Raw genomic sequence first — 72,089 nt, forward strand, 5'->3', positions numbered from 1 at the left:
AAGGTTTTTCTCCTTCTTTCAAAACACTAGAACTTGTGGGCATCCGATGAAGTTGAATGTTGGAAGATTCAGGACAGGGAAAAAGAAAGTGTTTCTTCACATAGCTCATACTATGGAACTTGTTCCCACAGGAGGCATTGATGGTCACCAACCTAGCTAGCTTTCAAAGAAGATTGGACCAATTAATGGAGGACAGAGCTACAAGGGCTATCTGTGATGGCCTGGGACTCAGGCTCAGACTCGGAACCAGAGGAGACTCAGTCTGCACCGGATCCTTTGCCTCAGGTATCACCTGAACCAAGTCTGGGGCTTGATCCTGAAGAGCACCAGTCTTCACAAGTTCCCCTACAACAAGCATCAGCTAGGCCGAGTCAGGGGCCTGAGACTGCCCTGGCTCCAGATGCGGGGATTACCTCGTTGCCTTCAGCTGGGCCATCGCTTACAGCTGCTCCACTACCAGTTTGGTCAGGGGAGGCTGAGGTGGCCCCTGGGTCTAGTAACCCACCGACGTCTCCTGAGCTGCAGAGACTAAGGTCTGAGAGGAGAGACCTGAGTACTCGCAGGAAGAGTGCTCACCTTTGGGTGAAACAGGGAGGTGAGTTGCCGGGGGATCAGGACCGGCCGCTACCCCAACAAAGATAAAAGGCTGTCGGACCCCGCCACAGGTTGCGGGAGCAACATTGTTGTTGTTTAGTCGTCGTTTAGTCGTGTCCGACTCTTCGTGACCCCATGGACCAGAGCACACCAGGCACTCCTGCCTTCCACTGCCTCCCGCAGTTTGGTCAAACTCATGTTCGTAGCTTCGAGAACACTGTCCAACCATCTCATCCTCTGTCGTCCCCTTCTCCTTGTGCCCTCCATCTTTCCCAACATCAGGGTCTTTTCCAGGGAGTCTTCTCTTCTCATGAGGTGCCAGATCCAGCCTGAGATCCTGTACCTGTCCTTGCCTGGTTTCCTGCCTCGTGTCCTGCCTTGGCCCTGTCGGACTGACTCCTAGCGGAACCTTCAGATTCTGAACCAGTCCTGGAACACGCTTCATGGGTTACCATGATAGACACTATCCATCATGATGGCCATGCTTTGCCTTTACAGTTGGAGGCAGCAATGCTTCTGAATACCAGATTCTAGAAACCACAGGAAGGGAGAGTGCTCTTGTGCTTGGGTCCTCCTTGCAGGTTTCCCACAGGTTTCTGGTTGACATCTGTGAGAACAAAATGCTGGACTAGATGGGCCCTTGTCCTGATCCAGCAGGCTCTTCTTGCATTCTCTTCTTAACTGCTACATAGTCTCATTCTTTCCAGAAAATGGTTCGTTAACATATTATAAAGAATCATAGAATTGTAAGAGTTAGAAGGGACCCCAAGGGTTATCTAGTCCAACTAAAGCATCCATGACAGATGGCCATCCAACCTCTGCTTCAAAACCTCCAGGGAAGGAGAATCCACAGCCTCCCAAAGGAGAGTTCCGTTGTCAAACAGCCAGTGTGGTGCAGTGGTTAAGAGTAATAGACTAGGGGACTAAGGGGACTAGGGGGACTAAGTCAGTCCCCTAAATGTTTCCTTCCTGCCACCTTCCCAAAGCCTGCCTAGCTTTAGGAAGGAGGCAGCAGAGCTCCAGCATCATGTCAGAAGCTTCTGCCCAGCTTAGAGAAGGAGGCGAGACCCACTGTGGTGTAGTGGTTAAGAGCGGTGGACTCGTAATCTGGGGAACCGGGTTCGATTCCCCACACCCCCACATGCAGCTGCTGGGTGACCTTGGGTTAGTCACACTTCTCTGAAGTCTCTCAGCCCCACTCACCTCACAGAGTGTTTGCTGTGGGGGAGGAAGGGAAAGGAGAATGTTAGCTGCTTTGAGACTCCTTCAGGTAGTGATAAAGTGGGATATAAAATCCAAACTCTTCTTCTTCTTCTTCTTACTGTCAAAAAGTTCTTCCTGATGTTTAGTCGGAATCTCCTCTCTTGTAAATTGAAGCCATTGGTTTGAGTCCTACCCTCCAGAGCAGGAGAAAATAAACTTGTTCCCTCTTCTATGTAACAACCCTTGAGATATTTGAAGATGGACATCATATCTCCTCTCAGTCTCCTCTGCTCCAGGCTAAATAAATGCAGTTCCTTCAACCACTCCTCATAAGGCTTGGCTTCCAGACTTCAAGAATCATCTTGGTTGCCCTCTTCTGCACACGTTCCAGCTTGTCAACATCCTTCTTATATTGTGGTGCCCAGAATTGAACACAGTATTCCAGGTGTGCTCTGACCAATTTTTATTTTATTTTTTGGGAAAATGCTATCATTTAGCCAGGTCCTTGACAGATAGGCTGATTTAAGCCTCACCCAACTCAGTCCTACACGATTCCTTGTTTATTATTGAATGCAACAGGCTTTACCTTTTTGTAAGTATGCTTAGGATTGCAGCTTTAATAAATCAGCAATTTTACAGAGTCATAACTCAAAGCGTACAATAAAGCAACACATGAGCAAGAAACCGGAAAAAAATCAGGGTTAACTACTTAGGGATTATGGGCCATGTACTGGAAATTTGACTTGGAAGAAGAAATGTGTTTGAAAAATGTGAACAAAAAGATAATCTTATCCACCAATTTTCAAGTGATGGGGGCGGGGAGGGCAGGAGAGAGAATCAGTTCACATGATTAACTGTCATAAGCACAGTACATACCATTAGACGTGCCAAAGACCAACTTGAAAGGTTTTTAAATGTTTCAAGCTGTGCAAGCATGCGTTTCGTCAAAAAGGCAGAACTGATTACCATGATCACAGGCGAAAACCTTAGCTAAACTGAGGGCAGACAATTTTTGTAAATCGTTATGCTGTGATTATTAGCTATTGAAATAAATGGTTTTGAATGTTTATTAGCTTTAGAATTATTCTTCCCTTCTCATCTCTCTCCGGCGGGTGACTAGCAAGGATGATCTGTGTAGCTGCGGGGATTTTGCTTCTCTCCAGTCATTGCACAGCTGTGATCCAAGCAGCAACAGAGGGACCAAAAAAAATGGTTCCTGCTAATCTGCCATGATTTTTAAAGAGTTGATAAAGCCTTTTAAAGTTTTGCATTGATATATTACAATACAGTGGTACCTCGGATTAAGAACTTAATTCATTCTGGAGGTCCGTTCTTAACCTGAAACTGTTCTTAACCTGGGGTACTACTTTAGGTAACGGGGCCTCCCGCTGCGGCCGCACGCTTTCCGTTCTCATCCTGAAGCAAAGTTCGTAACCTGAGGTACTATTTCTGGGTTAGTGGAGTCTGTAACCTGAAGCGTCTGTAACCCAAGGTACCACTGTATATAATTAATGTGTTATGGATCACTATTTTACTACTCGCACCAACATCCCTCTCTTTGCAAAATATGCATGCAAACCGTTCAAAACCAATTATGTCCACCCACCTACACAACAGAAACCTGCTTATGCAGTGCTGCTTCTGAATGATAGAATCAGAGAATTGTAGAGGTGGAAGGGACCCCAAGCATCATCTAGTCTTACCCTGGCAATACAGGAATTGGCTAAAGAATCCCTAACAGATGGCCACCCAACCTCTGTTTAAAAACTTCCCATGAGCAAGAGCACACCCATTTCTGAGGTGGTTTCTGGTTTCTCTCCTCCTTCTCCTTGAATCAAACTCTGCTCCAATGTATCCCTGACCCTCTGGACACTCCTGATGTGCTGGCTCTCACCCATAGTACATAATTTAGACGTGACAATAAATCAAAACGAAGACACCATAATTGCTGCTGTTGCTTTGAAGTATAACGACAAGCGATGGAGAAGATTGCCATTCTGGAGCGGGACTACCGATTTCACCTTCCTCAGGCGATCAAATGGGACTAAAAATTTGGACAACGACATTTTGAACCAATTTTAAAAATATTATTCCAGTTGATATTCTCCAGCCATGCTGCATTCCACTCAGATTACGGCCTACCTAAACAAAGTAGGGGTGAAACAAATATCAGAAGATCATAGAGTTAACTCAAATAGCCCTTTCTCTACGGAAGAGTTATAGAAAGCAATTGAGAAATGAAAACAAGGAAAATCTTGCTATACAGGAGCCCTCTATGAAAAAATGTAAAGAAGACGCAACCTCTTTCTTTCACAATTTATTCAACGCAGTAATGTCAGCAGGACGCAACCCCTCCTTTTGAAAGGAATACAGCGGTACCTCGGGTTACATACGCTTCAGGTTACATACGCTTCAGGTTACAGATTCCGCTAACCCAGAAATAGTGCTTCAGGTTAAGAACTTTGCTTCAGGATGAGAACAGAAATTGTGCTCCGGCGGCACAGCAGCAGTGGGAGGCCCCATTAGCTAAAGTGGTGCTTCAGGTTAAGAACAGTTTCAGGTTAAGGACGGACCTCCGGAACAAATTAAGTACTTAACCCGAGGTATCACTGTACTGGCATTGAGGGGAGGGAATGGATAAAAATGATGAACAAGCACAATCATAATGACCAATTTCACTCAAAAACATTAGATGCAAATTATTGTCAAGAGAAATTGGCCACTGGACCCATGGTCAGTCTAGTCTGCTCAATCCGCCAGAGTCTGTCTTTGCAGGCAGGGTAAGTCCCTAACTCACTGAGGGTTTGAGACCCATTGGCTACCCTCCCATGGTTTAGCCGGCCAGTTGAAGCCATTCCTTGGGTGTGGCCACTGCCATGTACTGACAGCTTCTAGGAGCCACAGGTACAGGTATGGAACCGAAAGTGGACAGACTACCCCAGAAGGATCATGACATGTCCCCCACCAGAGATATTACCCTTCCCCTAACATCCCATGCAGGGACGCAGGTGGCGCTGTGGGTTAAATCCTCAGCGCCTAGGGCTTGCCGATCGAAAGGTCGCGGTTCGAATCCCCGCGGCAGGGTGCGCTCCCGCTGTTCGGTCCCAGCGTCTAGCAGTTCGAAAGCACTCTCGGGTGCAAGTAGATAAATAGGGACCGCTTACTAGCGGGAAGGTAAACGGCATTTCCGTGTGCGGCTCTGGCTCGCCAGAGCAGCGTTGTCACGCTGGCCACGTGACCCGGAAGTGTCTGCGGACAGCGCTGGCCCCCGGCCTCTTTGAGTGAGATGGGCGCACAACTCTAGAGTCTGTCAAGACTGGCCCATACGGGCAGGGGTACCTTTACCTTTAACATCCCATGCACCCTCGAACCAGACATACAGTGTATAAATACCCCCCCCCAAAAAACCCATCTTATAAATTTCTGTGCTGATGATACGGCAATAATGTCAAGAGTTGATCAATCCATTACTAAGCTAATGCCTAATTCTTGAAGAATACAGATCACTTCCCGGTCTCCAAATTAATTCTAATGCATCAGAGGTTCTCTGACTAAACACGGTGCCAACAACACAACAGATAATTCAGAAGGTCTAAAGATCTTTCATAAGGCACTGAAATACAATAGAATGGTCAATTCTCAATTCCCTTAATCACACACCATTACTAAAGGAATTTTTAAAAAAATACTTTCTCCTGAAGAAAATGAAACATGTGATGTCTGGGGAGCCATAAAGATGATGGCACTACCCAAACACACTTTTTATTTCAGATCATCCTAATACAAATCCCAGACATTAGATTTTAAAAGGAGTAAGAAATTGTACAGGGACTTATACAAAGTGGGGGAAGGCCAAGACTAAGGAATAATATATGGAGCAGAGCTTTAAGCGGTTTGGAAAATTGGGCTTCCTGTGTCAGCAGGGCTTGGTGACCTTTGAGGTAACTACTGTACTGTATTTTCCAACTCAAGCCCTTGCTTCACACAATCACATGCGCAGCAAACTTTCAGGGACAAGGACCAGGGATGCTTAGTCCTTGGTTGATATGGCAGATGACGGAAAATGCAGCTGTTTCCTACCTAGGCTCACTCATTATATTGTCTCTTCCTGTACACCTGGCTTTTGTCCGTTTTCATTTTTTTTTTAATTAAAAAAAAATCAGAAGCCTGAAATGTTTATTGCAACAGGACCAAAATTGTGGGCAACGTCTATGTAAGAGAGGCTTGCTCTCTGGTTAAATTGCCAAATGAACGAATAAACACTGTCAGCGTGCTTGTAACTGAAAGCAAATCAATTAAAGCCAAATGTCGAGCAAATCACAGCTGTGCGTCACGTGCCCAATAACAGGCAAAGAAAAAGAACGCTGAAATCAAATTCGCAACCTGTACGTGTGGCTATAGATAATAGTGATCTAGAGAGATATATGTACAAAGGCGGGGTACTGTTTATATATTATTTTAATAAGAGCAAGGCTTTTTCTTCCCCCCACCACCGCCCAATAAAATTGGGAGATTCATCCGGCGTGTAAAACACAACAAAGGCAAAGAGCGGTTAAGGTTCAATGCACATACCAGGTTCCGATTATGTAAACCTTTCACATGCCATTATTGTGCTTGACTAGCGATGGGCTACCCTCCCTTTGACCTTCTGTTTCCTGGCTGTCCTAAGCGGGCAGGAGAGCTTGCCTTACCCTTCACACGCACAGCCCAAGATGCCTTTCTGTTATCTGATTGTTTCTTTCACCATAAATTGTAGCTGCTCCTTTTTTTCCTGACTGCTCCCTTCTCCTCTCTCCCCACCTCTATCATCACGACGTTTTGACTTTGGATGTGGGCGTGAGCACAAAAGGAATAATCGGGGTCATGCCCCTGGCGCTCAAAAGTGCTGCCTCTCCCTCACCGACTGCCAACCCTGGTGCATCCTCCATCTCCTCCTCCTGCTGATAATATTCCTCCCATGACTACAGGCTTCCCAGATGTTTTCTTATCGTGCTACCGAATCGTACTGTTCCGAGTCGCTTTTCTGAGCAGATGTTCTCAGGCGTACTGGGGGGGGGGGGATGTTTTTCCGCAAAAGCCACACAGCTTTTTAGCATTGGTTCTCTTCAACGAGAGATTCCCAATTAAAAGGAACAAATCTTGTTTCAGTGTTTCAATCCAGAAGAAGAACAGGAAGGGAGGAAGCAACTAGGAAGTGCTTACCTACAAGAGGATTTGGAACCCAGTCCACGCAGCCAATCAAAAGGCAGGACCCCCTGCCTGAAAGCCAAGCTGTGCTGCTTGATTGGCTAATAGCAAGGGGGCATTATGAATAGGGAAGGGCAAATCTATCAATTCCAGTTCTCCAGGTTTTTCATTTTTCTAATCTTAGTCTTAAATCTTAAATTTTTGTATGCATTTTTGACTACTATATACATTTTTGCCAGCAATTCCCCCTAATATAATGCATTTTGACATATTATGTTTGCTAATAAAAGCAGTTATATCTTTGTATACATGACTTGGCTGGAGGACTGCATTGCACAACTCGGAGTAGTGCTCATTTTGGTTTCAGTGTTGTTTCAAAAAGTGAGAATTTGGTTAAGTTTATCTTTAAATGTAAACTAAATTGAATTTCTTTCCTGTCCCTAATTGTCAGACCCCCTCAGGAAAACATGCAGGAAATGAACCTGCTGGCAGCATGAAGAGGCAGGGCCCAACACTCTGTGGAGTTTTTACTGTTGTTATTCTATGGGAAACTATGGCTTCTTCAACATCTGAACCTGTGTGACATGGTTTCATGTCACTCTTCTCTTTACCCTCCAATAACAGACCTGCGCAGTCTTGATTTCCTGGGATACATAATAATCCAATCCAGGCACAGCTATAGATGCAGAATCAGGTGACTCAGGTGGCACATATTTGAATCAGGTGACTCAGGTCTGGTGCAGATGTCAGGGATGCAGCTCTCCAGCAGGGTTCACCAGTGCTGACTGCCCTTCTAAAATGAATAATTGAAATAATTAGATGAGAATGTTCAAGTTCTGGGGAACGCTTATCTGAGCACGTATGGCTTATAAGAGCCAGGGGCATGCCAATACTGATGGGGCCGCTCATATTTCAGCAGGGGCAGAGCATTCTGATGCCATTGATCCAACCAGTTTAAAACCAGCTGGTCACCACAAGCAGATAATCCTTGGGGTCTACACTCACTGTTGCAAAACTAACTGGGTTCCATTGGCTGATCTTAATGCCCTTACTGGGCAGAAGCAGAGTTTTTCAGGCAACCATAGATTTGCCTACAGAAAAGTATATCCATAACTCCAACATCAGAGAAAGAACCAGATTGAAACAAGGATGCCTGAAAGATCACCTAACTCTGAAGTAAAGACCAGTGGCGGAGCTTCATGCTCCGGCACCAGGGGCAGAGAGCAGGCGGGGGCAGGGCTGGTGCGCGTCCTGGGGGCGGGGCGCCCAGCACGGGGGGGGGGGGGGCGGCAGCCGTGATGGCACCCTGGGGGTCGCGCTGCCGGGGGTGATGCGCTCCCCCTGCACTCCTCTTCCTCCGCCAGTGGTAAGGACATCCTTCAGACACCACCTTAGGAACTGGGCCTTTAGTGTGGTGGCACCAACCCTTTGAAATCCCTTCCTGGTAAATATTAGATGTCTCTGCTGGATTTTTGGGAGCCTATTGAAGACCTTCCTCTTCCAACAAGCTTATCCTGTCTGCCTCTGTTTTGTAATTTTTAGATGTTTTACTGCTTGTGTAGATAATTCATTACGGTCAGAGACCAGCTTAATACTGCTTGTGTATTAGCCAGCCTGGGCTCCTTTAAGAGGAAAGGCAGGGTCTACACTCACTTAGCAACAACATGGAGTGTGACAGCAGTGGATGGTGGAAGCATAGTTCACAAAATTGCCTGAAAATGCCTGGCCAGCTTCAAGGTTGAGTGCAGAATATCCCGGGAGGGAGTAAGTGGGATAATGTAGTTGACTCAGAATTAATGTGGAGACTACTTCCTGTTAACTGTGGGAAAGGTTCAAAAAGGGGGCGGGACGTACTGAAGACACTTTTCAAGAGCATCTCACAGTTGAAATCCTTCCCAGCTCAGTCTAAACAGGGAAAAGAGCAACATAGACCATTGTGGTTCAGTAAGGAATGAGATGCAAAGGGTTTTGAACAAGCTTAATATATTTTTTTAATGTGTGTCTATCTGTACACACCAGACAACACCAGGCTGGGGAAGGCCAGTGGAGGGGATTCCTTCAGAAATCATTTCTTCCTGCTGGTGGAGCAAAACCATCCACTCAAGAGATTCTGTGTAAAAATAAGCAGACATTAAGTGAAAGGATCAAATGAAAGGAACAAACAGGATTACCAAATGCTGAGCTGCAAAACTATTTCGGGGCAACAATGAGCACTCTGTAAGAGGCCTGCACGTTGAGCAGAAGGCAAAATAGAATAGTGGCCTCCTGTAAACATGAGAAAATAAGAAACAGAGGAAGAGGGAAATAAAGAACCTTCATGTACCTCTTAATCCTTCCCATATGCTACATACACAAAATGACAACGCTTGTACTTTGCTTGAATTAATCTGGAATGAAAACTATGCCTGAGACCAGACACGTTAGTTCAGGCTAGAAGCCCCAGCTCACCCATATATGCATTCATTGACAGTGTCTTAGTCTTTAACCCCATAGCTCCTAAAGTGTGTTGTGAGTTGCCCGGGGGGGGGGGGGGGTAGGGGTGGGCTGTATGCCCAAGTCCCTTTTAATGGCCGTATCCAGCAAGGATTCAATTGCTGGAATACCCAGGCTAACTTCCTGGTAGTTAGGAAAAGCCCAAGTTGAGTTGTTTGTATGTGAGCTAGAAGCTAGACGCAGGCTGCAGGCCTGGAAGGGCACTCTGTAGCACAACAGAAGGCAAAACAAATCAAACAAACCGAACCGGAACATTTCCGGTATAAAAAGATGCCAGATTTCAGCAGGACGTTATGGGACGTTTACCAGTTGGAAACCAAGCAGTAATGTCCGCCTCCAAACTCTTGCAGGCCCAAATGGTATTGAAAGCAGGAAGGCTTATAACTGCACTGACACCATCAGGAGCACAGCCATGAATGCACATTAAAAAGGATGTCTGGAGAGGCCCTAAATTTATGGAAGATGACAAAGCAGCAGCACTCAGTTCCAGAGGTAACAGAGCTGGTATAGCATGTGGTCAAATAAGTGGGGACAAAACAGGGATAGGGGCTGGTTTACACCACAGGCAGTGGAACTTGTTCGTTGCCTTGAGAATCCCTCCCAGGCCCCATTCCTACCATTTTCCTGCTTTTAAAATCGTATCACTAGAATTATTGCAGAAGTGGGAGAAATATTTTAATACAGGGAAATGACTTGTTAATAGACATTCTGGTGTCTAATCCTCAGACTGCCCATTTCACAGGATCTCAAAGTAAAAGTCAATGGACCTTATTCCAAAATAACCACATTAAAACATGGCCTTTGAGACTCGTTTGATTTATGAAAGTTACAAAAGCCCCCCCCCAACTAGATATATTATCAGCATTTGTTTGTTTGTTTATTTAAAATAAGACTTCTTGAGGAGTTTCCCTGGGTCCAATAGGTAAATAAAAGTGTGAGAACTGTTTCAAAGACAAGTGTTTTCCCTATGGCCACTTGTTGGTGAACGGATGCTCCACTAGTTTCTGGAACGAAAGGATGGAATGTGAGAAGTCTCCGACAAGCCATTGAAAATGTATTGTATGATTTCTTTTGAGTTATGGAGCTTTGTTTATATTCCCTTTCCCATATACTATGACTCACAGGAAATCACACTCACACTCACACACACATCCCTCCACAGTGGCTCCGACTCAGTTCTGTGGGCAGCCAGTTGCACATTATAGCTCCTGGCCCTAGTTCTCCTTGAGACTGGCCCTTCACCATCTTACAGGACTGAAAAGGGAAGGGGGAATTGACTCAGCAGAAGTTGCTTTGCTCAAGCCCAATTTCCCCCTTTGGGGTTGCTGCCATGTCTTGTGTGAAAGACCTTCAGGCTGCAACTCGCCATCCATGCAGCTCTGCGCATATTTACATGGAATCCTACAAACACCAGCATTTGAGTTAAGTCTCACTGGATGTGACAGAAGTTGGAATCCAGTCAATAACACACACACACACACATATATATATATAATCTTTTATTAGGCATAGCAAACCACACATTATCAAACAGACACCGTATACAAATTGTGCAAAATACGAGCTCAACATAACAAGGTTTGTCCCGGTCAGATCTTTAACTCCAGAGAAAATCAATTTGCATAAATAATACAATACAGCACTACCGAATCCCCTATCAATTAAGAACCACTAATTCTCTTTATAATGACCCAGTCAATAACATGTGAACGGTGACAGGCTTTTCACCTCTGCTTTAGATGAACAGCACATTTTTAATAAGCCTTTCTAGGCACACCACATTAGTCAAGTGTGAGTGAGTAAGGTGGCAGTAACCCAATATTGGCAGTAATGCTCCTGAATACCAGTTGCTGTTAACCTCAGGAGAGGGTTCTTGTGCTGAAGTCCCCATGGGCATCTGGTTGGCCACTGTGAGAACAGGATGCTGGCCTAGACAGGCCATTGGCCGGGTGCAGAAAGGCTCTGCTATGTTCTTATTGCAGAGGCCTCTAAAAAGCCACCTATCAACTCCTGGCTTTGGGCAAACCACCATCTTTCAGCCTACTGTACCTGACAGGTAACCTTGTGTATGGTGCACTGCATATCCTGAGAGGTATATATAAAAGCGATTTGGTGCACGTAACTCAGTTGCGTTTCACCACTAAAAAGGGCATGTGGAGTATTCCTCGGCAGAAGGAACGTCATTCCTCATGCACAGCTAATGTATCTTCTCTCCCCCTTTCGACAATCCTTTTGTTCCTGTAATGAGCAAGTTGCGGCACACGTCATTTTTTACCTTCCAAAAACGCCACCTTTTCAGGGTTCCTCGCACGGTGAGGACAGATGCTGCCACACAAAGTAAGTGTATTGCAATGGAAATGTGAACAAGATACTGCTTTGCCCATATGAAATGCCGTAAATTTTGGGCCAAAGTAAACTTGTCAGAATTACGCCTCTGTAGTTCACACCAGGGAGTGGTGCTGCACAGCTGGGGAGCTGAGCTAATAAGTGATGAAAAACAAAACAAGAAAGGGGGGAGGAGGCTATTATGGCAGCACATAAACTGGGGGAGGGGAATACATCCCCGCCCCACTTTAGACAAATAAATGGCAAAATGTGGAAGCCATAAACATGAGCTCCCAGAAGTATAAAAATGGGAGCAGGGAGGGGCTGGACAAGTGCTTACCTCACATGTGTTTTCTGAACTAATCCACATATGAAGGCGATTAAAATGCCTTCAACAAATTGCAGTGATTCTCAAAGTGAGCACCGGGCCTCCCTAAGGACGTATGGTTAGTTGCCAAGGAAGGTGTGAGCAAAACGTAGAGAATACAGGCAGAAAGCAGGAGGGAGAAATGTGGACAGGATCAGGCTGCATGACATGCAAAAACACCCGCACAGCAAGATTGCAAGCCCATAAGTCCTAGTGAGTTTGATGCAGTGCTGGTGAAGTCAAAATGCCCTCTGGGCCTCTCCTTGCCCCACCATTGTGGGTCTCTCTTACTAGAGAACAGCCGTGGGGGGGAGAGAGACTATGGGGACAGGGGGTGAGCAGCCCAGCACCGAGTAGATCAACAGTGGGCAAAATGGCTGTCGCAGCTGCCACCATCTTCAGAAAGGTACGTATATTTCAGCTGAACAGTAGATGACATATCTGATGTTAAGAGAAGCCTAGCAAGAGAACCAATTTCTTAGTATGTTAATGGACTCTCCATCACTTCAAACTCAGGTCTTCAAACTGAGCCTAGACAGCTGTATGATAGGTTCCCTGCTGTGAGAAGGGAACGCAGGAAGCTGTCTTACTCTGAATCAGACCATCTAGCTCAGTACTGTCTACACAGACAGGCAGCAGCAGGGTCTCTTGCAGGCCTACCTGCAGACATCAAGGATTGGATCTGGGATCTTCTGCACACAAAGCGGTTGCCCTGTCACTGAGCTATGACCCTTCCCTTCTAGAGGGTTAGACTAATAGCTCATTGGTATTCAGCTACTGGGTCATGGCCTCATCTAAGATGGGTTGCAGCAGCAGCAACAGCACAACAGAAATAGATGGTAAGGAATTAATGAATTCCCAAATGCCAGGCAGGTTCCAGGTTGGAAAAGGTTGAAGACTACTGGACTGGTCCTACAAGGCACCTTCCCATACTGTGCCCCTTATGATTAAATGAAACTAAACCAAATACTTTCTTACTACCTATTATCTTACTGTATATTATCAATCCACATCGCAACTGCCTTTTTGCTAATGGAAGCAAACATCTCCAGAAGTTCCTTTTACTTTTTCCCACAGAAAAGCTGAAGGTGGCATGTTCCTCACTGGGAAGACTTTCACAGAAAAATACAAGCCCCCCCAACCCCCCAATTTAAAGCACTGGGACTTTAAAGGAGCATGACCCACACAAAGGAGGAATTAAAAGAGTTCTGCGGGCAGAAAGGATGGCAGGACTAAATTAAGCAAATAGGGGCTGGTCTACTGCTGGCATTCCCACCCTTTCCAACACACGCCTCCCCTCTGTCACCTTTTCAGACCGCCTCCCCCCCCCCCCCCAAAAAAAACCCTTTTGTTCCTTTGCAAGGCGTTTACAGCACTATTCTGTTTCTCTATTCAGAAAGAAGTTCCACTGAATCCAGTAGGGCTTATGCCCAAGAAAGTGTGCACAGGACCGCCATCTTTATTTGTGTTACCGTTAATGTGTACGCTGTGCACAACCCTGGCAACTGCTTTAAGTATGAGGGCTCAACACTGAATTGTATGTTGATAAGAAAAAGAAACGAAACAAAACAAGGCCCTGGGGAGAGCGCATTCCCCTCTTCCCCGTGCTACCTACAGAGAATCGCATCGCTGACTAGCAGAAACAGCTTACAGATCAGTGAAGCGTTTCCAGGTATTGCTTAGCAATCAGGTTGCAATCCTATGCCGATTCCCTTGGGATACGCCCTGTTGATGTCAATGGGAATTATTAATGTTAAGTATGAGACTGCACTGTTAAAAAAAAGGAAAAAGCAACTCTCCCCTGAGTTCCCCTCGTCTCCTTCTAACGTTGCAATACCACGCGGAGATAGGCGCATTTCAATCCACGGCTTGCAATGGGTCCCCAGATGAACTACAACTCCCATCACCCCTAGCTAGCAAGGCCAGAGCTAAGGGATGATGGGAGTTGTAGTCCAACAACATCTAGGGACCCACTGGTTGAGGACCGCTAACCCAGCGCTGGACGGAGCTGCGCAGCCTACCCACCTTCGCTTTTCTTACAAGCCGCCTCACCCAGAGCGGTAGCTGCGCCTGCGCTTTTACGCAAAGGGCTTCCTCCTCCAATGGAAGCGGGCGGGCTTTGCCTGCGACGCGCCGGCGCTGTGCTCCTTGGCCGCCCCTTTTCTCCGGAGGGTTGGGACAGCCATGGCGGCTCCAGCGGCGCTGCAGAGGAGCGTGGTGGCCCCAGCGGGGAGACACACGGCTTCCGTCGTCTTCCTCCACGGCTCAGGTGGATGAGTCCGACCGCAGAGCGGTCTGCAGGGGGCGCCACCGCGGAAGCCTCCCCAAGCTTCGCCAATAAGGGAGTGGGCTGGTTGCGGTGCCATTTCACAGCAAAGGGGCACAGAAAGGGGCGTAGGGAGAAGAGAGTTGGGTGTTTTATATATACTGGCTTTTGTTCCTTCTTTGTGCAAGGAATCATGGAGTTGTAGAGTTTGAAGCCCCCCTCCCCCGAGAGTCATCTAGTCCAACCCTCTGCAATGCAGGAATATCAAAAAGCATCCATGACAGGTGGCCGTCCAACCTTTGCTTAAAAACCTCCCGCCAGCTCCCAAGGGAGTGTCCACAGCTCTTCCTTGAAAAGAAAGGTTTCAGAAGTTCAGGTGGTCTCAATCCTGGATGAATTGGCAGAGATGCGGATGCCCTCAGGTGGCACATTGCTGGATGAAAGTTGTGCCTATGAATTCAAAGCACATCCGGTGTACATTTAAAGCACGTGACTTCCCCCCCTGGGGATCCTGGAGACGGCCATTTCCCCCTCACAGCTAAAATTCCCAGCACCCTAAGCAAGCTATGCTTCCCAGGGTTCTTTGGAGGAAATTGCATGCTTTTTAAATGAGTATTAAATGATGTGCTTCAAGTGCATGGTGTACCTGTCATTTTACATCTGGGTGGTGGTCTTTTAAATGGGCTTGGGAAATTGGCCATTCTGGTGTTACTTGAATCAGTCACCCAGCATAGCCAATAGCCAGGAATGACAGGCGCTGTAATCCCAGCAGGAGCTGCAGGGCACCAGGTTCCCCATTCTTTGTGTATTGGCTTGTTTGTTTACAGAGAGATTGGACAATATTTTCCTGTGACTTCCTTATTGCAAAACTAAAGCTAAAAGCAATAGTTCCATTGGGGAAGCAGGTTTGTTGCGCAAGAGCTACAAATCGCCTTTAATTGCACAACCGGAATTTGACAGTATATAATTGAATCCCACCCGAAATTAGTCTGGAAGCGCATTTAGGGGGACAGGTCCGATTGACATTCTTCCTGTGGACTTGCATCTCGCTCCACGTTGATATCCACTTCCTAGCTACAACAGTACCAAAAGCAGTTTCACCTTAGAAGTGCGTGCCTTCCGCGTTTCCATTGCCTTTCAGTTTGCACTGGTTTTTAAGTTGATTTGGGGGACGGATGTATGTGTGGACAGCACGTGCTCCGCCTCAGAGTACTTTAGCGCCTGTGAAACTTTCATCACCTTAGGGCTACCTTGTTTACCTGACCACAGGCATGCTGAGATTGTTATTCCTCGGCAGGTGCTATCCTCTTCCAGCCCTTTCATTTGTAGTGTTTGCGTAGGTGGACTAGATCAAAGGCTTTTAGATGTGGTTTTAAATAAACTTTTTTTTTTTACACACACAAAAAAAGTGTGAAAGGGGTTATAGCACTCTAAAGTTGTTTAAAATGTTTTTACTACCTGAGTGTAAACTTGTGTTTATAAGGGATCGTTTTTCATGGAAATCGGGGGGGGGGGGCTGTAGTTGCGAGTACGAGGCCCAGAGACAACATCTGTTCCTCAAGTGAAAATTTATTCAGAGTATGAACTCTTGAGTCCCTTTTCTCATACCCCCTTGCTATGTAGATTTCAGGATGTTGCAGCTGAGCGGGAAAGAGGACCAAAGGATGGGATGGCACAGTATCAGGCCGTGAGTCACTGCCAGAAGTATTATACCTCTGAATGTCAATTTCTAGAAATCCCAAGTTAGGAAGACAGTGTTGTGCTCAGGTCCTGCCTGTCCGCTTCACATTGGTATCAGGTTGGCTGCTTTGGAAGCAGAAGACCAACAATATTTGGAGGGCCATGAAGGGTAGGCAAGGCTCTTTGCCTGAACGTGCATCAACCATAAAGATTTGGTGTGCACCTTGGACACTCCCATTAATATACATTAAAGACTGGCCTGGGGAAATTTCATAATCTATTGTTAAATGATAGGTTGGGAAATGAAGCTGCATGCTGGATGACTCAGAAACTATGGGACTCAATGCCACAGGAAGCAATGATGGCTAACCACTTGGATGGTCGATGGTCTCCGGCAGGCTAGGGACAAAGGTGAAAGCTGTTTCCTAGTTCTGCTGGATCTCTCAGTGGCCTTTGATACCATCAACCATAACATCCTTCTGAACTGTCTACAGGGGTTGGGAGCTGGGGGCACTGTTATACAGTTGTTCTGCTCCTTTCTCCTGGTCCGTGTCCAGAAAGTGGTGTTGGAGGATGAGTGTTCAGACCCCTGGGATCTCACTTGTGGGGTACCTCAGGCTTCTGTCCTCTTCCCCCATGCTTTTCAACATCTACATGCATCCGCTGGGAGAGATCATCAGGGGGTTTGGGCTGAGTGTTCAACAATATGTGGATGATACTCAGCTCTACCTCTCTTTCAAACCAGAACCACTGAGGACAGTGAAGGTCCTGTATGAGTGTCTGGAGGCGGTTGGAGGATGGATGGCATCTAACAGATTGAGGTTGAATCCTGACAAGACAGAAGTATTGTTCTTGGGGGACAGGGGGCAGGTTGGTGTGGAGGACTCCCTGATCCTGAATGGGGTAACTGCCCTTGAAGGACCAGGTGCGCAGCCTGGGAGTCATTTTGGACTCACAGCTGTCCACGGAGGCGCAGGTCAATTCTGTGTCCAGGGCAGCTATCTACCAGCTCCATCTGGTATGCAGGCTGAGACCCTACCTGCCTGTGGACTGTTGCCAGAGTGGTGTATGCTCCACTTGGACTACTGCAATGTGCTTTGCGTGGGGCTACCTTTGAAGGTGACTCGGAAACTGCAATTAATCCAGAATGTGGCAGCTAGACTGGTGACTGGGAGTGGCCGCCAATACCATATAACACCGGACCTGAAACACCTACATTGGCTCCCAGTACGTTTCTGAGCAGCAGAGACATCACCTTGCCGACCAAGGTCCGTATACTTAAAGCTATGGTTTTCCCAGTAGTGATGTATGGAAGTGGGAGCTGGACCATAAAGAAGGCTGATCGCCGAAGAATTGATGCTTTTGAATTATGGAGAGTCCCATGGACTGCAATAAGATCAAACCTATCCATTCTGAAGGAAATCAGCCCTGAGTGCTCACTGGAAGGACAGATCGTGAAGCTGAGGCTCCAATACTTTGGCCACCACATGAGAAGAGAAGACTCCCTGGAAAAGACCCTGATGTTGGGAAAGATGGAGGGCACAAGGAGAAGGGGACGGCAGAGGACGATATGGTTGGACAGTGTTCTCGAAGCTACCAGCATGAGTTTGACCAAACTGTGGGAGGCAGTGGAAGACAGGAGTGCCTGGTATGCTCTGGTCCATGGGGTCATGAAGAGTCGGACACGACTAAACAACAACAACAATGTTTCTGAGCACAATTCACTGTGTTGGTGCTGACCTTTAAAGCCCTAAACGGCCTTGGTCCTGTATACTTGAAGGAGCGTCTCCATTCCCATCATTCAGCGCAGACACTGAGGTCCAGCTCCAAGGGCCTTCTGGCTGTTCCCTCACTGCGAGAAGTGAGGTTACAGGGAACCAGGCACAGGGTCTTCTCAGTAGTGGCACCTACCCTGTGGAACACCCTTCCATCAGATGTCAATAAGCAACTATCTGACTTTTAGAAGACCTCTGAAGGCAGCCCTGTCTAGGGAAGCTTTTAATGTGTAATGCTATATTGTGTTTTTAATATTCGGTTGGGAGCAGCCCAGGGTGGCTGGGAAAACCCAGCCAGATGGGTGGGGTATTAATAATAATAATAATAATAATAATAATAATAATAATAATAATAATGGGTGGCTTCTGAAGAAGATTGGACAGATTCATGGAGGAGGAGAGAGCTGTCAATGGGTACTCACCATGATGATTGTGCTCTGCTTCCATAGACAGAATAAGTCATGCTAAGTACCAGTTGCTTGAATCTTTTGGAGGGGAGACTGCTCTTGTCCTGCTTGCCAGTTTCCCACAAGCATCTAATAAAAAAAAAGCATTATCTGGTTTGCCCCTGTGAGAGAAGGATTCAATGGGAGAAGATGGTCCATTGGCTCCTCTTGTTATGAAACGTTCCTACGAGAAGTTCAAGTACGCAAACTTGTTAAGCTTTCTGACTTGCCATCCTTTCCCTTACAATATTTTCCTCCAATATACTCATAATTTATAATTGTTATTCATAAAAGAGGAGCTTTTGTTTCACCAGTTGGCAAAATTGGGAAACAAAAGTCCTCCAACCAGCACAAAACCACATGTGCTCACCTGGGAATCTGTTTGGGGTAATCTTTGGGCAATGTGATCCTGACTTATTTCTGTGGTTTGTTAACTGACATTAAGGCAGCGTTCCCTGCTTCAGTTATCTGGCTTAATGCAAGCCAGGATCTTTGCACAAAAACTAATCTATAACAGGAGAATAGGCAGGGCACTGGGGGAGGAGTCCCAGCTCTGTAGCTTATGGAGCCTGGAATAGTCACCTGAACTTGGTCACTGAGTGGTTAGTTATCCTGAAATCCAATAAGGCTGAGCACCTTTGTCCAGATGACGTTCTGTTTTTCTCTTGGATAATGCAATTCTATATTTGTGTATTATGAAGAACAAGACCTGGCCTTTGGCATTGTGTAGATATCTAAAGTAGCCTTTATCTTTCTGTATTACTTAGGTGATACCGGCCAAGGAATAAGAGACTGGATCAAAGGGGTTTTGAGTCACGATTTGTCTTTCCAGCATATAAAAGTCATTTATCCAACAGCTCCTGCCAGGTATTTCTTTAATGCATTTTTATACTAGCCTTCCTTTATTCCCTTCTTTAAAAACTGTTTGTAATTAAGGTTGTAAGTAATTGACATAAAGGTTTGCAGATATGTCCTAAGTTGAATTTGCAAAACTACTTTTCTCCAGATATGTTGTGACATTCGCATTTACCCCCAGTGTGAGGGCAAGTTGTAAGTAAGTTGTATACTGTGTTTATTTGATGACAGAGGTAGGCTTTGACTTCTGATATTTAACCACTTATAGGAGGAGGGCAGAACACTCCACCTCTGCTCTTCAATATGTACTGGGGTTCTCAATGAATTATCCCTCAGTGTGAATAGCAATACAGGTTCCCTAGTCCATTGATAAATCCAGCATCCTCCATCTGAAAAAAAATCTTAGTGTCAAAGCCTCCAGCGAGCTTATATGCAAGTGCTTTTTGAAGTGGAACAATAAAGCTTTTTATTCTTAAAAAAAAAAAAAATTAGAACAATTATTTCAGGATTTTGCAGTACATGTAATTGTGCCTCCCCCCCCCCCACATGTGCACATGTGTATACAGTGGTACCTCAGGTTAAGTACTTAATTCATTCCGGAGGTCCGTTCTTAACCTGAAACTGTTCTTAACCTGAAGCACCACTTTAGCTAATGGGGCCTCCTGCTGCCGCCATGCGATTTCTGTTCTCATCCTGAAGCAAAGTTCTTAACCCAAGGTACTATTTCTGGGTTAACGGAGTCTATAACCTGAAGCGTATGTAACCTGAGGTACCACTGTACTACCCCCTAGAGAAGAATAAAAATTAATGCTCAGTTTCTATATTTGTTTTTATATAAATGGCTCTTGTTAGGATCTTTGGCTTCAGCGCTCTCGCAAATTGTCAACCCCATTCACATTTCCTGAGTTACCTGCAGTGAGTCTGATGTCGCTGTTTCCCAGAGATCAGAGGAAGCCTTTCTAAAGCCATTGTCCGTCCTTCCTTCCTTCCTTTCTCTCTCTGTCTCTCTCTTTATTTTTGGGCTCTAATGTACTGCCGCTGTTGAGACCTTTATTAATGATGCTGAGGAAGGCAGGTCCAATCAGGGTGAATGGCAGAAATAGCTAATGCAGCATAACACTCTGTGCGGTGTTTAGTTGGCTCTCGAAAGCTGTTTCTTTGATCCACTAATTAATTAATCTGAATTACTGGAATTAACCAGATTCCGTCTCCCTGGTGCCAGCAGGGCAGCTGTGCAACCCTAAGATTTGTTGTGCCACTAAGTCAATGATTAGCCTATAGAGCATGCCAATTGCAGCACAGGCATCAATTTGTGGGTGGGAATATTTTAGGTTTTGTGATGCCATGTTGCCAGGTCTGTGTGAAAAGTAGGCAGAGCCTTCTTTTTTCTTCTTTTTTTAAGCAATGCAACCACAGCTCACATTCAGCGACAAGGTCAGCATGGCAGAGTTTGCCTGGAAAACTCATCAACCAATGTGATAAACATCTGTGGGGAATACTTTAAGTATAGGCTGTCTTCCCACAGTCAGAATTTGGTGTAAATCTGTGATTCCCAAACTGTGCTATGACAGGCATACTTTTGTGCTGCAACAGGAACTATAAGGTGGCCCCTTAAGGACTAAAAGATTGAAAATGGCGTACGCTTTTACGGACTACAGTCTGCTTCAACAGATCCATGACATGTTACCCGTGTGTGTGTGTGTGTGTGTGTGTGTGTGAGTGTGTGATGTTATACACACATAAGAGCCTGCTGAACCAGGCCAGCAGCCCGTCTAGTTCTCACAATGGCCAATCAGATCCCACAGAGACCACCAAGAGGCCAGCCACATACACACACAAACCATAGTGTAAATGGGAGTGTAAATAGTAGCATCAGAAGGAAAGGAAGAGAAGTCCAGCTAATAATAATAATAATAATAATAATAATAATAATAATAATAATAATATATTATTTATACCCCGCCCATCTGTCTGGGCCTCCCCAGCCACTCTGGGCGGCTTCCAACAAAACACTAAAATACAATAACCTATTAAACATTAAAAGCTTCCCTAAACAGGGCTGCCTTCAGATGTCTTCTAAAAGTTTGGTAGTTGTTTTTCTCTTTGACATCTGGTGGGAGGGCGTTCCACAGGGTGGGTGCCACTACCGAGAAGGCCCTCTGCCTGGTTCCCTGTAACTTGGCTTCTCGCAGCGAGGGAACCGCCAGAAGGCCCTCGGCGCTGGACCTCAGTGTCCGGGCAGAATGATGGAGACGCTCCTTCAGGTATACTGGACCGAGGCCATTTAGGGCTTTAAAGGTCAGCACCAATACTTTGAATTGTGCTCGGGAACATACTGGGAGCCAGTGTAGGTCTTTCAAGACTGGTGTTATATGGTCTCATTCACAGAAAGCCGGCACTTGGTAACACAGGGATTCTAGCATGGGTAAGCCAATTAACACACGTATTGTGTCCATTGCGCTGATTCAGGCCACAAGTGATAGCATTGAAGGAGCCACAAGACTCATGGGGTGGAGAATCACACTTTTCCATTCCTTCCTTCCATGCAAGCAATCCAGCCGGAACAACTTCCCCCTGCCCATGTACTGTTCTCAGGGTTCTCCTGTCGCTGGGTCCAAAAGCCGCCAAGGACATCGTGTGTTAGCCAGTGTTTACATCTGACATGAGGAACTGTGCCCCCCCCCCAATTATCCCTGACCCACCCCTGGGATTGCTGGCTGCAGCTGATGGGAATTTATAGTCGATAACAACTTAAAGGGGCTCTCCCACCCTCTGGTTCGCATGCAGGAGGTAAATTTAAGGGATGTGTTTTTCGAAAGCAGAGTTCTAGAAGGTTCATAGTTGTGGCCAAACGATACTTTTGCAAACGCTGGCAAACTTACCGGCTGGGAATTACGGTTTGCATTTGCATGAGTCATTGAATTAAGGGAGATGTAGAAATAACAACTGCATCAACTTTCAGTGGTTAAATATAACTTCTAGCGTAATCAAAGACATTCTTACTCAGAAGCAAGCCCCACTATGTTTAGTGAGGCTTTTTTGCAGGTAAAACTGCATAAGATTGCAATCTTAATCTTTTTTGTCTTTTCAATCATTGTGAGTAAATGTGCTGTAACTGAAGTCAGGGCTTTAAAAAATAACATGCCCTGCCACGTCTGTCCAAGTGGTTTTTAAAAGCAAACGGGGCAGACATAGCTGCAAATTTATGTTTCAGCTGCTGGAAGTGTGACTTAAGCCTTTTGTTTTCTTTTGAATGTCTAAATTTGAACAGAATACTGCTCCTTTTTTGTTGTAGCCTTTCTGTTCAATAGAAAGTGATAGTTTAAATTGGCATTGTAGCAGCTAACGTGGTCAAGTTAAAATTATGTCGTCTCCACTTTTTTGAAATAACTATGCCATACCTTTTTATGTTTCCCTTCGGCAAATCTAGGTCAAAGAATCTTTGCGTTATGTAGCATTTCCTTCTTGAAATTCTTCCTGCTGCAAATCCAGAGTTAACCTATCAGTAAACAGAGATACCCTACATGTGTTCTTTTCAATAGACAACAGATAACTTACGTGGTTTTCAGGATACATTTTGCAACGAATTTTGATCTCTTTTCATTTGAGTAAATATTTGTGGAAAATAGCTTACAAAGCAATGCAGAATCCCACCCACCCCACCTCGAGCTTCTCATAGGAGGTCCCTCGCTCCTTCTCTGGCCACGGTACAGAATCACTAATTAATAATAATGATTTTATTATTTATGCCCCACCCATCTGGCTGGGTTTCCCCAGCCACTCTGGGCAGCTCCCAACAGAAGACTAAAAACAGAATAAAACTTCAAACATTAAAAACTTCCCTAAACAGGGCTGCCTTCAGATGTCTTCCAAAAGTCAGATAGTTGTTTATTTCCTTGACATCTGATGGGAGGGCGTTCCACAGGGCAGGTGCCACCACCGAGAAGGCCTTCTGCCTGGTTCCCTGTAACCTCACTTCTCACAGTGAGGGAACCACCAGAAGGCCCTCGGCGCTGGACCTCAGTGTCCAGGCTGAACGATGGGGGTGGAGACGCTCCTTCAGGTAGACAGGGCCGAGGCTGTTTAGGGCTTTAAAGGTCGGCACCAACACTAGTCAGTTTGGCCCTGTTTCAAGTATATTGGCAGCTACATGATCCACAGTAGCTTTTTAAAAATCATAACTGGGCTGAATCAGTAAAATTGTGTCGGCAAGATTCCAGTGCATAGTACCCACCCAGATTCTCAAGCAAATATTTCATTAACTCCCATCTCTGTTCACCAACCTCAACCAACACAGACTTGTCTAGATTGAGATCTTCATAGATGTCTACAAGGGAGTCAGGGGTTCCTGTACTTTGGTTCTGTTTTGTGGTGCCATCAATGAATCTCAGGAGAAGTTCACGTCTCTTTGCATTTCTTTTCTACTGGATCTCTTTGCTTTTGGCAAATGGATGGTTTTTAGGCGGGCAGTGTTAGAGAGCTCACATATAGGAGTTGTAGTCAAACACTTGGAGGGCTATGGGTTCTCAGCCAGTTGAGGCAAAACCCAAGCCCTGTTGGGCCCAGTTGTGCAAGATTTCACTAGAGATTTTAGAACTCTATATTATGGGCACCTTACAATTTGTCTCCTTATCTAGAAATGTGTTATTTCTTGTCACAACATCCAGGTAACCCCAAGAGGCAAGAACTATTTTCCTAGGTGCCTCTTTTGGAGGCTCCATTCATTTATGGTTTTATTCAGTACTTTTATAACTGCAAGATCAAGTGATGACTTACATGTGTGAATGGACCATACAGAGAGGAAAACGCAACAGCCGATCATCCAAGTATACGGAAATCAAGTAGAGCGACAAAAGAGCCGTGTTTACACCGATGTGTAAATCAGTTCTTCCAGGAGGAAGCTAGTAAAACTAGCGCCAGGTGTACCTGAATTCTTTCTTTTTGTCTTAGACATTGTAGTTTTTGCTTCTGGGGGATATGCAGTAAAGAGATTAAAATGATCATAGTTGCCCCAGGATTCCCCAAGTGCAAGTACTGAGTCCTCCCTCCTCTGCTGGAGTCTTTTAGTTGCTCTTGGTTCAGGCATTCACAGTGTAATATTCGGTGGGTTGCTAGCTTTTAATATTATATATATGTTTATTGAAAAGTTTGGATGCCTAGATAGTCCCTGAGGAATTTTAGATTGCCAGCTTTATCCCTGCATAAATATAAACCTGAAATGCATTCTAGCTTATACTTTAAAACCAATCCATTAAGTCTTGCATCCTAAATTTTCTGAAAGTTTGGAGCCAATGAAGTGATACAGGGGCAGGTTTAAAGTATATGGCTGTTTCTAGTAGAGGAAGACTTCTTTTTTGTGTTAGAAATTATTTTAATCCTTTTTAATGATGTTTTGAGGTTTTGAAGTCGGCTTGGCTTTATAGCATACGGACATGGAAACTGGAAAACCTTACTGCAAAGCCTTAGGCGCAGATTCAGGAAAGTAATTAAGCATATGCATCCATCTTTGATGGGTGAAGAACTAAAATGGATGAGATCTTGGGCCAAGTGGTTAAATCAACTCGCGTTTAAATCGGGGACACTTTAAACATTGTGTAACTTTGGTTGGGTTCTGCCCAGGGCTGATGGAAGCAGAAGAAATTTCAGCAGACGGCATTTATTACAATGAAGAAGCAGAGCTGACATTTTCAGATTGTTATTTTTGCATGTGCACATACATTAATCTGCTCTTCAGAGTGGTAGTTGAAAACGTTGGCATCGGTGCTGATGGCGAACGCTTCTTTTGCCAATGGGATGAGAGCCAAGAGACGTCAGGAGCTAGTACCAGCGGATTAATCCACACAAAGAGGGACGTCAAGAAAAGAAAAGAAACCTCTTTGTTCTGTTGTTGAAGGAATGGCATCTTTACTATAGCCACGTCTACCCAGATTTAGCACACACAGTTTGCAAGAAAAGGCTCTGCTGGCTGCTTCTTTTTAAAAAAATAATAAAAAGGTGCAGTGTTTGCTTCTCTGTACCATCTGACAGCCTAATTGCCCATTAAAATTAGGCTTCAGATCCACACTGTATCGTCCCTTACCTGACAAATGTTTTATTTTGCTGCTAAACTGGATTGATGGTCCTGGAACTAGGCTGAGTTCCAGAGCTTCTTGGAAGAAGTGAGCTACAAATTCTTCTTTCTGTTACACTTAAAAAAAAAGATGAGAAGGGGACAGCACCACCTGTTTAAGCACATGCATTTTGAACTAAACCTTCTCTTGCATTCTGATTTAGAAGAGCAGATCATGTGCAAAAGGGTCAGGCAGGGTTAGCGTTAATGGAGGCAAAGGATACAGACTTTTGGAGGAATGGCTGCACATGTTGAAAAGAACAGGGGAGCTCTATATGAAAAGGGGACTTCCATATGTGCATTGTGGTAACTATGAGCCAGTTGCGTTGGGTTAATGAAGATCAAATCACACACAGTGGTGACAGCTCTTGGGTTAAAGTATTTATAAGCCACCTTTAACACAGGTTCCATACATCTAACATGGAATAGTTTCAGTCGCATAGAAATATGGGGATGGAAATTTTGTAAACTGTCTCCTTTAGTGGGAAGTTGCACTGCAATTTCAAACCAAAGCCGTACCTGCAAGCTGTTACAAACCCCATAGTCAACAAGTATAAATTCTGGTACATCTGCAGTTCCTAAATCAGGCCACCAGTTGTCATTAAGGAGGAACCACATTTACAGATGCCGTTCAAGTCATCTATTGAAAATGTTAATCCAAAGGGATGCAATCCCATCTAGGAATGGGCCAATATGCACCATGTAGGGAGCAACCAAGGAAATAACGAACATGCACTGAAAAGTTGTATTTATTCTTCATTAGAATCTTTTATATGCCACCTTTAAAGCAGATGTTGCCAAGGGAGCATACAACAGAGCAATTTGAGGGGTTTTTTTCTTTTTCCATAAGATTTTCTTGGAGGCTTTTTCATGATATAATAAGATAAAATAAACTTATCTAAATAAAAACAGAGAAAGAGAAAAGAAAACACAGAGTCCTCTCTCAAAGGGATCTCTTGACTCCCGTCTCACACAGAAAGTGGTAGACCCTCCCAGCTCTCACCTGGGAGCTTTCTTTTCTTCTCCCAAGTCTCTCAGCCTGGGAGGTCTTCCCTTCCCTGTCTCTCACTCAGGATCCTTCCATCCATTCATCACCTTCATCTGCTGGTATAATCCTTGGACCCCCAAGGATACAACATGGCAATTTGATATAATCTATGAAAACACATTGAAGTTTTGCTATAAGCAGAAAGACGTGGTACATTTGGGGCTCTTTTTAATCTCCTAGTTCTAAACTGAGAGAATCTCAGATACCTAGTCTCCAAAGCCACCCAACAATTCAAGATGGTGGTGCTGTTGGTTGGTTGATTTTATACACTGGTCTTAATGGTATCACACACAGACATACGCAGCTCCACTTACCGTATATCTTAATACCAGGGCTGTCTGTGGTCCAGATTACTGGAAGGGTTTAAAAAGTCAAATAAAGAATTTCTGTCGTATGTTTTACATTCAAAGTAAATATGGTCTTGTTCACCTTGTGGAAATCTCCAGTAGGAACGTGATACAAACAGCAAACTAAATCCACCTGCTGTATTCATAGCTGTAAAGAGAACCTGAAGCCAAATCTGGTCTGTGGCTCCATCCATTGGTCCAATTTCTTGGTGTTAAGTAAAGCTTACTATTCTACCCTAAATCTCAGGCTTTCCCCTTGACTGCCTTTTTCACTCTGTAAGATCTGATGAGTTGTAACAACGAACCAATCTAGGTACAATTGCTTGGGGCAATGGACTTTTTCTCTTACGCAGGCATCCCTTCTTGACATACATTCCCTCCAAATTACTAAGACAGCCACCCGTAATTTGAGCCTTACCTGGGTGGCTGAGTGACAGCCATCCATCACCACCCCCACCCTGGCACACATGGAGAGGCCCTAGGGCGTAGCATGGCTTCCAGATTTCCATGGCTATGTATTACAGTTTTCTTCTTACACCTTTTTCATCGACTTTTCTTCCAGACCATATACACCGATGAGAGGGTCCTTGTCCAACGTGTGGCATGACAGATATAAGATCTCTAATGATTGCCCGGAACATATTGAAACCATTGACTCAATGTGTCAAGCACTTACGAGTTTGATTGATGATGAAGTTAAAAGCGGCATTGGAAAGAACAGGATACTCTTGGGTAAGATTTAGAAAGAAGAAAATATTTGACATTTGTAAGAGAGCTCATCCTGTGAGTGGAGCCAAACCGGGGAATGTGGTGAGTGGTTATAGAGGCTTTGAGCAGCCAAGGAATCCCTGAATGCTTAGGTAGGGGTTGTGCTAATGTCTTTTCGGTGCTATCTTCAGCCATTATAGTTGGAAGCAAGTTCTGTTTCACCAGAGTTCGTAACACGGAGGTCCTGTTGCAAAGAGGAGACCCATCATCTGCTTCATTTGAGATGGGTCTTTTGAAGAAAACGGGGCAGGCATATGCTCTCTCTCTCTTGACACCACCTGACATAGGTTTTCTTTGCATCCCAGTTGGGATAAGAAGCAGAGCAGTAGTTGGAACAGATTCCATCTTATTATCTGCAAATGGGAAGTTCTGTGCAGAACTCTGTTGAAAGAGCTAGCAACTGCACAAGAATAATGCTAATTTATTTGGAAAGCACTCCAGGTTTTCCAGGCACAGTACATAAGTTAAGATTAAGAAAACAATGCCGCCCCTGACTGCAGGCTTAACCTCCTAATAGACATAATAAAAAAGGGGGGATAGGGAGGAATGAGATTCAACTGGATGGCCCAATTGCAAGGAGCAAGCTGGTGCCCACGTGTTGGGTTTTCTTTGCTGCATGCAACACCACACTTGTGGGAGGAATGAGATGCTGTGCCTGGGAGGCGGTAGAAGCACTGCTTCTGTTTCAGAGGAGTTGTGGCAACGCAAGCCAGAAATAGGTGAAAAGGCCTCAGTAAACACACTGACTTTTTGTGGCTACCAAAGTTTAATTGTCTGATGGAATGGCCACTGAGCAAATTACTTCTGGGAAAAGAGGAGCTAAATGGCCGTTTCCCCCCACACAGCAGGTGGAGAGGGCAGTGCTAGCTGCCTTCTCCCATTCCTGCATCATGGTCATCCCCTTCCACAGCTTTCAGTCAGTTTTGACGAGACTTGAGCAGGGCAACATCCTTGTGGATTGAGGCCAATGTCGTCTATCTCTTACACAGACTCTATGGCTGCTCAAATGCCTTCTAGACGAGGCTAAGAAAACACGTGAGAAATTTGCACAAGAACCTATTTTTGTGGAAATACGTTTTACTTAGAAACTATTGTTGCTCTTTAATTATTATTAAATTATCCGGGATCCCCCTCCCACCCCCAAACTGGATCCAGCACCAAAGCAATTTGGGGATGGGGATGGGCAGGACTAATGTTTAGCTAGGTTTTAATTAAAGACTGTGTCTTCTTCCCCCATGAACCGAGAACAGGGGGCTCAATCCTAGGGGTTACGCTTTGAGAGGAAGCTGCTTGTGAAGTATTCATTTAGACCAGGGCTTCCTAAACTTGGGTCTCCAGCTGTTTTTGGACTACAGTTCCCATCATCCCTGACCACTGGTCCTGCTAGCTAGGGATGATGGGAATTGTAGTCCAAAAACAGCTGGAGACCCAAGTTTGGGAAACTCTGATTTCGACCCTGCAGCCTAAACCAGGCTTCAATTCACTATTGTAGGGATTTTTTTAAAAAAGAGATGATAATTTTTTTCCTTCATTTATGAATCGCTTCTTATGAAGCATCTTGAAGCAATGTCACAATACAATAACAAAAATGCAAATATAAAAACTATTTTGAATCCCGTACGCTAGTGACTGGGGGGGTCACAAAAACTAAGTGCAAAGCTGATTTGACAGGAGTAAATCAATCATTTAATTTTTCCAAAGTTCAAACCATGTGCAAGGCAGCTTACAACATATAAAAAATTACATAACCGCCAACATAACAAAACTAGTCATAAACAGTAAACAAAACGTCAAAAAATATAAACTGGGAAATTTCCACATAAATCATAAGATCCAAAATAAAGATGTAAAAAAAATTAACATCAACAATGTTATAAATGTGAGGGTATGTGGTATAGAGGCAGAAGGAAGTTAATGTCCAGCTTTTTCCAAGCAAACGCCACTGGCAGACCTAGCAAAGGACAGACAAGTGATTCTTTAACATTACACGGCATTCTACCCTATTTCATTTATGAACTGCCCTCCATTGCATAGCAATCCCAGAGCAGTTTCCAATAAAATGGTACAACACAATACAATCAGTACATCAGAAGACAGTGGTGCCTCGCAAGACGAAAAGAATCCGTTCCAGGAGTCTTTTCGTCTTGCGGTTTTTTCGTCTTGCGAAGCAAGCCCATTGACGGAGTAGCGCTATTAGCGCTATTGACATTTTAAGGGCTAAAAACGGCTTTTTAAGGCTTGGGGGATTAGCAGTTTTGCTGCTAAAATGCTTTTAGCAGCTTAGCGATTCAGAATAAGGGGTTTTGGAGCGAAAAAACCCCCCGAAAATTTTCATCAATTTTCGTCTTGCGAAGCAAGCCCATAGGGAAATTCGTCTTGCGAAGCACCTCTGCAGACAGAAAACCCTTTGGTCTTGCGGGTTTTCCGTCTTGCGAGGCATTCGTCTTGCGGGGCACCACTGTACTATTAAGGGGCTATCCAGGACTTTACCAGGGCTATCCCAGTGCTTTGGGGAAGGGATGATGAAGCAAAGTGAATGTTCCACCAGTGCAAGGATTTCTGCTTGGGCCAAAGAACGTTCTCCCCATCCATGCCCCCTATATTGGTTTGAAAGGAGACCCCACTTTAGGGGAGCAGATTTGGGGAGGGTGTGGGACATGCAGAGGAAAGATGGGGAAAGTAAATCTGGGCACTGATGGGACCTATGGATAGAATACAGCCCATAGCTTGACAACATACTATGCCCTCTCTTCGTGTGTGATTGCTCACATGAGGAAAAAGTTCTCTTCACATTTGAGTGAAATTGGTGTTGAGAGCACACCAATGAATAATCCAATATTGAGAAAATTTGCTTTTAATGTGGGAATGTCTAAAATCCCATCCAGATGCCACCAAGATCCTGAACGATGGAGCCAAAATACTCCTTGCCTGTTTTCTTTCTGGATCTGGCCACTCCCTGCTCTTTGAAGGGGCCTGTTTGCCTTGCCTTGGTGGCTCCTTGCCCTGGCTTGTGGAAAATGGTCCACAGAGTCTGTTTGATCTGGTTTCGCCATTTTACCTGCTGACACTGAAGCATATGAAGAGGAGCAGGTGTCTTCCATAGGGCCGGCTGGGAGGGCAGCTACACACAGCACATTGCACCGAGGCCCAGAAAAACAAGGTCTTGGAGGGGGCTCTTCTGGAGAGACATTTTCTGTCTGGAAATTCACTTTTGGGAGAATATGTTTTTGCGTGGAACCGCTCCGCTTCACAGAGATGGCTGAGCTGACTGGTGGCTGCCCAAGGAAAACTTCCTTTTGAGCTATTTAAAAAGAGCAGGTGAATTACCACACCATTTTTAAAAATAAGAAAAAAGTATTGCAGTGAGTACATCTTGTATCTTAAGATCTCATCTCTTTTTTTTACATAAGTGACAATATAATAACTCTGTAATTCAACTGGTAAGCATCATTTCAATAACTCAACTAGAGCCAAGCTTTCTCTTGGTTTAATAATTGTCACTTTTTCCATTTTCAACAACCTGCCAGTTTTTAAGCATCGATTCTTTTTTGTCTGTTTAAATATGTTACGCTAATGCACATTAAGTTCATTCTCTGTGCATACGGTGAACAGACCATAGCTCAATGCAGAGCGCATGCTTTGAGTGCAAAAGGCCTCAGGTTCAACCCCTGACGCCCACAGTTTGTTTGCATTTTCAAAGGATCACAAAGTACCGTATTTTTTGCTGTATAAGACTCACTTTTTCCCTCCTAAAAAGTAAGGGGAAATGTGTGTGCGTCTTATGGAGTGAATGTAGGCTGCACAGCTATCCCAGAAGCCAGAACAGCAAGAGGGATCGCTGCTTTCACTGCGCAGCGATCCCTCTTGCTGTTCTGGCTTCTGAGATTCAGAATATTTTTTCCCCTTGTTTTCCTCCTCCAAAAACTAGGTGCGTCTTGTGGTCTGGTACGTCTTATAGAGCAAAAAATATGGTAGTTGTCATGAAAGACCTCTGAGACCCCAGAGATCTGCTCCTAGTCAGAGAAGAATATAAGAATACACTGGACAATAGATGAGCAGATAATCTCATCTTTGTGCATACCAAGGTTTGCCCATTCCAAATTACGTCATGGGCAACTAGTCACTCTTAATAATTGATGGCCCTGGATATGACTATTGGTTGGTTAATTGGTTGGAATGTTCCCTAGTGTTTCTTGGTTTGTTTTCTTTTTGTTTACCTAGGTATTTGGAGATTTTAAGTTTGGCCACACTGTAGTTTTGCTTGTTTCAGTCATGTAAGAATTGTTAAATGTGTTGTTTCTTGGATCTGTTGCTATGATTTTGTTATTTTTGTATATTGCATTTTCTCAGTTCATCTTTATTACTTTGTTCCCCATTCTGGGAAAATATTCCATTGTGGCTCACCAGATGTTACTGAACTCCCATCATTCCTGACCATTGGCCATGCTAGATGGGATGATGGGAGTTGGAGTCCAACAACATTTGAAAGGCCACAAATTCCCTATCTCCATTTGTGTCACATATATTGCAGGATCGGGTGCAAGCTGCAGTTTTCACCTCTGCTGCACTGGCAGTGGAGTAAAACCATATATGATTTTTAGTTTTCTCTCTCAAAGTCTTTGCTTCCTCTCTTGCAGTTTTCTCAGGACCATTTTTTCTCTCTCCCTTATTTCTTCCTTCTACGAGTTTGGTACGCCACAGAAATGCTGATCCAAGCCAATGGGTTCCTGCCACCTGTAGTCACTTTCATAAGCAGCCAATGAAAATAAACCTTCTGTGACAGAGCCGTAGACTCGACAGAACGCCAAGGAATACATGCATGGTTTTTGACCCCTTGTTTCATTACAATAACACAGGACACACAACTACTTTCTTGTTGATTGCTAGGCTTCTTCCGTAGCTACTGAGCCATGGGAGAAGGAATATGAAAGTTGCCGTGTTTCCTATAAATATTGGCATATTCATTGGCTTCTGGGTCTGGACAGGATGACGAAGAAGAATGAGAAAGGGTACTGTCAGTTACTGAATAACACCCTGCACTGAACGCGTTGAAATAACTTGACTGGGGCAACTGCTCTGCTTAGCTGTTCTGTGCCAAATGCCCCCATATGTTATGTGTGGCCAATTTCAGACTTAAATGGCAACCACTGTATTTCTGCTGCAAGTGTATGCACAGTAAACTTGCTCACTTCAGTAAGATTTAAGCAGCACCACTGTGCCAGGATTGTAGTCACAGCCAAGTTTCAAGGCACCATGTTCTGTTGTTTTTTGCCACAGGCAACCTACCACATATAACTGAGATGATTAAACAAACCTTGTATGTCTCAGTCTGTATGGTATTACAGTGACGTCATTGGACAGACATATTTTGTCCATCCAGTGAAGTGTTATTGTTAGAGAGGGAAGAGAATTTTGTTTGGTCCACAAGGCACTTTTAAAAGAAGGCTTCTCCTGACGTGTGATGCAATCATATAAGGAATATCAATTTTATTTATGATGAAATTGTTTTGCTGGTTTTGGAACTTGTAGGGATGGTTTTCTTGTGTTTCAGGGTGTGTTGAATTGATTTGATTGTGTTCGGAGCTTGTGTTTTTCTGTTTTATTATGTTTTTTGATTATACACTGCATTGATGGCTTTATGCTGTCAAGTGGGCTGTCAATTTGTTTAATAATAAGAAGCAAACTGATCTAATATACAGTTCCTGGACTAATATATACACTGATCAGTATACCACGTATACTTAATATATACCACGTAATGACCAGAAGCCACTTGGGCATTAAGTAGCAAATACATACATCTCCAAATTTTGCAATAGAGCTCATGGCTCAAAACAAACAAACAAAACCCCTTAGCAAAATACATAACAAATGTGAGTTTATTGGGTGGGAAAACATTTAGCAATGAGTGCATCGAGATAACCTATGATAACATGTGTATTTAAAAGCAAATTTAAGAATTACTTTTAAAACGCTATAGATTTCTGCAGAAACAGTATGAAATGGACTATAAAATGAAACATACAAAATTGGCACTGACAAGTCCATTTCATACATCCCTAGTTATTGAAATATACATTTTATTTTTAGATTTCACTTTAGACGTTGAAAATTGGCCCCCAAACTCCCTTGTTATGACTGTGCCATCCGTATTATTCTCAACACAAGCTTATGCAGGACTAGTGTAGGTTTTCATGGTAAGAATGGTGCTTTGAAATCACAGCATTTTCCCTTCAATGAAACCCACTGTTTCCAGACCAGGGGCCTGCAAAGCTTTCCCTCTCCACAATTCTCCTGGAGACCATGTTTTTCTGAGTAATAAACTGCAGGCTTCCCCCTACAAAACCCAATTTCAACAAACCAACTTCTGGCATTCAGGTTTTTTCCTGAATAGCAGGAACCACATGAAAGCCGTAAGCTTTTCTGTCCTCACAGAAGGTGACTGCATTATCAGGCGCTGCCAGCGAGTAATTGCAGGTTGCTTTGTGAGCTCCAGTGTAAGTGAATTTTGAAAAGAAAAGAAGAAATGGAGAGAGAGAAGTGTATACACTTAGCTTAGAGCCAGGCCAGTTGATATCGGGGGGACTTAATTCTGAATACACATGCAAAGGATTCTGCTGCAAATCATTTCCAAATTCAGAGCAAGGTTTCCATGTGCTCCATATTGCCTCTGAATTCTGAAACATCCAAATGTATTTAGTTTTATGTATGCACCCTACGCACCAGCGTCTGACCATAAATATGCATCTATTAATACAGAGCGAAACTTGTCCACTGTATTTTTACAAGTGTTGCGGTGATGGCATCATTCGCTGGAGGGCATAAGGAAATAAGTAGAGGACTCGTGAGCAGTTACTTCTTTTTGAAAAAAGAACAAAGTGTGTAATAGTCTTCATACCTACATTTTCATAGCAGGCCTGTTCTTTCAGAAGATACCTGGAGATTTTCTACTACAGCCTTGATGAGACAAATGGGAAGCAGTTTTTTGGGGGGGGGGGGGTTGTTGCAATTCCTGTACATTTACCTGAGAGTAAGTCCTGCTGAATTCCGTGGGATTTATTTCCACATATAAGTTCACAAGTTTGCACTTTTACACTGCAAACCTTTGTATATTTGCCGCTTCTTTGGGCTCCCATGATTTCAAGTCATGGGTTTGAAAGGGTTTGTTTTTTCATCCTTCTGCTTTTCCCCAGGGAAACCTGCTGTTTACTTCTTTAGGTTTTCTGCAGATTGGCGTCCATTCTGATCCAGCAGTAAACCATCGGCTTTCCCAGGGAAATTAGCGGGGCAAACGAAGAACCTCTCAGACTTGTGCCTAGAATCCATGGGACAAGCAGTATAAAACATTAACCACACAGAAGTGTGGATGAACCCCCATTAAGTCTCCATAGAATTGAACTGCTAGATTCCAGTTTGGTCTTCATAATTCACCATGACATGGAAGGGAATTTGTGGCAATCTAGAGGTTGACTCAAGCTCCAATCATCCCTGACCATTGACCATGCTGGCTGGGGCTGATGGGAATTGGAGTCTAGCAACATCTAAAAGATCACATTTTCCCTTTCTCATGCTTTGAGAAGCCACAAAAAGAGGGGGCACCAAGTAAACCAGAAGTCTAATTGATTTGTCTAAAAGTATGAACAGTCCCTTGGAATCCCTGTTCAACTGAAACTATACAGTCCTTATATAGAGTGAAATATATTGTGGAGCAGAGATTGATTAAAAATCAAAAGTGTTCATCATAGTCAATGGACTGGGCTGCACAGACATTTGGCAGGTCTTTTTCCTTTGTGAAAAAAGATACAGTCTGTACAACTTTATTAAGTTTTAGCTTGCTCAAACGTGTTTCCTACAGGGTATTGGAAAGCAGAAAGTCATCACTGAAAGCATTTCCAGTAGTTTCTCAGAGCTCTGAATGTTTGCTTAACATTGTTTTCCCCCTTAAATATCCATAGGTGGTTTTTCAATGGGAGGAGGCATGGCAATGCACTTAGCCTATAGGTACCACCATGATGTAGCTGGAGTGTTTGCTCTTTCAAGCTTCCTCAGTAAGACCTCTGCTGTTTACGAGGTGGGTGCCAAACTCTTTGCTAACTGTTTGTCCCATTGTGGCCATTTAAAATCTCAGAACATTGTGCCGGAATATACCCCACCCCCCACCCCCCATGTAAGTGGCAGGGACTCCGTACACTCCCTTTTCAATATCTTTTAGTTGAGCAAAGATAGTGATTACACAGTGGTCTCAGCTTTAAAGCTAAGATCTCTGATACACTTTACTAATCACAGTAAACAATGACGAGCTTAGATGGACCAATTATGGTCTGAAAGTAGAAAGCAATTGCTTATTGATCTTTCTGCAGTTCCTTACACTTGCTGGATATTCCATGCACTCACTAGGTGGATCATTGGGTATCCACGGTAAAATGTTGCCCTTCGTTTCTCTGTTGTGGTAACAGCACAGATATCTCCTTTGCTAACAGGCGCTGAAGAAAATTGAAAGGGAGCCACCAGAGTTATTTCAGTGCCATGGAACAGCTGATGAACTGGTTCTGTATTCGTGGGGTGAAGAAACCAACAAGAAGTTGAAATCCCTGGGAGTAGCGACTACGTTTCTGAGCTTGCCAAACCTTTATCATGAACTAAACAAAAGTGAGCTGGACAAACTGCAAGCTTGGATTTTGAAGAAATTGCCAGAGTAACCATGAACAATAAATGAAAGTATATATAGAAAAGAAATGCCATGGAATTTTCTGTGCTCTGTGGCTTTCAACCATGTAATATGATTATTTCCTATTAATAGACATAATTCATTTTTTCAGATATTCAAATGAAAATATTAAAAACTCACAGAAAAGTAAGTTGCCATAAATTTCTTGAGTTTTATCTGTTTAATTTCCCAGGTCCTGGTTGTGCATATCACGATTTGTATATCTACTAAACAGGATGAAATAGAATTATCAAGCACTAGAGGGATCCCATCTCAATATGACGGGTAGCCTGCAAAGTCCAGAAACTTGACTTGGTGGCTCTGTGGTCTAAACCACTAAGCTTCTTGGGCTTGCCAATCAGAAGGTCGGCAGTTCGAATCCCTGTGACGGGGTGAGCTCCCATTGCTCTGAACCCAACTCCTGCCAACCTAGCAGTTCGAAAGCACACTAGCGGAAGTAGATAAATAGGTACCACTGCGGTGGGAAGGTGAACGGCATTTCCGTGTGCACGTTGTGGTTCTGTTGTGCCAGAAGAGGATTAGTCATGCTGACCACATGACCCAGAAAACTGTCTGTGGACAAATGCTGGCTCCCTTGGCCTGAAAGCGAGATGAGCACTTCACCCTATAGTCGTCTGTGACTGGACTTAACTGTCCAGAGGTCCTTTACCTTACCTTTACCTTACTGTATATATGAATTGATTTTATTACTAATGGTAGCAGGCTGGTTTGGACAATTATGTCTCAGGTAAATAATTATTTAACAGAGCACACAAACACATTACAAACAGATCTTCAAGCTCACTTTAAAAGCAGTTTGCCATGGAGCATGGGGCAGGTATTGAACAAGCTTTTTGGAGTATTGAAATAGTTTTGATCCTGACCTAAATCTCCCAGGTTACAATCCTATTCAAAGCAGTTGGGCTTTGTCCTGTGCATAGTTTTGCAGAGGTTTGCATTCTGCCAAAATGGACTTATGAAATCCATTGATCCTGAAGCTTGCTGAAATTGTTTTCTAAATATGTTGTATGCTTTTTCTCCATGTGCTGAAGCTGAAAGAGAGGGAGCCACTTTCATACAGCTTTTCAGTGATCACTTCAGAACCCAGCAAAAGTTCATTCAGAAGCACAATAAATAATTAGTCAATGTCCTTTACTGTTTAAAAGTAACTTCTTTTTTTCTAGGGGCCTTTTTTAAACCAATATATCATGTAGCCTCTCATTTCGGTCTTTAAGAGTTGAAGGCCGTTTGGCAAATCTAAATGAAACAAATGAGTGGGCTTAAGCCGTCCGTTTCATGATACCTTCTGGAGCTGCCACTTACGTTGGCAAGGTACATAATTCAGCAAGCAAATGAAAACAGCTTCAAATTAGGCTTGAATTCTCCTGGGTTCTGTAAAGGTTTTCTGTTCTGCTTGGAAACAAAGTTTGGTGGTAGTTGGTTTTTTTTTTTCCTTAAAAAAAAAAATCTTCCACCATTATAGATTGTTTTTAAAAGAGGGCTGCAATTCATGAATAGATTAGTGCTTTGAACAGCAATGCTTCCTAACTAATTGACTTGTGGCTGCAGACAGCTGGAGCCAGAGAACAATTACAGGCAAGACTGAAACCAGCTGATCAAGCCTAAAATTATTGGTAACAAAACTGGAATGCCCAAGAGGTTGTGGAGTTAAATTAGTCTCCCCTATTAAACTATCTGACAGTCAAGTGGTTTTAAAAGAAAGAACGGAAATAGACCTTGGATCCTTTAATAACTTCATTCAGGGAAGGAAAGGGATGGGGGGAGAGCTGGATTTGTGGGTTGAAGCAAGAGATATATGAAAAAGACTGGATGTGCTTGAGCTAATTAATTTATTAAAGTGAGGTGGGGGGGGACGGTTTCTATCAGTTTGAACCACCCTGCAAGAGATGCAGTTAAAATAAACAACATCAAGTCAGTATTTATTTAATATATTTCTAACTTGTCCTTTATGGTTAAGATTACAGGGTAGGCTATGATTCAGATTACAACTGCAAAGGTGTTTAGACACTACAGTGGTACCTCAGGTTACATACGCTTCAGGTTACATACGCTTCAGGTTAAAGACTCCGCTAACCCAGAAATAGTACCTCGGGTTAAGAACTTTGCTTCAGGATGAGAACAGAAATCATGCTCCGGTGGCGCGGCGCAGCAGGAAGCCCCATTAACTAAAGTGGTGCTTCAGGTTAAGAACAGACCTCCAGAATGAATTAAGTACTTAACCTGAGGTACCACTGTACAATGAATCAGCCATAAACCGATTTACAAAAAGAACAGATCAAAAGAAGAGTGTGAACTTTAACATTACAAAATTCATGAAGACCCTGTGAACTGCCTATGTGGGTGACTTACTCCCTCGTATTTATTGATTTACCTCGTATTTATTAATTTACCAAGCACCAGCTAAGGAGGCCAGCCTCTGGGAAGCCTGCAGGCCAGCCACGAAGGCAACAGCCCACTCCCCTATCCTTGCCACCAACTGGTGTTAGCATGCAGTCTGTGAATCCACAGGTCCCATAAAGCCTAGCCACCATGACTGTTAGTCATTATCCTCCGTGAATTTCTCTAATCCCCTTTTAAGCTAATGGTTACCATCATATCTTGTAGCAGTGAATTCTATGCATTAATATGTTATGTAGAGAAAGAGCTGTGGAAGAAGAGATGTGAGGAAAAGGAAGGCAGAAGATGGGATGGAGTGTCTCTGCGTTTCTGTCTTTCTGTAAACAAAGTGGCACTCTCCACGGACAATAGGGTTGCCATATTTCAAAAAGTGAAAATCCAGATAGTTGTTGAGCAAATTTGTTGAGCTTTTCTGGCAAAATCTCAATAAAATAAAATGAGTTTTTGAGCTATTTTTATTTTATTTGACCTCTTCCAACATGGGCTACTATACGTCCAGATTTTCCCAGACGTTTCTGCCATTTCCACCCTGAAGTATCCATGAAAATCCTTACATATTTTCAACCCTAAATTGTACAGTAGAGAGGAATTGGCAGGCTAAGCTCCAGGACTTGCAGGGCAAAACATCTGGGGGATTGGACGGGGGAAGGGGGGACCTATAGAGTTAAAACCAGGGCTTTTTTTCAGCTGGAACTTAGAAAAACTCAGTTCTGGCACCTCTCAGGTGGGCACCATTGCCATTCTAAGAGAACAAGGAAGGTGTTCATGGTGAGTTTCTAGAAAAATAGCACTGGTTAAAACCCTCCAAAATAGCTCCATGGTCCTGCAACACTGGCTGAAGGAAAGGAGAGGACAGGGTTTTTTGTTACTTATTTTTACATAATATATCTCACCTTTTCCTCGAAGGAGCTTCAGGTGGCATGCACAGTTCTCCTGCTTCTCCATTTCACCCTCATAACAACCTGTGGAGGTTGGGAAGGCTGAGAGGCAATGACTGGCCCAAGGTCACCCAGGGAACTTCATGGCCAAGTGGGGATTTCACCCCTGGTCTCCCAGGTCTTAGTCCAGCATCCCAGCATCACACTGTCTCTCTTAACTCACTCCTCACCCCTACACCCCACTGGGCTTGGGCTTGGAATGGAGATTCCAGGAACAGGGCATAGCTGGCAGTTCAAAACACTGAGCAGCCCCCTCTTGTGCCCCATTAGCTGGCCAAATGTTGTTTGTCTTGGTCTAGTTTTTGAACTTATTTCAACCAAAGCAGGATGGTACGATGGGTTCACCACGTAGGGATTTTTTTTTTAACAAGGTACTCACTCTGTTTGTGTTACATAACTGAGTGTTGACTTACCTCCAGAAGTCGGAGCCGTGTTGATGATACAACGATGATATCAGAATTATTCCAAAGGCCAAAACACATTTGCGCTGACAAAAAGTGAAAAAGAAAAGATGATAGGCAAACCTTCTGTAAATGCCTCATGAAATCATCCTTGGCTCTTTCTCGGTTCATTTTTTCTTTTTTTAAAGAAAGAAGAAAGAGGATGCTTCTGTAAGCAAAATATGAAAGCTTCTAAAGGGCTGGCTGGGCTGCCTTGAGAATGGCAAGCTTTTCCTTGCTGTGAAAACAAATGTTCTGAAAGTGTCTTTGATTAATGCCAGACTATTGCCATCTCTAATCTTCTTCATATGGTAGGGAAGAACTTGTGATCTTGTCGTCAGGGCTACATTACCGCATTTGTTATGATCGCTGTAGGTAATTCATAAATGGCTCTTGCTTTTCATATTGAAAACTCATTTTTCAGGTTGTTCGTTCAAATTATGAAGTAATAAGTCAACCTAATCAAACCATTACACAGGAAGATGCAGGGCAAAAGACAGCAGAATCTGCCCAGCTGGCTTAACTGAAATTGCATCTTTCACCGCTGACTTCAGGCATATTTTCCATTGCCTGTCCACTCTGGAAAACAGAGAGCATCTCAGAACCTCTGACATCACTTTATGGATTTTGCAAAAATGCACATTTCCCAATCTCCTTTCACAGTTTGCGCATGCAGGATAAGTAGATGCAAATGGGCACATTCATGCATGCGCACAGTCTCAACCATTCCATCAAAAAAACTGGGATAAATTGTTGCATTCTATGTTCTTCACATATCTAATTGCAATATTTCTCATCCCCAGCAGAACAGATACAAGGGAGGATCTTCTTGGCCAGCGCCACAATGGGAAGAATATTAAAGCACCTCTTTCACTCACAATAGTGTTGTATTTTAAAAGTGAGGTATATTGAGTTAAATTTCAAATGGGAACCAGTGTTTCAGAGAAGCCCCTGATGGCCTGCTTGTGTAAAATGGGTGGCTCTGATTACAGAACATCTACAGAAAGACTCTGTTGCTGCTGAAGGAACTTGCTGCTGATCTGCCATCTCATAATAAAAATGGACTGAGCAAGTGTACCACAGTGGCTGATGTAGTGCATAGAAGTAGGCACTTCTCAGCTATAATAAAAAAGGTCTGTTTGTCCACTAGCCTCTCCCAGCAATGAGCACATTCAATCCGTAGGAGAGTGAGATTCTAGGATTCTGTCCCTGCTTGGACAATTAAGGTATCGTAGGCATACCCTAGGAACGTTCAACCTGAAAGCAGTGGTTTAAAATGTTGGATAAGAACTGGGAAGACTTAAGTTTCAAATCTCCACTCATTCATGAAATGTCCTGGGAAACCTTGGATGAGTCAATACCTCACAGCGTAGCCTGCTGCATTGGTTTGCTGAGAGGATACAATGGGAGTGAGAAACAAAACCATATATTCTATCCAGACTAAAGATGGATGAATCTGTTGTTTTTGGTTTTTCTCAATTTCTCAATTTTCAATCTTAAGCTTGGTTCCCCCCCCCCCTTCTGCAATATATTTGCAACTGTGTATGCATGCTTCTCCCGATATACCCATTTTTGCATGCAATTTTGCTTCAAATGTGGATTTTTGCAAACAATTTTCCACTAATTGAATATGTTTCAGTATGTTGTTCTCCTTAACATACACATTACTGAGCACACCTTTTATTAATATATGCCTTTTTGTATGCATTCTTTGCTTGGAGCAGAGCTATGTTTTGGATTGTTGTTGCTGCTGCTGCTGCTGTTTTTATAGTGCATTGGTTTAAATTTGGTACGCTTGCATTAAAATGAAAGCTGAATGAATTTCTTCCCTATCCCTTATCCTCCATAATTTTTTCCTCCACTCCTATTTCATTTTCAAAGGTCTACTGCCGATCAGAAGGTTGGCAGTTCAAATCCCCGCGATAGAGTGAGCTCCCGTTAGGTCCCAGCTCCTGCCCACCTAGCAGTTCAAAAGCACGTCAAGTGCAAGTAGATAAACAGTTACCACTCCGGCGGGAAGGTAAATGGCGTTTCGTGCACTGCTCTGGTTTGCCAGAAGCAGCTTAGTCATGCTGGCCACATGACCTGGAAGTTGTCTGCGGACAAACGCTGGCTCCCTCGGCCTATAGAGTGAGATGAGTGTGCAACCCCAGAGTCATCCACGACTGGACCTAAAAGTCAGGGGGTACCTTTACCTTTTACTGTCTCAGACCTGAGGATAAGGCCTGCTATATGTGCTTCAAAAGCAAATCTTGAGCGTGTGGGCTGTTCAGAGGACTGAAACCAGTAGACCAATCAGACAGCATCTGATCCTAATTTATTTTGTCTCTTTTTATTACCCTTAATTCAGCTTTCCCTCGCTCCCCTCCCTTCCAAATAGAAAGAATAAGAAAATCGAGATGGAACAAATACGACGTGGAGACAGTATTATTTCATATTTGATCCCAAAACATTTTTTTTACAACTAGGTTATAAGCTCCTGAAAGTTGCTGTTCATAATGGAAACCTTGGCAGATTCTGAATGGCGCTGCTGTATGTTATGAAGCTTCAAGTTTTCCCCCACTTCTGAACCTAAAATAAAACTTAGTCGCAATACTTTCCTTACAGGCTCCTATGTGGCCCGCCAGTAGGCGTTGCTGGATCTGTCTGGAGTTTCCTCAAATGCAGCCACTAGAATATTTTTCTTCCTCTTGAGATGACAATTCGATTCAATCAGCAGGTTTCCACAAGGCTCTGGGTGAATTCAGATGAGAGTTTACCAAGTGGTGTGGTTATTTAACCACATCGCCTACACATGATGGTGGTTCTGCCACCAGTGAAGAGCATTCTAGCTCCTCAGTGTCTCCACACTAATGGCTTCCTGTGCGCTTGTATGCCCAGAAGGCAAATTATCACTTGGTAAATGGTTGTCACCATGATCTCACTGAGGCAATTCGCAGTTAGAACACCTATACAGAACTTTAGAAATCTGAAAGTAAATATTTAAAAATTCAGTAAACCTTATATTTTTACTTAGCTTGTCCTCAAAATAACATACACAAGCTTTGTGTAGTTGAGCCATGGCTGTATTCAACTATGCAGGTTTTCTTAGGAGCAAATCCCGCTCAGTTCAGTGGGTTTCATTCTACCCAAATTGGAATATTTACTTGAGAGTTATCCATATTGATCATGGTAAAACTTACTGACCTGTTAGAGAGATACAAAAAAGCAAACATGGCAAACATTTTGCTTTTCTCGGAACCACTGTAAAATCCCCTTTCAGTGTCCATATGCCTGAGAGTGTAAATGTACAGTGTTGTGCTCATGGAAGAGCAAAAATGCCTCTTGAGCCTTCCTTAATAAAGTATCTCAAGTTTCAAAGTTAGAGTACAACTTTCCAAATTCAGGTGGGCATTGCTTCATGTTCCTCAAATTTCCAATCATGCAGAGCATGAAACATTTTTGCAGGCAATGCTAAACTACTCTGAATTACATGGCTATCTCATCTCTACCTGGAATCTTATGTATCTGTTGGAAATCTAAAGGAAAACCAACCTATACACTAGTTGCTTCAGGTAAAACAAATGTTCATTAGAGAAGCTTCTAGCTATGGTCTAGTACAGTGGCTCCCAAACTTTTTCCCAGCAGACCTCTTGAAAATTGCTGAGGGTCTTGGCAGACCTTTTTAGAGCTTCACCTGGGCAGCCACTTTGCTGAAGCCAAACAGGTCTAGGTGAGGTCAGTGCCTGGACAGGACCCCCCTGTGGAACCTATACATGCAACCTTGAGTTTTGTGATTGAAGAAAGGCAGGGTATAGATGCTCTGTGTTATTTAAACTGACTGGCAGCAGCTGTTCAGGATTCCAGGCAGGAGGCTCTCCCAACCCTACCTGGAGTTGTCCAGGAATGAACCTGTGACCTTCTGCTTACAAGGCAAACTCTCTGCCACTGAGCTATGGCCCTTGACCTGCGACTGTGAACTCAGCTCATTCCTGTTGCTCCATGCACAGATGCACCATCTTTAATTATAAGCATATATTTCTTGCGCCTGGGGCCTGGGGTTCTAGCACAACACAAGCCTGAAGTCTTCTCACCCCTGGAGAAGATAATAGTAACCTAGATGGTCTGACTCAGTATAAGAGAAGAAGAAGAAGAGTTTGGATTTGATATCCCGCCTTTCACTCCCTTTAAGGAGTCTCAAAGTGGCTAACATTCTCCTTTCCCTTCCTCCCCCACAACAAACACTCTGTGAGGTGAATAGGGCTGAGAGACTTCAGAGAAGTGTGACTGGCCCAAGGTCACCCAGCAGCTGCATGTGGAGGAGCGGAGACGCGAACCCGGTTCCCCAGATTACGAGACTACCGCTCTTAACCACTACACCACACTGACTCGCTTCCTTTGTTCCTAAGAGACACACAGTACAGAAATGCTTATTATTAATATTTCACATCACTCCCCAAAGGTCACGTCTTTCAGTAATGTCTTATTTTGAATCAGCGTTTTTGTAACCAAGGTGTCAATCAGCTTAATGCGTGTTCACTCCTTATATATGAAGTCATTTTTCTTACATGAAGTCATGAAGTAATTGCCTGGAAAAAGGTAAACTTTTTTTAACATCCATGAGGCAAGCCTAAAAAGTTGCCTGATACCTCACACAACTGAAACTAAATAGTGGTTGTATCAACAAGAAATCTGTCTTGTATCTTTGCAGTGATGTCATGTGGAACCACCAGCCCCTGCGCTTTCACATGAGGCTGTTTCAATGCTCTTCATTCATGCGCAGGAACCTCATCATGATATCACTTTTTCCCCTTTATAGCAAAGGGAAGTATATAATAGGGTGGTGGTGCCTGTTTGATTTATGTGTGTTTTCTAGTAGGTTTAGGTTTAAGAATTAAAATGCTGTTGGGCACAACTTGGCGAAAAGTATGGCTTCGTTGTAAATTTTTCTGAAGAGGATTTGGCTTGCCTGTTACTGGTTGCTTTAGAGCCATTTACCCGGCACTGTTACAAATACGTTATTTGGTAAAATTGATTCAGAATAAAAGCTAAAACCATGCAGAGTGGATGGAATTAGATGTTCAGCATCAGATCTGGGCCTGGGAACCCCAGGTAAAAGGTAAAGGTAAAGGTACCCTTGCCCGTACGGGCCAGTCTTGACAGACTCTAGGGTTGTGCGCCCATCTCACTCAAGAGGCCGGGGGCCAGCGCTGTCCGAAGACACTTCCGGGTCACGTGGCCAGCGTGACATCGCTGCTCTGGCGAGCCAGAGCCGCACACGGAAACGCCGTTTACCTTCCCACTAGTAAGCGGTCCCTATTTATCTACTTGCACCCGAGAGTGCTTTCGAACTGCTAGGTTGGCAGGCGCTGGGACCGAACAGCGGGAGCGCACCCCGCTGCGGGGATTCGAACCGCCGACCTTTCGATCGGCAAGCCCTAGGCACTGAGGCTTTAACCCACAGCGCCACCCGCGTCCCACCCAGGAACCCCAGGTAGCCACCACCAAATAGCAGCAAAGTTTAGCTGGATGGTGTGAGTTGCAGACACAAGCTGGAAGGCGGGAGGAAGAGCTCAAGTCTTCTTCCCTGGGCCAGCATTCAAAAATATTCTTATACCACTTTAGCAGTTGTGGAGAATCCTTTGGATCTGTAGTTTGTTGAGGACACTGGGAGTTGTAGTTCTGTGAAGTTAGCAGCCTTAACACACTAGTTTCCATTATTCTTTGTGGAAGCCATGCCTGTTAAACTGATATGAGTGCTTTAAATATGACCTTCAACTGATATAATCAGTATGCAATTATTATTCTTATTGTTATTCTTTTATTTATTTATATTTTTGCCTTCAACATGGCCTCACATGGCATTTTTTGTTCCTGTTTCACACAACAAGCACATAAGGATGTAAGACACAAACTGACACAGAAACTTTGCATGACTAGAAAGCAAAAAGGAGAGAGAGGGGGAGAGAGAGAGAGAGAGAGAGAGAGAGAGAGAGAGAGAAGCAAAGAAACTTCCATGGTGGACTCATGGCCATTTATCCAGCACACAAACAAAGACTCTACAGGAGAAACAGTGCACTCCATAATTCACGTATATCGCTGTGTTAATGTCTTCCTCCATATTGACATCTTGAACTATCTCTTCAGATTGGGTGGGGGAGTGTTTAGCTTGTCTTTTCTCTCCTTTCAATATGTAATGAAACACAACAAAAATAAATATTCTAAAAAATAAAAAGGTGTAAAGGAAAGCATCGTGTTACTAAAATGATCGGCACCTGTGCCTAAATCAGCAAATAACTTGCCGCCACCCCGCCACCCCGCCCCCCGTCAGCATCACTAAATTCTTCTTGGAAATAATATATAGTCATTTTTCTTCCATGCCAGGAAATCAGGAAGTTTGTTACCCTGTCAGCTTCTCTGACAGAACACTGCTACCCTCAAGCTTGGCTGTGTTTGCGTTTGGCAAGCTGGCTGGCCGCGCAACAAACCTGTTCCTCACACACACATGTGCTGAAGCAGTTGTGACAAAAAGTTGAGGCAGGGAGGGAGGACTCTTCATGCAGCTGTGACAGGTTTGGCAGTGACTTAATTCCAAAATCCTCCTGTTGATGGGCTGTACTTAAATGTTCCACTAAAAAAAACACACACCAATCCACTTAAATGTTGCATATTGTAAAGCATCCAAATGCTCATACAAGATGTGAAAACAGAAAAGGGTTGAAAATTGTGGTAATAAAACAAATTTCTCTCCCCGGCTCCCTTTTAGAGTTGCCACTCTCTCTATTTGCCTTGGCACCTGCCTGTCCTTTCCTGGAGATATGTTTCCTGAGGGTATGAAGTGACCAAGACAAACTACTCATATTGCCCATTTTTATTCTTAGGAAAAGCTACTCAGAGAGAGTAGGATTCATAAAACATCAGCCCCTAAATAAATACGTGGACAAATTCGTACTTGCATGAGTGGAGTTTTATGGAGAGTTAGAGTTCTGTGGCCATGAATGAATAAATGACAAGAGGGTCATTTCTATTTGGTGTGTGTGCGTGTATTTTTTGTTTTAAAGGTTCTAGTAAAGTACATATGAAAGAGATGCTTCAAAAGAATGCTCTTTGCCAACATCTCTTTCTCTCTCTCTCTCTGTCTTTCTCTTTGTCAGCTTTTGTTCACATCCACATGACATGTTAGTTATTTCCCAATTGCCAGTCTGGTTTGAAAGGGAAAAAGTTATGTCTTGATTCATTGGCCCAGAGCTGTCTTCATTTAAAACTTTCCCATTTGCCAGAAGATACAGTAAAAACAGAATTAACTCGTGTTTGAACTGTGCACTGTTTGTTCCTTAAAAAGCAGCCTTGCAAATGAGTTTACACAAATTATTAAACTCACCCACTGCCCCCTAAAAACATGTTTAAATAAACTGTCTGCCTTCATAGATAGACCTGTGTCAAGGATGGGGACTCCGTGGTCCTCCAAAGGTTGTTCAACAACTCCCATCATCCCTAACCATTAGAGTCCAGCAAGGTCATATTCGCCATCCATTTTTTGTCCCCAAAGGAGAAGAAAACCCCAGATATGGTGGATAATATTTGGAGAAATGATGCAAAAGCAGGTGAAGAAAAGAAAAAGGAAATATCAGAAAAGCTCTCAGAAAAACGGCTCTTGAATAATTCCAGCTTTGAATTATTCTTGCTTCTTCAGAGGTTTGGCACTCACCGTGGCCTCAATTTCAAAAGAGAGAGCATGGAGCAGGTTGTCAGCATGTTATAGTAGGACTGGTGAGAACCCTTGTTGAAAGCTCCAAGGACGAATCACTCTCTCTTACCTGAACCTACTTCCCAGGGTTGTTGTAAGGGTAAGATGGGAAAGACCATGTATGCCACCCTATGTTTCAGAGAAGAAAGATGGGATAGAAATGCAATAGATAAATGCATTTAAAAGAAAGACCTGTCCAATGTTCAGCAAGTCTAGGTTTGTCCCTTTCCACTAAACAGTGACAGGCATATAACTGGGCAGGTCTATCACCAATACTGGTGTAAAGGAAACCCATAAAAATTAAAAATACATTTGACTGGGGCGGGGGGGAAGCATATAATTACTTTGTTTTCTTTTACTTAATTGTTTAAAGAGAAGCCTAGGGGCAGGGAATGTGTGCATAGTTCATCCATTAGTTAATAACCATGTCACAGAATCCTAAATTACAACCAAATTAAAGATCTTGGCATGGAGAAAGCCTTATCTGGCCCACTCGAGTTAACAACTTTGCTAGAATGGATTGTTCGTAGCGGTTGTTTTCTTTCCCAGATAGCTACAGGATGTGAACTTCTAGAGGGAGCTGGCGTGAGTCTCTTTCTTAGGGATAAGCACCACAAAACGGGTGTGCCATCTAAATGCACCCTCTGAAAAGACTCGCCAAGGGAAATTTGCAAATTGCTGACCTGAGCAGGCAAGGCTTCCTTCATCCGAAGTGGGGAACCCTATAACAAAAAAAGGGGGGGATATGTTTGAGTTGTTTATTTTGGAGCCTGCTCCTCTCCGCTCTCAGTGGTGACCTAGGAATGAGCTCACATTTGGAAGCAAATCTGTCTTCTGTTTTCACTCCTAAAGAATTACCTACTCTCTAAGCTCCTAGTATTAGAAGTAGACTTGTATCAAAAATACAATATGGAATCCTGGCAGGAGTGAGGGAGAGGACAGATATATCACAAATTCCAGCAACCAGGCATGTGGGAGAGACAGTAGCAAATAGAAGGGAGCTTTCTTAGGCCCAAGCAATATCCAATGCTCAATTGTCTCTCCAGCCTGTGTTTTTACTGGTGATGGATAGATGTGTTTCTGATCCCTGTCAGGTTTTGCATGACTAACATTCATTCATAAGTTTGTTCATTTATAAGTCCGCCGAACCCCATTTTTGCCGTAATTATCCTATGGTGGGTTTTTTTTTAAGTAAAAAATAAGTACAAGGAGTTGTATTTTAATGATGCATACAGTATTTTAAATGTATTTTTTAAATAATACACATTTCATAAATATATTTGAAAACACAAATTTTTATATATTCATTTTTAAACTTTTTTAGGGTTTGGGAGGAGAGCCGAGAACTGTATCACAAACTTCGGAGTGACATTTGGAGGGTAGCCGTGTTCTCCAGACAGATATAGACTTCCCAGGGGCGGGGCCAGTTCATATCAGGATTCAAAAATAATGAATTCCTCAAACACCCCAGTTTTCACCCAGTGCGCAGAAAAGATATGGGTACTGCTGAAAACCACTGCTTTCTCTGGCCACCAATTACCTACCTGGCTAAGTTCAGGGTGCTAGTGCTGAAGACTTTCCACAGATGCCGTCTCATCAGGAAGTCCATTCAGTATGATGCAGGAATTTGGTCTTTAGTGTGATGGCATCTGCCCTTGGGAACTCCTCATCACATGTCAGAAATGTACCATCTCCATTGTCTTTTGGAATGTATGAAAGACCTTTCTTGTCCCACAAGTCTTTATGTGGATATTTTTTTATCCCTTCAGTTGCAGCATTCATCTGCATCAGCCTAGCAAGTGTGTGTATATGAATGTTATTGTTGATGTTTTTATTGTTAAATTGCTTTTGAATGTTCCATGGGAAGCAATTCATTTATGAAATAAATGCACAAATGCAACCCTACCAGGGGAAGGATTTTGACTGGGAAAACAGCTAGAAGCCACTGCTTTTCCCTGCTTTTCCGGGTTTTTCAAAAAATGCACAAATTGCTTATAGTTTGGGTCTCAGGCAGCTGGAATATAATTGTCTTCTAGCCCAAGTAAGCAGTGACTTGAATTCCATAATATGTCACATTTCAAACAAGGTGTATTTCCACAGAGCCCATCTTTGTATCATTTTCATTCATTAAACTAATCTATATCTTCATCCTATGACAAAATTGGCCAACAAAGCAGTTCACAATCAGACACACACAGTGTTTTTCTTGTAGGAAAAAAAGGGGTTGGTACTGTGTGCCCTTGAGTACCCCCAGAAAAAAAAGTGCTGAACCACACACACGATGCAAGACTTTCAGGTGTTAGAGCAGCACTGTTATATGCACACATCAGTTGATGTACGAACCAGCCCCATGTGAAAAAGTAAATTATGCGTGCTCTGAGCTGTGGGAAATTTTAAAACATAGGTAGCAAGACAAACACACTTTCAGCACCCAGGCAGACTCAAATAATCACTGTACTTCATGGCCCTAAATCTGTTGGTGAGTCTTATTTTACAGTATATCTGGATGCTCATACCCTCACACCCACATTTCTTACCATTCGTTCATTACTCAAGCATTTCAAAATGATTTTTTTAACAATGCTACAGATGTAGCGAAGACTCCCCTTAAGTCATTCCTTTCTATATATTTTTTCACTGATGTATTCTCTCATGAGTGATAATAATCTTTTCTTTCTTTTCTTTCCCTTTCTTTCTTTTTTAAATGCAGGTCTAAGACGGAAGGAATTTTTATCTGGAAGAGTAGTATAAATTAGCTTTGACTGCCAGTTTCCACTGATTATTTCTTTCCAGGCGGAATTCCTACAAATTCTTGAGGCATGACCTCGGATGAAAAAATAATCCCCCTTTTAAACTTGTTGAGAAATTCCAGATAACTTCACAAGAGATTTAATTTTAGAGCATTAACACAATCTTGGTTTTTGAAAGATAAAACTACGGGGCTGTTATTTGGTAGGAGCCATTACTGAATGGTGAAGTCATTGGAGCTGATTTTACTGTGTTATCTTTTCCTCTCTTTCTTCTCTCCCCCCGCCCCCCCCCCCTCAATTTTATTATACATTACACAATGCACTCTGGATTCACCCTCATAAAAGGATAAGTATTTCAACAGATAACCTGCCTTCAGACAGCTTAAGAGCATAATCCCTAAGAGGGTTGAGTTATTACATACACGAAAAAGGCAAAGCATGGGGCAGCGGGCATCATCTACATATCGTCATCTCCAGCTAATTAGCTTGTAAATCTTGGACCCGACAGGCTTATGGAAAAGGTGAAAGCTGCCACAGATAGAAGAGATCTGCACTGCATTACACATTAGCGCCAAACAATTACTAATGGCCAATGGTATCTTTTGATTCAGACTTCAGCTACCCTGAAGCCGATACATGGTAAAAATGAAGAGTTTGGTTGGTGCAACCTTAAGCTCTGCTAATGTCCACCTCTCATGAAGGAAAGAATGGATTTCTTGTGTTTTTTACATTCCCTGGTTCTGGATGCTCCTTGCTGTCTACAGGAAAATCCCAACTGCCTCAGGCGCAGTCCAGACTACCCTGGGAATCCCAGTGATGCAGGTGGAAGGATTTGGCCAATTACAGAGAGGTTGCACTGGAATTGTTTCCAGAGCTAAAGCCAGAAGAGGTATTATTCATTCATCCCCCCCTTGCAAGTGCTGTAGGTAATAGGTGAATTCTGGTTCCTGTAGCATGTTTGCGCGCAGAAAACAAAGAGAGTCTTGCTGGGGATCTAGTCCAGCACTGTGTTCTCACAGAGGTCAGCCAGGTCCAAGCAGGACCTAAGTGTCCTTTCAACACTTGTGGTTCCCAGGAAGGCATATACTGCCTCCATTCCTATTGGAGCCAAGCAAAATCTTCACGTTCCTTGTCAGATGTGGGATCCTTCCACGTGTCATTGCAGCCAGACACTTTACCTCAAGCAGGGCCATCTTTAGCATATGCACCACTGGGGTGCAAAGATCCACCCAGCGCCCTCAAATTTAGTTTAGCCGCCCCCAAATTAACTTTTATTGAGCTTTTTTAGTGCCTATTTGGCACTAGGAAGCATATGCTTCAGAGGTCCAGACTATGGGGAGCCTGGAAAAAATAATAATTACAATTTGGATTACAATTTGGTTGTTTTTTATTTTAGTTTATTGTTTTTAATTAGATTATGGTGTGGATATGTTGATTGGCTGTTTTTATTGGGGGGGAAATAAAAATGATTTATTTTATTTTTTGAAAAAGGAATATTTGGCACTAGGGAGTAACAGAGCAACAGAGGAAGGAGATGGGGACTTTCGCTCCATTGCTTTTCACTGCTGCCAATCGAGAAGGACTGGTATACAGTAGGTGTACATTTGGCGGCCCCTAGAATTCAGCGCCCGGGTGCCCCGCACCTCTTGCACCCCTGGGTAAAGACGGCCCTGACCTCAAGCAGGACTCCTTCAATGCTTTGCCCCCTCATCCCTGAGCCAATGAGCAGAGACTCCTTGAGGAAGGAGGAGGATTCGGAATGTACCCAGGTGCTCAAAGGCAAGCAGCTGGCAGATTAGAGAACTAGACAAATAATCTGAGCTGGTATAATGCAACTTCCTGTGAGTGCACAGGCATTGCTGCAGTATAGTGGACGTTTATCCCATTCATTCTTTCTGCATCTTCGTATCTTCATTTTCCTTCCAAGGTTCTAAAAGTGTCTCAAAATGTTTTTTTAAAAAACATAGCCCAGCTAGACCAGGTACAGTCTGTAGTATCACACCGCCAATTTTCAGAAGCTTCATTTCCATCTGTTTTGTCCTATCCCAATACATGTCAGGACATTGCCACCTGTCTAAGCAGCGAGACATTCTAGGGGTGCAAAGATAAGCCAGGCGTGGTTTCCTTGAGAAGTAGATCACTGGATGATGTAGCTGCAAGCCTGTACCCAGTTTCATGGAGTAAGGTAAAGGTAAAGGACCTCTGGATGGTTAAGTCCAATCAAAGGCGACTATGGGGTTGTGGCGATCATCTCACTTTCAGACCAAGTGAGTCCACAGACAACTTTCTGGGTCATGTGGCCTGCATGACTAAACCACTTCTGGTGCAACGGAACACTGTGACGGAAACCAGAGCGCACAGAAACGCTGTTTACCTTACCGCCACATCATTTATCTGCTTGCACTGGCATGCTTCCGAACTGCTAGCTTGGCAGGAGCTGGGACAGAGCGACAGGAGCTCACCCCATCGCGGGGATTCAAACCTCCAACCTTCTGATCAGCAAGCCCAAGAGACCCAGTGGTTTAGACCACAGCGCCACCCGTGTCCCATATTCATGCAGTAAGTCCCAGTGAAATCAATGTGATTTGTTTTTAACTAGACTAGACACGTATAGGATTGTGCGGTTAATGGAATATTGTAGTCATTGCATTTATTTACTAATGTACAGGTTAAGCATGGTCAGAGGAACCTCTTAAACACTCTGACCAACAGCCATATTTCCTGCCCCTCCCTCAGTCCCTAGAGATACAGCCAGCAACACCCCTAGATCAGAGCCAGCCCACTCATGAGGTGGAGTGAAGCAGCTGCATCAGGTAGCAGAAGTACAAGAGGCAGTGCCCTGCCCACCCCACCATTACTGGTGGTGCCAGAATGCCCCCGTCTCGCTGAGATTCAGGCCCCCGGGGCAAAAAATACGAGTGGCAAGACTTTGTGGAACACCCTCCTCTCTCCCATTTCTTGTGAGATGAGGGTATTCCAGTGGCAGACGTGGGGTGTGGACGGCACATTCCCTTTTGGGCTTGGGTGGCAAAACATAAAAGGCTTTCCCTGCCTTAGACCCCAAACTCAGTTCTAAATCAGAGGGTTGGACTAGGACCAGGGAGACCAGGGTTCACATCCCCACTCTGTCATGAAGCTCACTGTGTGACCTTGGGCCAGTCGCTGCCTCTCAGCCTAACCTACCTCACAGGGGTGTTGTCGGGATTAACTGAGGAGGGGAAGAACCGTGTACGCCACCTTGAACTCCGTGGAGGAAAAAATGGGATATCAGTGCAATAAATAAATCCTCTGCTTATCCAACTGCAGCTTGTTCTTTTCCCCCTTCCCCGTCACCTAGATTATATAACAATGGTGTTGAAACTTTTTTGGGTGGGAGAAGAGAAAGGTACCTCCCTTTCAACTACTCCTGAGCCATGGCGGGTCATTAACCTGTAATTTCCCCAACCAATGACATACTTTGTATACGTGGATCCATTAACCCTCTGCCATCCCAATCTTCAATTTTGTAACTTCAGTATTACAACGCACATATAACATTATTATAAACAAATAAATAACTCGGGAAATTTTAGTAGCATTCTCCCTCTTTCAACCCCGCCAACAAGAAAAGTAATTTTAAAAGCCCAGGATCCCAGAAGTCTTCCCAAATAGTCAGCACCCTTAATATTTATGTAGCATTCCTGCAGATATAGTAAGGTGCTCTCTGCTTTGTTTTATAGGGAACATTGAGTTTAATGAGCTGTACTTTAGTGAAACACTGTCATCATTAAATATAAGACTCTTCCCCCTGAGTCAAAAATAAACAGGTCTTTTGCTGAAATCCCCACTCCCCGTCCCCTCTACCACCCCTAATATTAAAGATGACTGCAAATGTATTTCTAGGGAGCAAGGATTTTCTTTTACAGGAGCCAAGACTTAACAATGCTGTAGGGGGAACGAAAGAATCTATATGACAAATCTTGTAGTACAAGTTTTTGTGGTTAACCAGGAAACGTGCTATGAGTCAATCCTTTGGAAAGAGTTTAGTAATTAAAGACAAATGCTATGACATAATCATTTACACGCAGCAGAAAGATTTTTAGATTACATCTGCCCTGACCCCATTGCTCAGCAAGTGTTATCTGGGATTCTGGAGAGTCACCCGTTTATTTACATTCTAATTTGGCCCACATGTTTTATTATAAACAAGAGCTTGCATTTGCTCAAACGAACCTGCTCCGGAGTCCAGACCAATTCTTGTTAATGAGCTCAGCTGACCTAGATCTGTTCCAGTGGAGAAACCCATAAAACAACAGCTCCAGCATTAGGTTCTTTCCAATAACTCTCTCTCTCATTCTCTCGTTCTCAAAGGTGAGGTCAGTCTGCATGCATCATTCCAGATAAACAAAGCAGGAAATTGAGCTCTTCTGTTTAATACAGCCAATTGCATCATCACCAGCCTCTTCTATTTCCAGTGGCCTCTGAGCAGCAACCTTATAACAGATGGGTATTTGCTCTGGGAATAGCCCCCTGCCACACACCACAGGTCTGAAAAGCAAAGTCTGCCCTTCTCAGGTTGGTCTGGGAACTGAGCATGACTTGGACCGTTCACAAGTTTGCAGTGAAAGGAACAAGTCCCTGAAAGTCAAATATGTTGATCCCAAATGTACAGGGATTCCCTGAACTAAATGAAAGAGTAGAAAGCTTTTCTCCCCCTATGGGTTCCTGAATGAGTTCCCTATCCACCTGAATCCACGAAGCTCACCATGGAGCAAAATACCATACGGGAAAAGAAGATCATTTATAGCCACCATCTACCCAAATAGTTGTGAGGGAAGGTCCTAAGGCATTATATAGAGCAGTTAGCAGAAGAACAGAGACTGGTGGTTCCTGAGGAAGCACCAGCAAACATGGATGCTGTATACAGGGCTGGCAGGGACTGACAGGGCTCTGAGGATTGTGTGGCAGAGGCAGGAGGGCCTGATGCTGATCCAATGGAAGGGTTTAGTGATTTATGAGGTTTTGTGCCTCCTATGAGGCAGGATCCCTGGCTGGAGGAAGGGGAAGAGGAGGAGGTGCAGGATGCCTGATACATTGTTTTTCTGTCTGAGCCCGGTGAAGGGCAAGATGGCACCCACACACATTCCATGTATGGAAGCTGTTTGGTTGGCAGTTGACTCATGCTTCAATGGGACTGTGAACCTGAGGGCAGCAGGCTTGCTGTGTTGGACACAGTGTAGTGGTCAGGCCTTCAGTACTTCACCGCTGCTTCCTGCCCCCAGCATCTGTTGCTTGAGAAAATCACATTTCTCTGCCTAATGGTAGGGCCACCTTTATTTCTCAGAATATGGTAGAACAGCACTATCTGGTTCTGGATTCACAGCACTGTGCATTTATGGAAGAGCAAGCTAGTCAACACTAACCACTTCCCTGCTTGTTAAGAGTTCATCCCTCTCATTAGAAAGAGTTTTCTGCCTTTTCTTTGGACCCTTGAAATATTTCATTCAACTCTGGGGTGGAGGAGCAGGGCTTCAGGCCCTTTTCACTTACAAAAAAATGGAAAACTACTTCGATCCTGTTACAGTGGTTCAGCACTGCTGAGACTAATCAAATGACAGTGGCTGGTGGTGGCGGCAAGGAGGTGAACCTACCCAGGGAAGATGGCCCACAGAGGACCTCTTCTTGAAGCTGCTGTCATCCCCCCATCCACCCCCCCCAAAATGTTGGCGCTGACACTGTTATGATAACACTACCCTCAGCTCAGGCTGGGCTGGGGACCATCTGTCTCCATCTTAAAACTAGCACTGTTTTAGTAAAACACACACTTACTTTCTAGAAGCTTGTTTCATGAAAAAATCAGTGGAGTAGATATGACCTTAGTTGCCACATGTGTAAAAAAAATGCAACTCTCGTGTGTGTGTGTGTGTGTGTGTGTGGTCATTGGACTAGGGGGACTAAGTCAGTCCGCTAAATGTTTCCTTCCCGCCACCTTCCCAAAGCCTGCCTAGCTTTAGGAAGGAGGCAGAGGAGCTCCAGCATCATGTCAGAAGCTTCTGCCCAGCTTAGAGAAGGAGGAGAGAGCCGCTGTGGTGTAGTGGTTAAGAGCGGTGGACTCGTAATCTGGTGAACTGGATTCGCTTCCCCGCTCCTCCACATGCAGCTGCTGGGTGACCTTGGGCTAGTCACACTTCTCTGAAGACTCTCAGCCCCACTCACCTCACAGAGTGTTTGTTGTGGGGGAGGAAGGGAAAGGAGAATGTTAGCTGCTTTGAGACTCCTTCGGGTAGTGATAAAGCGGGATATCAAATCCAAACTACTACTACTACTACTACTACTTCTTCTTCTTCTTCTTCTTCTTCTTCTTCTTCTTCTTCTTCTTCTTCTTCTTCTTCTCATGGGCATGACATCACACACACCCAAAATCACCCTTGCAAGCTGATGCCTCTGGCCCTAAATGTTCCCCTACAAAAAATTTCACCGCATGCCACTGGTGTGTATCATGTACATGAGTACAGAATAATCTGTGCTCAATTGATGATGTAATTTACATCAATTAATTGGACACAGAACAATACAACATGTTTAGAGAAAAGCTTGTGTCTCTTATTCAATGTTTGTTGAGCCCTTGTTATGTCACTGTTTATTCTCCTGAGTTTATATTGTACTTAGCACATTCTTGAAGAGGCCACTGTGTTGCATGAAGTCACATTTTGGATTCAGCTTGGATCAGAAGTGCTAACAGAAAAGCAAGGAGCTTTTGGTGAATAGTTCCTTTGCTTCTTCTCTGAGAAGCTATTTTACCCATCCCGTGACATTTATTTATCTCAGTGTCAAAGCTTTCTGGCAATGCAATCTTATGCATGTGTATTCAGAACTAAGTATTACTATGTTTAGTGCATAGGATTCCACCTTTGAAATTGTAACTTATATTCAGAAGCAAGCCCTACTGAGATAAACAGTGCTTACACACAGCTAAGTGGGCATAGGATTACAGCCTTAATCCCCTGAAAATATATAAGAAAGGATCACAAACATGGATCCTGCTTTACATAGTGAGTACCTTTGTTTGAAGGACTGTCCAGCCCAAGTCTGGTTTAAAGAATTGGGATTTGGGGGGCGTGGGGGGGCGGGACAATTTATGGATTCTACCAAAATTGACATAGGGCTATTTGTGTAGTAAAGGCCTTGACGTTTGCTCATTTTATTGAGCTTGACATAAAATATCCACAACTGCACTTCTTGCCAGCTTTTGTTTTCCCTTTTGTACAAAATTAAGGACACAAAAATTCTGCCAGTAGATTTTGTGATCAGCAAAGTATTTGCACAGCTTCAGTTTATTTTCTAAACAAAGGAGGTGTGGCTAATGGGATCCAAAGAACCCATTACATCCTCTGAACTTCTGCTCCTCTGTCTACTCAGATGAAGTCATCTCAATTGTCTCTCCTTTCCCCAAAGTCCCACAGCACTAAAAGACACACATCCATTAACTGTACACAGAGAACACGTTCCCTGAATTCATACTTTTACCCAGGATTCATTGTCTCTCACAGATGCAAACAAATAACCATATGATCACTCAGGAATTGTTTCCTGGGATATGGATGAAGTAGAAGCATGAAGTGTGTCCTTTTGGCAAGGACAAACCGTGCGCTTTCTCTCACAGTTGAACAACATTGTGCTTATAATATTGGGGCACAAACAAATCTCAGGGGAAACGTTCTGTATTTTGGAGCGAGTATGGATAGTGAAATACATCAGAGAGTTTAGAGATTAGAATCACAAAATTAAAATAGTGGAGTGTAAAAGCATGAAATAGGCCAAAGAACAGGTCAAATATAAGGCCAAATGTGGACCCTGAGCAACCATAGGATTGAAGTCAGCAGCTGTGATGATAGAGCACAAAAGAACATAAATGTGACACAGGATCCCAGTAGAGAAAATATAGAAATGGTGGGAATAATTAGCTCGTTAGCTTGTTGGATGGCTAGTTAGACAGTTACATCGCTAAGGAGCTGTAGCTCAGTGGCAGAACATCAGCATGGTAGGCAAAAGATCCTAAATCCACTCCCTGGCATCTCCAGGTAAAGCTGGGAAGGATTCCCTGCCTGAAATTCTGGAGATCCACTACTAGTCAGCCTAGAAAATACTGAGCTGCTACTCACATTACCTGGACTACAACTCTCATCATCATTGACCTTTGGCTAGTAGGCTGATGTCACCTGACCTCTCTCTGGCTGAGTCACTCCTACATACTGAGATGGGGATTGGAGACGTAAGGCAGTGATGAGGTCAGTGTGGCGCAAACATGCTGGCAGAAAAAAGCCTGCCACTCCTGCTGGCACATTTCCATATGCTGACCTCACCATGGCCTTCCCCATGCCCCTCTCTGTCCAGGTATACAGCAGCAACTAAAGAATTTAAAAAGAGTTTGCTGGATCAGGCCAATGGCCCACATAGTTCTCACAGTGGCCCACCAGATACCTGAGGGAAACCTACAAGCACAGAGCCTTCAAGTGTCCCTATTTTCCAGGGACGTTCCTGATTTAGAGAAGCCGTCCCAGTTTCTGATTTGATCCCGGAATATCCTGTCCCTATTTTCATTGGAGGGTAAGGAGTTATCTGACCCCCAAGCTGTATGAGGCAATCCTATATGGGGAAACTTTTTAAATGTTCTATTATTATTATTATTATTATTATTATTATTATTATTATTATTATTATTATTTATATATTGGAAGCTGCCCAGAGTGCTGGGGCAACCCCAAAAGATGTGTGGGGTATAAACAGTAAAGTTATTATTATGGAATGTGATGTCCCTGTTTTCATTGGGGAAATGTTGGAGGATATTCAAGCAGGACCCAAGCATGAGCTCTCTCACTTCCTGTTGCTTCCAGGAACTGGTATTCAGAGGAAGTCCTGATTCAGACTGTGGAGACAACGCATAGCCATTGATAACCTTCTCCTCCATGAATTTATCTAGTCCTCTTTCGAAGTCATCTAAATTGTTGGCCATCACTGCCTCCTCTGGGAGCAAGCCTCATAGTTTAACTATGCCCTGCACAAAGAGCCTTTTGTCTGCTCTGAACCTTCCATCACTCGGTTTCATTGGATTTTCATGATTTCTAGGGTCATGAGAGAGGGAGAAAAACTTTACTCCATTCCCTTTCTCCATGCCATGCATAATTCTATAAACGTATACCCTGTTGACTCTTACTCACCTTTTCTCTAAACTAAAAAGTCCCAAATGCCAAAGCCTTTCCTCATGTGAGAGATTAGGTGGGTGGGGCAGCTCCATCGTGCCATCCGCTCCCAATAAAAACCATAAAAAACAGGGTAATAAAAACAGAGATACATCAGGAAAACCAGTAAAACAAAGATAAAACAGATTTTCATCACTAATAAACGTTTTGGGAACTTCCCATAAGAAACTGAACGGCTTCATAAAGCAACACAAACTGCCTATAACGGAAGCAAGGGACATGGAAGCAAAATTACATTACTTGCATTAAACACGTACCAGGTGCCTTGTTTTGTGTTTTTCAGAAAAGGTGGCTGTTTTTCTTTAAAAACGTTTGCCAGGTTTTAAACATTTGAAGGTCATGAGCAGAATAATTCATGACGTAGTGTTAACGGCTGTCTCCTTTTAAATAAATATAAGTGTCGGTAAGCAATTGTGTAGCGTGCTCTTGTGAGATGTAAAAACCAGCCATGGGCACGTTTTTTAAAAATTAAAGGGCTTTCAGAATGGAGGATAAAAAGAAAGGATTTGAAATGTAGACTAATGTAGACTAAAAGGCCTATAAATAAAGCCTTCATTGCAAAGCACAATTATCCTTCCAGTATGGCCAACTATCGCCCAGTCTCAACTCTTCCATTCTTGGGCAAGGTGATTGAGCGCGTGGTTGCTGAACAACTCCAGGCACGCCTGGAGGATGCGGACCATTTGGATCCCTTCCAATTGGGATTCAGGCCTCATCATGGGACAGAAACTGTCTTGGTCGCGCTGGTTGATTATCTCCGGCGAGCTAGGGACAAAGGTGAGAGTTGTTTCCTAGTTCTGCTGGATCTCTCAGCGGCCTTTGATACAATCGACCATAACATCCTTCTGGACCGTCTAGAGGGGCTGGGAGCTGGGGGCACTGTTATACAGTTGTTCCGCTCCTTCCTCCTGGGCCGTGTTCAGAAAGTGGGGAGGGGGATGAGTGTTCAGACCCCTGGGCCCTCACTTGTGGGGTGCCTCAGGGTTCCGTCCTCTCCCCCATGCTTTTTAACATCTATATGAAGCTGCTGGGAGAGACCATCAGGGGGGTTGGACTGGGTGTCCATCAATATGCAGATGATACCCAGCTCTACCTCTCTTTCAAATCAGAACCAGTGAAGGCGGTGAAGGTCCTGTGTGAGTGCCTAGAGGTGGTTGGAGGATGGATGGCGGCTAATGGATTGAAGTTGAATCCTGACAAGACAGAAGTACTGTTTTTGGGAGACAGGGGGTGGGCTGGTGTGGAGGACTCCCTGGTCCTGAATAGGGTAACTGTGTCCCTGAAGGACCAGGTGCGCAGCCTGGGAGTCATTTTGGACTCACAGCTGTCCATGGAGGCGCAGGTCAATTCTGTATCCAGGGCAGCTGTCTACCAACTCCACCTGGTACGCAGGCTGAGACCCTACCTGCCCGCGGACTGTCTCGCCAGAGTGGTGCATGCTCTAGTTATCTCCCACTTGGACTACTGCAATGCGCTCTACGTGGGGCTACCTCTGAAGGTGACTCGGAAACTACAACTAATCCAGAATGCGGCAGCTAGACTGGTGACTGGGGGCGGCCGCCAAGACCACATAACACGGGTCTTGAAAAACCTACATTGGCTCCCAGTAAGCTTCCGAGCACAATTCAAAGTGCTAGTGTTGACCTTTAAAACCCTAAACAGCCTCGGCCCAGTATACCTGAAGGAGCGTCTTCTCTGCAAAGCAGAGAAACTCTGATTTTATGGCAGCCAGTGGACTGGACTGGCTTCCGTGTGGTTAAGTCTGTTGAGGACAAGCACCCTTGCATGTCCTAGGCAGTAGAGGACAGGGTTGGGATGAACAGATAGTCTAGGAAAATAAAAATACACCTTGTGGTTTTCCACTAAACATCTAAGCTTCTCCCCTTTGTCCTATTCTCTCTCTCGCTGCCTCATGAAACCTCCTCTCACCATGTAGACTTAGAACCCAAAGCCATACTTCTGAATGTGAAGTAACTGTAAGTAAAGGTAAAAAGGTAAAGGACCCCTGACAGTTAAGTCCAATCACGAACGACTCTGGGCCGAGGGAGCCGACGTTTGTCCACAGACAGTTTTTCCGGGTTATGTGGCCAGCACGACTAAGTCGCTTCTGGCAAAACCAGAGCAGTGCATGGAAACACCGTTTACCTTCCCACCGGAGCGGTACCTATTGATCTACTCACACTTTGACATGCTTACGAATTGCTAGGTTGGCAAGTGCTGGGACCGAACAACGGGAGCTCACCCCATTGCGGGGATTTGAACCGCTGACCTTCCGATTGGCAAGCCCTAGGCTCAGTAGTTTAACCCACAGCGCCACCCGCGTCCCATAACTGCAAATATGAAACCTTCTTTCTTTACCAAGGGTATTTTATCTTACGTTTTTAAGCCCTGATAGTGAAGTGTGAATGAGATAAGACTAAGACCATGAGTGGTAGGTTTACTCTGCTAAATATATATAACCCATAAGCCAACCAATTTTATTTTTAAAACCTATACAAATCTATAGAGGCAGAGGTGCTTGGTGATAGATATTGAGAAGGTCAGAAGCCGGGGCTGCTGGTATGGTGGGATACAGGCCCTGCTTGCTGGTTTCCCACAAGACATCTGGCTGGCCACTGTAAGAACAGGATGTTGGACTAAGCTGGGCTATAGGCCTGATCCAGCAGGCTGCTGTCATGTTCTTATGTCATTAAGTGCAGCAAAAGACAAGAAAATAGGAAATACCACACAACCCATCCAAAGTGAAATTGAGGGCATTGGCTGGGATGTCTCTTATATTCCTTAATCAGGTGAAAACAGAAGCTTGCAAAAAACTAAGTCATACTAAATCCCAGTCATTATTTGTTGTTGTTGTTAATTTATTACCCGCCCTTCACCCTAAGGGCTCAGGGTGGATTACAGCATTAAAATAATATTAAAAACAATTTAATATACTGTGCCAGTAACCAAATACAGTGGTACCTTGGGTTACATACGCTTCAGGTTACAGACTCCACTAACCCAGAAATAGTACCTCGGGTTAAGAAGTTTGCTTCAGGATGAGAACAGAAATCGCATGGCGGCAGCAGGAGGCCCCATTAGCTAAAGTGGTGCTTCAGGTTAAGAACAGTTTCAGGTTAAGAATGGACCTCCAGAACGAATTAAGTACTTAACCCGAGGTACCACTGTAATCCAATAGGGTGGAAAATGTGACTAAAAATAAAAGAGGGAGTTGTATAAATTAAATATTCATTGGTGTATTCATAGTCAAAACTGCACCATCCCGTTGAAGTTCCATACACATAAATTATACTCGGTGCTCCCATCTTACAGAAGTTACTGACTCAGCCCTTACTGAAATCACACACGTTAAAAGACTCAGCATGATGCTATTACACCTTATCTCGTCACATATACCGCTGCTCTTTAACATGTTAAAATGTAAATATTGGGAGGCTGACAAATGGAAATAATGGTTTGAATGTTGACTTTTCTTACTGAGATATTTTCACACAGTTCTTCTCTCCCTCCCCCTTCCTTTATCTCTCCCCCATCCACTCAAAATCAGACCCATTTGATTCTGGATGCTGCTGCCAGCAATGTCCCTGCCAATGTGCTGTTGGAAATCGGAATACGTATAAAGGACCTGCCATGCCAGAATAGGCTCCAGCTGGCCACCTTTACGTTTGTGATGCTTCCACATATACATACAAATGTGAACGATAATAAATAGTACACGAAAGGCCGCTTAGCCTTCACTAACTTTGTGCCACTAGGCTAGATCTTTGAAGGTGACACCTTTCTCATAGGGAAATAAGGAATCAACAGCACAGTGTCCCAGTTACTTGGGACCTTTGGTATTGTTCATCTTTCTGTTTGTTTGACTGCTTAAAAATGCAGCCTTAGTCCTTTTATCTATGTTTACAGGCCCTGAGCTGTTACACAAGGACCTGATAATATTCTTGCTGGTGGTTGCCAGGATAGCCATTTCCAAGGGCTGGGAAACAGCCTCAGAATTCTTGCTGGTACCTCCGTTTGTGGACAACAGCTTCATCTGAAAAGTCAAGGCATAGCATTAACTCAACAAAGGGTTTATTCAAAGCGGAGCCTTTGAGATACTATGGTTCCCCTTTATCTCATCTGCAAACTTGAATTTAGAGGGTATTAGACCACCCAGCTCACATGCTTCCATTTGGAAAGACTCTTTGATCCAGCCAAATGTCATTTATTTTCTTAGTAATCGTTGGCTGAAATAATGCTGTTGCACTTACCTGACCTCAGCTGTAGGCATCACCTTTATGTCTTGATCGTGCTGAGAAACAAATCCTCAGTTTTTATGTTTATAGTTGTTTGTTTCTGTTATGGTTAAAATAAAATAAAAAAATAAGTACGAGAATGAAGATCTGTCCAGAGAAACACACCCTGCCTGTTAAAATACATCTCATTTTATTAGTCCATTTGCTGTTTTTAAATTGCACAATTGTTTTTAATTGTTGTGATTTCACTGCCTTGAACATCTCAGTCATGGCATGTAAAAGGCAGTATGGAAATACTTGAGAAGAAAGGGGAACAAGAAATAAATATTCTTTAGTGCAATCTTATACATGCCCATTTGCCAATAAGGCTCCCTGAGGTCAGTGGAACTCATCCCTCAAGTTAGTCTGTATATGGTTACATGCCAACCCCAGTGTCCACAGCAGTGCAAGAGTCCAGAGAGTTCCAGGCACTTACCCAGGTTCTGTGTTTCCTTTTGGAAAAATGAGGCACAGCAGAGACTTTGGTGTCTTTATGACATACGGTTTATTTGCACATATATACAACCTAAGCCTACAATGGAGGAGTACACAGCTTTCACATCCCAAGAGGTTGTGGCTTCTCCCATAGGTGCAGCAACATCGTTGCTCTCTTACTGTCTCTCTCTCTAGCCTACTGCTTCCTCACTCCGTTACATAACTCCCATAATCCCTTACAACTCCCTCATAAAATGGACTTTTAAACTAAACTCTCAGTTGAAGGAGGTAGGAAACCCACTCATTTCAAATGAGATTCACCTTTGATTCTTGGCATTGCCTAAACAGCTCATCCCCAGGCTGACACCTCAAAAGGAAATGAATTAATTTCTAACACATGTTGATTCCAAGGAATTAGCGAGGTGCCTAGTACACAACTTAGGAAGCTTGCCTAGCTTAACCAGCCTTTCACTCATGCCACTTCTAGAGGATTAAAAGCATCTAACACGCATCTTAGCACACATGGGTCTTGACTGCATTCTAACACGTGGGGGTCTGATACACAGCTTTAACACTGAAGCCATAATGAAATTCTAGCTCCTACAAACCTATAACAGTCTTATTTAATTACTTATTTACCACCTAATGTCAAAACTGGCTTCAGTATTTAATAATGTGACTTAATCGTGGGTGCTTATATTTTAATGTTTGTGTAATCAGTTTTTATGTTTGTAAGATACACGATGAAACAATCCCATTAAAACAACACAGTAATTAGAACAGGACATCCATGTCAAAAAATCACAGGAATGCTGGGATAAACAGGTGTGTACTCAAAAGCCAGTGTGAAGGACTTGCAGGACGCTGAGTGGTTGGAGTCTGACTCAGGAGAGTGGCCCAGTGATTTGTAGGGAACTGTACCAGCCAGGAGGCAAGAGTCAGAGGCAGGGAAGGCTTGCAACCCACTGTGTTTCCATCCTCCATCTCTTTGAAAAGAGATGAGCTAAGCAGATTTGCACACAGGTATAGTCTTTGGCTGCATGTGCACAGCCTGTACACAGACTTGTGGATGGGGTGTGAGCCCCTGTTGCTGCAACTGCTCTATAGAGCACAGACCTGGAAGTAGCTGCCTAGTCACTAGATTGGCGTGTGCAGGTCTCCAGAGCTGTGGAAATGACTGTAAAGAGTTAACTATCTGTCATGTTCATTCCTTTGGCTGGGGAGCACCCTTGACACAAATCAATTCCATGGTAGCCTTCCTGTCTATGCCCTGCTGGCAGGAGATGGTGGGGCAAATTTTTCTCTGCCCTTTCATGAATTTTTCCTATTTGCCTCCCTTTCACACCAACGGGGGGTGGGGGTAGAGAGAAAGATGGTAAATTGCCCTAGAATCAAATCTGATGAATAAATAAACCCAAGCTCCTTTAAGTTCCCAAGGATGAAATGATTCAGTGGTGAGTGGCAAATCTTGCTTGACTTTGGATAAATCTGTTTCAGCTAATCATTTGCTTCCTTTTCAGAATGTCCCCTTGTAATTTATATCACTGTAACCATATAGAATGAGTGTTCTCAACTCGGAAAAATGTTAGAGGTACAATTCTGATTGAGCCTTTGGCAATCATTTAATTACGCTGATGTTCTGCAGATGTTTGCAACCCACATGGCAAGCAGATTGATCTGGCCGTATCGTCTTTGAACTGAAGGAGTTGTGAGTAATATTTAAAGGAAGCAAACCTTATACACCTCTCGCACACATTTGCACACAAACTAGGGTCAGGCAGGAACCACTGTAGCCTAGAAGTGGAGCGCTTCAGCCTGGGGAACAAGGGCTCCATCTAAAGCATTCGCCTTCAACTGGTGGGATGGGATCCAGACCTGCTTGTCAGAACAAAAGTCCCTCCCTCCTCTCTATGCCTTCTGCTCTCAAATTCTGGGTGTATCCCCAGTTTGTTTTTGTTTCTTTGGAGAGTGGGCAAAGGCTATTCATTTTTGGGGGGGACAGCTGAGGCACAGACCCACTCAGCAGCTTAGAAACATAAGAATCCTCCACAAATAACCCTGATTCGTCCCTTTTGCCAGGGATGATCTCTCTTTTCTCCCTTGCAACTACCACTTCTAGCCTCTCCTCACTTCCATAATGACTAGGAACAACTGAGGCCAATCCAACCTCACACAGATACAGCTTCATGAAGGCTGTGAATTAGCAACAATGGAACCATCTTCCCTTTCTGTTTTCAGGCTGGTGCTTGCCTGAGAATAAAGGCACCAGACATTATCCTCAGTGTGAGACCATGTGGACACCCTTCCCGCCCAGTTCCCAACCCATCAAGCCAACCATCTTCCCAAACAAACTGCTGATTTGGATGAGAATCTCATCCAAGGTGAGAGTCTCAGGATGCTGAATTCTGCCCTCAGTAGCACATTCCACACTTGAGTCACAGAGAAGACAGAAACCTAACTCTACTATGTTCCCTTTGCTATAGGCTGCTGTGTACAATCTACCTTATACCACAGCGTACAATATACTGTGGTGATTCTGGGACAACTCAAGTGCTGGGTTGCGTATACACTACGCCTTTAAATAGCATTTGAAGCGCATATCCCCCCCTCAAAGAATGCTGTGCACTGTAGTTTGTTATGGGTTGCTGGGAAGTGTGATTCTGTGGAGGGCAAACTACATCACCCATAATTCTTTGAGGGAAAGTGTGCATGCAGTCTTCATCTCTGCTACCTATAATCTTTCTTTCTAAGATTAAAAGAAGCAGTAGCAAAGAAACATATCCTTTTTGAGCAGGGGAGAGCATCATTTATGTGTCTTTTTAATCCACCCTTCAGCTGACGTTCCCCAGGGTGGAGAACACATGCACATATACAATGAGAGGTGAAGAACCTGTGGCCCTCCAGGTGTTGCTGAACTACAACTCCCATCAGTCCCAGCCACCGTGGCCAGTGGTCAAGGCTGAAGGAAGCTGTAGTTTAACAACATCTGGAGGGTCAAAGGTTCCCCACCCCTGTGCTAAAACCACAAATTAACAATAGAAAACTAAACAGAAGACACACACACACACACACACACACACACACACGTTTTCTAAAAATCACCACAACTGCTGAACCAAAAGGCAGTGGCAACAAGGCAAAAGCTTCTCCATCTCCACTGTATGTTTCGCTCCCTCACCTTCCATTGCTGAGGAAAAGAGAACAGTGTGGCGGTATAACACACCTCAGAGGGAAGCTAATTCCATGGACACAAAACAATGGCAGAGATGTTTATATGTCACTCAAACAACATGTTTCTGTTTAAAAGGGGGGGGGTCTCCATCTGAATTGCATTTGGTGGGACTTTTCCTGAACTTGCCACATTGGACTGTAATTTCCCAGTCCTATAAAATAGGTTTGGCTTTTCCAAGAGGTTCGGTGTGTGTTTTAGTGACGTGTAAAAAAATAATAATCTGGTGACCAAGTGAACCAGCAGGCACAATAACCTAATGTATCCTGTGAATTAGTTCCTAATAGAACACTGGTTTGTGAATCACTCTTTTCTGGCAAAAACACTGGGGGGGGGGGGGGAATTGTGGGCCTTTTGTCCCCCCCCCTTTTTGCCCCCTTTCCAGATTCTACCAAGGACAGCACCTCTGATTAACCTGTGCTCACCTGTCCCAGAAATTTTTGAAAGACACATATTTAAAATCTTAAGTAATTCAGAGGATTATGCATTAAATATATTACTTTTGACTAACAATGGACCATGGATCTGTCAGGACTAAGCAGCACATTAAATGGAGTGCCCTTAAAGAAATATAATATCTCTTTCCTGTCTCAGAATATCTGCTCTCAGATCCACATATGTTTTATATTTCTTAGGCATCTGGTCACCACCTGATATATAACTGCAATTGCCAGTTCTATCCAATTTGTATTTAATGTTATGATGCAAAAGTTTCCAAAATCATCTGGCCGAATTAAAGTCTATTTTCCCACCTCACCTCAAATGTTTTTGGATTTCTTGTTGGTAGTGCAATCTTATCAGAGTAACTAACAAAAACATTTTCCTGGAAATCACACTCAGTGTTCAAGTAATATTGCCTGTCCCCTAGCGGCAGCAGGGATTAATTGCTTTACTGATCTGTGACATTATTTTTGCCATTACACCTACAAATCTGAAAATAATTATTAGTGCAGAAGATTAGTTCAATTTATGTGCTTGGGGTTGCAGTCATGTTTGTATGAGTAAGCTCCACTGAACTTAATGGGACTTACTTTTGAGTAGGATTGCACTGTGAGTCTTTCCCACTAAAACTATTGAGTTAAAAACGCTTAGCTTTGCCTGGATGGTGTCCAGTATTAATTCCTAGGGTTTGGTGACTGATAAAAGATTCCAGAGAAGCAGGCTATCTATAGACAATGACTTCCAAATTGAAATTCCAAAGCTATTACCAAAAGCACTAGGTTTGATCTGAATTCCTATGTAGGCGCATATGGCAGCTTCAGATCAAGAAAGTCTCTGGAGCTCTGGGAATTATTCCTAGAAACCAAAGTTGGTTCTTTTTCTAATTTTTATTTTTGCATTTTCAAAAATATTACAGAAGAACAAGTATAAAAAATGTGCAATGCAAATTCCATTCTCCCTCCCAAAGTGTTCCATGTGTACATGTATAGTTCAAAGTTTGAAAGTAATGAAGACTTTGCATTAGTTTCTAATTATGGGCATTTTTTGATTAGACACACAATTCAGAAGTCAATATAGACTTGAAATGAGTTCCGTACAGAAGATCTTTTTCAGTAGTTGAGTGAGCATCACCTGAGGTCTTCAGTAAATAGAATGTAACACACTAGCCCTACCTGAGCAGTTACAAATACAAGGATAACTGATTCAGGGTCTACAGAAGAAGAAGATGAGGAGGAGGAAGAGGAGGAGGAGTTTGGATTTGATATCCCGCTTTATCACTACCCAAAGGAGTCTCAAAGCAGCTAACATTCTCCTTTCTCTTCCTCCCCCACAACAAACACTCTGTGAGGTGAGTGGGGCTAAGAGACTTCAAAGAAGTGTGACTAGCCCAAGGTGCATGTTGAGGAGCGGAGATGCGAACCTAGTTCACCAGATTACGAGTCTACCGCTCTTAACCACTACACCACACTGGCTCTCTGAATCCCATTGCCCTTGTTTTTATTATGTATTTTCTGTTCTCATTGTATTACTATTATTTTGTGAACCGCCCTGTGATCTTGAGATGAAGGGTGGTGTACAAATTCAACAAATAATAATACATCCAAAAAGATTCAGCCACCACATATTAACCACTGATTGGGAAAGCCACCAGGAGAAGTCTCAGAGCAGATCCACAAGTTGTTTTCCAAAACTAGAACATGGTAAGTAGCCTTTTGGGGAGACTTGGAACACTGATCCATCTGTAACATTCAGGAGTATAGAGTAGATAGTATTTGCCAGAGGACTACAATTATGTACAACTACAATTACTGATGGCTGCCAAGTCCAAGTCCAATGACCTGGGACCTAGATATTTTGACTTAATTTCCCCCAAAGAACTGCAATTGTGCCACTATTCGCTTTCCTAGAATAATCTCAACCAATCCCGATCCATCAGGTTCTTCCTATGGTCTTGTATGCCTGAACAATCACTGTTGCTGAAGGAACTTAAGTGTACTCACTGGTATCCTAATGGATGAACCCGCGCTACTGGATTGGAAAATCAAAAGAACATTTATTTATTTTGGTCCATGCTTCTCTTTCGAATTGTGAAATGGACACTCTCTTTTTCTGGTAATGGTGTCACAGTTCCATAATGTAAACAAAATGTCTTCTTGAGTTTCTTTGATCAGTATACGTACTCAATGAAGTCGAGACAAGGCTAAAAGCATGAGATCATTCACTGCCCTTAAAGAAAAGCTTGCTTTTCAAAGGAAAACTGTGCTAAAACACCAGAGACATGTAATATAAAAGCTAACATAGCCTGGGTCATCTTTGCCTCATCTAGAGCCAAAAAATAAAAGGAAAGGAGAGCCTGTGCTTTATTTCTATGTGTATGTTGCATGCTGGTGTGATTTTGTGGTTGCTGCTTTTATCTGTAAGTTTTTTGTTGTTTTGGGTACATTTTATTTTCATTTTTAATACAAAATACTAGTTTATTTAGCTATAGTTTATGTAGTTTATTGAGTTATAGTTTATTTGTTGTTGTTTAGTCGTTTAGTCGTGCCCAACTCTTCGTGACCCCATGGACCAGAGCACGCCAGGCACTCCTGTCTTCCACTGCCTCCCGCAGTTTGGTCAAACTCATGCTGGTAACTTCGAGAATACTATCCAACCATCTAGTCCTCTGTCGTCCCCTTCTCCTTGTGCCCTCCATCTTCCACAACATCAGGGTCTTTTCCAGGGAGTCTTCTCTTCTCATGAGGTGGCCAAAGTATTGGAGCCTCAGCTTCAGGATCTTTCCTTCCAGTGAGCACTCAGGGCTGATTTCCTTAAGAATGGATAGGTTTGATCTTCTTGCAGTCCAGGGGTCTCTCAAGAGTCTCCTCCAGCACCATAATTCAAAAGCATCAATTCTTCTGCGATTAGCCTTCTTTATGGTCCAGTCGAAGAATTGATGCTTTTGAATTATGGTGCTGGAGGAGACTCTTGAGAGTCCCATGTGGAAGACAGAAGTGCCTGGCGAGCTCTGGTCCATGGGGTCACGAAGAGTCGGACACGACTAAACGACTAAACAACAACAACAATGGTCCAGCTCTCACTTCCATACATCACTACTGGGAAAACCATAGCTTTTACTATACGGACCTTTGTTGGCAAGGTGATGTCTCTACTTTTTAAGATGCTGTCTAGGTTTGTCATTGCTTTAGTTATAGTTTATTTCCCACCAAGGAAGACTTACAAAAGATAAAATGCAAAACACAACATATAACAGACATACCCATTTAAAACAATGCGATGTGCAAAAGGTCCAGAACAACCACTTTAAAACAAATATATCCTCCCCTGACTCAACACAAGAATGAACACTAAAAATTGTCACTAAAAGCTGGACTATTATTGCTGTCCAAATGGGGAAATGAGTACATTTTCAACTGGTGCAGGAAAGATGGCAATGTTGGTATCTGGTGAGTCTCCAAAGGGAAAGGCCTAGCGCATGGTATGGCGTGTGACTTGCATGCAGGAGATCCCAGGTTCAGTCCTGGCATCTCCAGGTGAGGAGATATGCCTGAAGAGACACTGCCAGCCAGTGTGGACAATACTGAGCTAGGCTGACCAACGTGCCAGTATAAAGCAGGTTCCTATATTCCTGAGGGAGTGTTCCATAAGTGTGGAACAAGAGAAATGGTGGGTTCTCTTGTTGTCACCCTCTGGCACACATATTGTGCCACACAGAGAAGGACCTTAGCGTCTGGGTATGGGGAAAAGTGGTCTTAGATGTATTGGGACCCTGAGTCAATTGTGAGTCTGTTGTATAGAGGATTTCATACTTAGCAGAACTGTTATACAACTTTAGATGAACAGTCCAGTTTTCCATTATGTTAGCAAACCCCCATTATTAACCTTTTTTTGGCACTTTCTGGTGATTTACTTCAACCACATAGTCAGGAATGGTTGAGAAAATATTTTATTGGCTGTGCTTCAAAGCTCACTTCCTCATGCTTAGTTAATATGAATTATAGCAGCAGTTATGATACCTATATAATGCTT

The 72,089-nt window shown here is 43.6% G+C and overlaps 1 protein-coding gene across 1 annotated transcript; it reads left to right on the forward strand.

Annotated features, from left to right (window-relative positions):
- The first annotated feature begins 14,289 nt into the window (after positions 1 to 14,289).
- On the forward strand, positions 14,290 to 36,317 carry LYPLAL1 (lysophospholipase like 1). The gene is made up of 5 exons (XM_083433386.1): positions 14,290 to 14,438; positions 19,104 to 19,203; positions 27,258 to 27,427; positions 35,419 to 35,534; positions 35,944 to 36,317. Exons 1-5 carry the CDS (start codon positions 14,354 to 14,356, stop codon positions 36,160 to 36,162), a joined length of 690 nt encoding a protein of 229 aa, XP_083289512.1. The 5' UTR covers positions 14,290 to 14,353; the 3' UTR covers positions 36,163 to 36,317.
- The last annotated feature ends 35,772 nt before the right edge of the window (positions 36,318 to 72,089 follow it).

The sequence above is a fragment of the Podarcis tiliguerta genome (genome assembly GCF_965153285.1).
Source record: "Podarcis tiliguerta genome assembly, chromosome: 3".
Classification (NCBI taxonomy): Eukaryota; Metazoa; Chordata; class Lepidosauria; order Squamata; family Lacertidae; genus Podarcis; species Podarcis tiliguerta.

Excerpts from the sequence above, each read along its gene's own strand:
- LYPLAL1 (XM_083433386.1), top strand. The coding sequence starts at position 14,354 with ATGGCGGCTCCAGCGGCGCTGCAGAGGAGCGTGGTGGCCCCAGCGGGG. Across the intron at positions 27,428-35,418 it reads AAAGAACAGGATACTCTTGG|GTGGTTTTTCAATGGGAGGA; the intron begins GTAAGATTTAGA and ends AAATATCCATAG. Across the intron at positions 35,535-35,943 it reads AGACCTCTGCTGTTTACGAG|GCGCTGAAGAAAATTGAAAG; the intron begins GTGGGTGCCAAA and ends CTTTGCTAACAG.